Source organism: Cyprinus carpio, chromosome B20 (genome assembly GCF_018340385.1).
Source record: "Cyprinus carpio isolate SPL01 chromosome B20, ASM1834038v1, whole genome shotgun sequence".
NCBI lineage: Eukaryota > Metazoa > Chordata > Actinopteri > Cypriniformes > Cyprinidae > Cyprinus > Cyprinus carpio.
Genome location: NC_056616.1, coordinates 29,827,689 through 29,882,254, shown reverse-complemented (window position 1 = coordinate 29,882,254; position 54,566 = coordinate 29,827,689). Strand labels below are relative to the sequence as shown.

The following is a 54,566-nucleotide window of genomic DNA, read 5'->3' as shown; positions in this document are numbered from 1 at the left end:
CTGCCGCAATGCCAAGCCTCTCGAGCTTGTGTCCAATCTGTCGACTCTCGCACACAGTCCGTCCTCGCTGGATACCTTGAACCTGCGGCCGCTGCTACTGTTCGAAGCAGGGCTCGCATCCCAAACGGATCCTTCAACCCTGTCGGGCTGTAAGGCTCGAATATTGGGCAATGCGGCACTACTGGGAAGCGCATAAAGCTACGATCTCCCTGGCGCCCACTCCCCAGCTCAGCAGTTGTTCTTATGCAGTATAACAGAGATGGGAGAGCCTGTGGACATGGCGCGAGCGGCCCTTCCCTTTTTACCTGTCCAGCTGCCCCCTGTACCCTCATCCCCAGTCCCCCCACCGCGTCCTGGCCCCCGCACAGACTTCCTGTGCCCACCGGTTATGATCGTTGCGACCCGGTCCCTCGATGTACTAACAAGTCTGCCACCAGTGTGTAAGAACTATTAAGCTGTTCACCATATAGACACGCTAATATGTAGTCTAAACACACTAGGATTTTTCTTTGACATTTATGTTGTTAATTAATTATAAAAAGATCAATAATTTAATCTACTACAGATGGTCTGAGCTCCTAAGTCAGTTCATGGAGCATGTGGGTCGGGATGCCCTAGGACACATACGTGCAAGGTTGGGTCAGTTACACTCTGCAGCTGACCGACACTAGTGGAACCTATCGCCAGCAATCATAGATGGGCCATAGTCCCGCATAAGATCCGTAAGAATGCTTCTAATTCTTGATTGATCGTTGTTCGATTTTTTACAAAGAATGATTATCTCATTGAGTTAGTATTTTCTGTAACAATTTACCAACACCTGCGTAGTACTAGGTCTGACGGCACACGATGCTCTCTGTTGCCAAGATTTCTCCAATGATCGTTCATCCACACTGGCACTCAAGCGTGTGGGCTCAACAGTGCTCTTCCTCACCAGGAAGACTGTCTCAAGGTTTTGAGTTATGAAGGGAATCACTTTTGAAGGATGAACAGCATGCAATTCTTAATTGTTTTACCGAACATGGCTGCTTAAATTATTTGGTACGGATATAGTGTAATTAATTTAAATTTAAAAAGCTTGAGATCTGGAAAATCATTAGCATCAATATTTTCTGTTAAGTATCAGGAATTATTCTCAATACATGTAAATAAAGTAATATTCAAATGATATAGTATACACAGAGGATAAAATAGAGAAAACTAGCCCCCCCCCACCCACACAAAAAAAAAAAAACAACCCCCAAAAAAACAGTAACTGAGAGTATGTGAAGTGGTGGATTTGTATTTTGCAATGTTTTTAAAGTGTTGGTTTTATTTTTGTGTTTAGCATGTAAGTTGCTGGATTTTGTTTTTTGCTGTTTATATTCATTGTTGAAGTGCGTTTTCCTGCCCCTTAGGGTGTGGTTATGTTTCCCCCGTGTGTGCGCTCTCTCTCTCCCTCTATCTCTCCCTGTTTGCTTGGCAGTTGCAAATTGCCCACAGGTGGTCATTGTTGAAGTGCGTTTCCGGCAGAGGGAGTGCGGATGCAGAGAGTGCTGCTACAAAAGAGCACAGTAAACACCGCTTGGAGAGGTTCACTTCCTGTGTTTGGGTGTTTCTTTTTCAAGTCTTTGTCTGTTGATTGTGGTGCAGACTTTAATAGTTATCTGTTGAATGATAACGTCCAAGTGTAAGTTGTATTCCTGTTGACCAGCAGTGTGTGCTGACACTACAAGTTGTGTGTGTGTGTGTGTGTGTGTGTGTAACTTTACTTAAATTTACTTTCTTTGTTAAGGTATTAAAAGGTATAAGGTATTGTAACTGATCATGTTTGTTTTTATGATTTATGGTTAGGTTGGAAGCTGTAGGGAGAGGTTGCCAGTTTATTTTGTACTCAATGTTTATCCCTGTTTTTGGTAAGTGAGGGAGTCAAGGAAAGGTTTTGTTGTTGATTTTTTTTTTTTTTTTTTTTTTTTTTTTTTTTTTTTTTTTTTTTAACCTGGATAGGTTATTTAGTACTCCCCCTGTTAGTTAGCTGCTGTTTTGTTTGTTGTTTTGGCCAGGCCCTGTCCCGGTGATATTTATTGTTTCTTTGATTTTTGCTGTTTTAAATAAATTGTTTAAGTTTGCCAAACTAAGTGGTTGTTGCATTTCTGGGGCGGAGGAACTGAGTGAATCCTCCACATTTTATTGATTTAAAGGGATAGTGCACAAGGGATAGTGTCATTAATCATTTACCCCCATGTTGTTCCAAACCCGTAAAAGCTTTGTTCATCTTCGGAACACAATTTAATACTGTCTCATAGACTGCCAAGTAAATTACACTGTCAAGGTCCAGAAAAGTATGAAAATCATCGTCAGAATAGTCCATCTGCGATAAGTGGTTCAACCATAACATTACGAAGTGACAACAATACTTTTTGTATGCGTATAAAACAAAAATAATGACTTTATTCAACAATTTGTCTCCTCTGTGTCTCTCCGCATCAGTGTAGTGCCATTTTGGATAATATGAGCTATTTTGCAATTTGAGGAGACAAATTGTTGAATAAAGTCATTATTTTTGTTTTATTGGCGTAAAAAAATTTATTGTCACTTCATAACGTTACAATTGAATCACTGATGGCAAATTGACTATTCTGACGATGCTTTTCATACTTTTCTGGACCTTGACAGTGTATTTTACTTGGCAGTCTATGGCAGTGGTTCTCAACCACATTCTTGGAGGACCCCCATCCCTGCACATTTTGCATGTCTCCTTAATCAAACACACCTGATTCAGGTGACCTGCTCATTAGGTAGAGACTCACAGACTTGAAATGGGTGTGTCAGACAAAGGAGACATGCAAAATGTGCAGTGTTGAGGGTCCTCCAGGAATGTGGTTGAGAACCACTGGTCTATGGGACAGTCACAAGCCTCTCGGTTTTCATCCAAAATATCTTAAATTGTGTTCCGAAGACAAATGAAGCTTTTACAGGTTTGGAACAACATGGGGGATTAATGACAAAATTTTAATTTTGGGGTGGAGTATCCTTTTAACCTGTAACTCCCACTACCAACCCTAGACTGGGGAACAAGAACGTAACAATATGTAATTTTATAGGTGCATAAATAAATGTACTTGCACACTAAGGCTTTTTATTATGTGAAGATAGTCATTATACATTTAACCCTTATAGGACTTATATAATATCATGAAGACAAACTGTACTGTACTTGTAAATTAGTTAACAGTGATTCCTGAGTAGAATTGGAGATAAGCATAATAAAGATGTCCTGTAAACATCAGTAGCGGCTCATCAGAAAAATTTGGAGGTGAAAATAGAGAGGAGGACTATTAAACTTGATAAAATTCACAATTCATTTTAGTTAATGTCTCAGAATGTGTATTTTTATGTTTGTAATTTTTTTACAGCTGTAATACCATAACATGTTACTGAAGTTGGAAAGCATCTCGGTTCCGTATGTAACCAAGGTTCCCTGAATAGGGAACGAGATGCTGTGGTGACGTCACCGTATGGGAACACCTTTCGGTGTGACAAATATATAGTTGGTGTAATTGCTTTCAGGTGAGCAGGAGATTGGTGACAGCTGTGTGCAATCATTGCATTAAGCTATGTTTGTGTAATCAGTGCAATGGATGATGGGAACTGTAGTCCGGGGTGAAGTGCAACAGTTAGTGTGCTGCAAGAGTCCATATGAGGGGATGAGTGTCCTCTGGTGTGGCGATCGGACGGAAGTCCATGGACAGGATTCATAACAGTTCTAGGTTATTACATATGGAGGTTTTAGGTCCAATAATTAACATCTCTGTTTTCTCAGAATTTAGCAGTAAGAAATTACTCATCCAGTTTTTTATATTGACTATGCATTCCTTTAGTTTTTCAAATTGGTATGTTTCGCCGGGCCAGAAAGAAATATAGAGGGTTGTCCTGCTTTAGTCGCTGAGTATTGTTTGTGCATATCACTAGTCTGTGATAGCAACATTACGGAGCCTTCCTGAGTTTGCTTAGTTTTGGTCTGTTTAGCTTGTTTAGTCTAGTTGTGGTGTACTATTTAAATTGAACTTAGCTGGATGATGACATTACTGAATTCAATAATGAACGGCCTTTAACTATAAATTGAGTGTTTTCTATTGTCCTTTTGCATTATTGAAACACTATTTTCCTATTTAATACTGTAAAGCTGCTTTGACACAATCTGTATTGTTAAAAGTGCTATATAAATAAAGGTGACTTGACAAAATTGTTTACAAATGTCAAGCAAAATCAAGTTTTTTTTTATTAGTCAGAACATCACCACTGGTGTCTGAACAAACACTGAGGGTGTTTCTTTCGGGACCGTTGGAAGACCTCATAATGAAACAAGCACACACAAATGCAAAAGTGCAAATCTGCAGACTAACCTAGTGTGTTACACAAAACAACCCTCTTGCGTATTTGATAACCTTGTCAAATTATTCATCCATTATACACAATGACAACTAAAAGGGGTCACAGTTACATCACCCAAACAAGTACAAGATGAGTGGAAACCTTGATATGTCCACTTGACCTTAACTTAACAGCTTCATCTATAAATAAGGAATAAGGTATTCACACAATGCTATTCTACGTCATGTTTGTCTCGTAGCCTTGACACACCTGTAACCTGACACAGCAAAAACTGCCAAACAATGTAACCCAGTTAGGCACTAACGGCTTTACTTAAAGTCAATGTATGTATGGAAGTCCAACTATTATTTACAGATACATACTACACCCTAAAATTATTTATGAATTATCTTTATAAATCTACTTCAATCAAGAAATCATCTGTTTTGGATATTTTCAGCTAATATATTTCTGGAAGCACAGTTCATTGCACTAGAGCCCAAAAGATTTTTTTAGACAATCTACACCAGGTCTGCAACCCCTCAAGAACAGCAATAGCTAGAGAGGTTGATCTTGGCATACTGCATATCACGTGTACTCAGAATGCACTCTAAACAGTCGGTGTGGGGTGACAGTTAAAGGCCTCTCTTTGCAGAGAGCTAAACAGGTCCCACTGCAAGCAAGTGTCAAGTGTGCCACTAGACATTGGGATAAACAAAACAACCTTTCCTGTTTGGAAATCTGACACGTAGTTAAGGAAGGGAAAAAGAAAATTAAAACATTTTGAAGTGGTAAGTAGCTTGTGTTTGTTGGTGTTTGTTCTGGCTTGTCTTTGTGTGTGTTTTGGATGAAGTAGGTGCAGTATACATTGGTGCATTAATATTGTAAAAAAATGTTGAGAAGGATCATCATTTTTTAGCAATGGTAATGAGTCACACTCTTTTGGTTTAAATTAAAAATGATGTTTATTTTAAATGCACGTTTACCTACTATTTAAAACGTTATAATTGTACAGTTAATTCTTTATGCTAAAAATACTTCAAAAGGATCATTCACTCAAAAATTAAAATTCTGCCGTCATTTACTCACCCTCATGTCGTTCCAAAACAGTATGACTTTCTTCTATAAAAATGTATTTTGAGAAATGTCTTGTGTGTTTTTTTGTTTTGTTTTTTTGTTTGGGTTTTATTTTTCTGTCCATACAATGGAAGTCAATGGTTACCAACATTCTTTAAAATATCTTATTTTGAGGTGCAATTATTCTAGTCTAAAACAACATTAATTAATTTAAGTGAATGATGTTAATACATGATGAAAGAGTTTTAGTTTTGGTGAAACTATCCTTCAAGGGTAAATGTATGTTTAAAACTATAAATTATAAATTTCCTGTAAGTGACTCATTTTATTGCAACCTTTTCTCAATGAGGCTTGAAAACACACACACACACACACACACACACACACAGAGCATTTAAAACAAAAAATAAAAATGTATTTGTACAATATTGTTTATATTCTATATTTAAAATGCATTTATTTCATTCAAAGTACAGTTAAAGTCACTTTTTTCAATTTTATGTTGCAGCCTAATACTACAATTGTTTAAATTCATTTTTTTCCCTTATTAATCTACACTCCATACCTCTTAATGACAAAGTGAAAACAGAATTTTAGAAATGTCTGTAAATTTATTTAAAAAGAAAAAAAAACTTAAATGTCACATTTACATATTCAGACCCTTTGCAACAACACTTAAAATTTCGCTTGGGTGCCTCCCATTTCTCTTGATCATTTCTGAGCCGGTTCTACATCTTGATTGGAGTCCACCTGTGGTAAATTAAATTGATTGGACATGATTTGAAAGGCACACACCTCTTTATAAAAGGCCTCACAGCTGACAATGCATATCAGAGCGAAAACCAAGCCATGAGATTAAAGGAACTGCCTGCAGAACTCAGAGACAGGCTTGTATTGAGGCACAGATCTAGAGAAGGCTAGAAAAAAAGTTTCTGCGCGCGCTGAAGGTCCCAAGAGCATCGGTGGCTTCCATAATTCTCAAAATGGAAGAAGTTTGGCACAACCAGGACTCTTCCAAGAGTTGATCGCCCAGCCAGACTGAGTGGAAGAAGTTTGGCACAACCAGAACTCTTCCAAGAGCTGATCACCCAGCCAGACTGAGAATGAGCTCCATGATCATATATGCAGCATGGGAGAAACCTAAGGACAAGCATCACTGCAACACTCCACTGATCTAGGCCTTATGGCGTGTGTGGCCAAAACTCAATCCTCTCCTCAGTGAAGATGCATGAAAACACACTTGGAATTTGCAAAACAGCACCTAAGGACCCTCAGCCTCTGAGAAAAACAAGAATATCTGGTTGTGACGAATCTAAATTCTAAGCATCATGTTGGAAGGAAACCAGCTCTGCTCATCTACAGAGTACCAACCACCCAAAAATTAAGCCTCATGCTGTGGGGTGTTTTTTAGCAGCAGGGACTGGAAGACTGGTCAGGGTTGAGGGAAAGCTGAATGGAGCAAAATATAGAGAGATCCTCAATGAAAACCGGTTCTACAGCGCTCAGCACCTCAGACTAGGCCAAAGTTTCACGGAAACTAGGTCAAAGTTTCAGGACAATGACACCAAACACACAGCCAAGGCAACACAGGAGTGGCTTAGGACAACTATGTCAATGTCCTAGAGTAGCCCGCCAGAGCCCTGACTTGAACCTTATCAAACATCTCTGGAGAGATGCAGAGAAGAATGGCAGAAAATCCCCCAATCCAGGTGCGCAAAGCCTGTTACGTCATATCCAAAAAGACTCGAGGCTGTAATTGCTACCAAAGGTGCTTCAGCGAAGTACTGAATAAAGGGCCTGGATACTTATGTAAATGTGATTTTTCTTTTTAATAAATTTACATTTCTGAAATTCTGTTTTCACTGTCTGTATGGAGTATAGATTAATGAGAAATTAATTTTAAACAATTGTACTCAGGCTGAAACAACAAAATTGATAACAGTGAAGGGGGTCTGAATGCACTGTGTGTGTGTGTGTGTGTATGCATGAAGTATACTAGAGTGAGACTGAAGAATTTATTACATTTAAATAGAAAAAAGTTATTTTAAATTGTAAATCTATTTTACAAACCTACTTTTTTACCTGTATTATTAATCAAATAAATGCAGCCTCTGTGAGCATATGACACTTTTTTTTTTTTTTTTTTTTTTTTTTTTTTTTAAACATGAAATCAGAAATCTGTCAGATTTACCATTAAATAATTTAGTTGTCTGTCCTAATCAAGCAAGCTATTGAAATTTCCAGTAACAGTTTTCTGTGATAAGTATGCAAGCAAACCAATGTCAGTTCAGTAGTTTAATTAAGTAATGAATGTTTTGATCATCTCAGGATCCATCATGGCAGCCGGCCGTGTGTCCATGCGGGGTGCCACAGACTCCAACCTGGAATTTGCTGATTACAGTCTCTATAGCAGCCTGTCTGATGATGAGCTCATGCAGCTGGCAATCGAGCGAAGCATCGCTGATGCACAGAACTCTGGGCCAGGCACTGAAAACTCGAAGACCCCTGTTGTTCTAAACAGGCCAGCAGGCCCACGCGGAGCTCCACCATCACATCGTCCCCAGCAGCAGACAGAACCAGCTGCGTGTCCGGCCAATCCACCCAGGTACAGTTTGATGTGCTTCATTCAAACTGAAATGAGGTGCCGTCATAAATCAAACTCTCACTGTGAGTATAAAAATAAGCAGTGCTTAATGAGACTCCTTTACTGAGTGCATAAGCTGACTGTGAAATATTGTGTTAATAGATATTCAACATGTTTATTTTTAAACTTATACAGCAAGCTAAATTTTTCTTTTAAATAGATATTTATTTCATATTATTTATGCAATACAGGAAATTAAGACTGCATGTAAAACCCATCAAAACATGCACGTCAATGTATTGCCACATAAAATGTCCTTTTGATGATTCATCTCACAAGAAGGGTCACAATATCAATTACAGATGACTACTGCATCTTCTCTGATGACTGACACAACTGCTTCACACCTGTTCCTCTTCATTCAGAGGCCAACAATTAGAGCAAGCACAGTTCGAGTTCACATGCCACCGTGCATAAAAATAGAGACACTATCCTTTGCTGTGCCCCAATACACTGTGTTAAATTTCCCCTGTTAGTTGACATTAAAACTAATCTTCCAGTGGTAGATTTTTTGTTGTTGTTTTGTTTAATTGCAAACATAACACATAGGTAATTTAGTTTGAAAATAGTGTAGGTAAAAAAAAATAAAATAAATACAAATTCTGAAAATGATCCCATCACCTTTCAGTGGCAGCCCAGTGATTGTGCAATAGCTAGAGATCTAATGCCAACATTAATTTAACTCAATATCAACTCTTTTCTTTTTTTTTGTCCAAAGAGAAACAATAAATCCACAGGATGTGATTTCAGTAAGTCACTTTGTGACTGGTTATGGCAAGCGAATGGTGGCCTACCGAAAAAATACGATGGAAGTATGCAAGTCGCCCCTGAGCCTGAAGAGTGAGTGATTGCACAATTACATGACAATGTGTGCTCATTAGTAACCATATATGTAAGAAGAGTGTGGTTCTTTGTGTGTTTGAAAATACTAAAATAGATATAATATAATATAATAAAAAATATAAAGGATTAATAAAACATTTTAAGTTTCTAGAGCTATACATAAGTAAAAGTTTTAGATATAACCATACTGTGTTTCAGTGTCATTATGCAATGCAGTAATTCCAAATGCATAAATATATACACTACCATTTCCAAAGCTTGAGATCAGTAAGATTTTAAGTCTTTGAAAAAGAAATGTCATGCTCACTAAGGCTGCATTTATTTATAAAAAAAAAAAAAATACATTAAAATAGTAATATTGTGAAGTATATTACTATTTAAAAGGACTGTTTATATTTTAAAATATATTTATTCCTGTGATGGCAAAGCTGAATTTTCAGCATCATTGCTCCAGTCTTCAACGTTGTGTGATATTTCAGAAATCATTCTAATATGCTGATGTGCTTCTCAAGAAACATTTCTTATTATCATGTTGAAAAAAGTTGTGATGCATAAGACCTCAAACTTTTAAATGGTAATATATGTTATATGTTTTAACATTATGAATATAAGAGGGGTAATGAACATCTCATCTGCAACACTAATGCATAAAAATGAAAGCAGTTTCTTTTTTAGGGAGACTGAGCCGATGGTTAAGGCAATTTCAGAAGGAGATGTGGGATCAGTGAGACTGTTGGTTAAGCAACCTGGGTGCAACCTCCTTAAACCAAATAAAGATGGATGGATTCCTTTGCACGAGGCGACATATTATGGACAAGATCATGTATTAAAATTATCCTGAGAGGTAGAGTGCATGCATTTGACAATTACTCTATTGAACTTTATTTAGCCAAGTTCTATCAGACTGTTCTAGGCTTTGATAATGAACACTATTCTCATAGCTCAACCTGGGATAATCAACCATGCACTTTGAAAGGGCCAGACTGCTTTAATGATAGCTGTGACCAGGGAACATCTAGCATGTGTGGAGTCCCTTCTTGAGAAAGGAGCTGATCCTGATATTGCCAATAAGGAGAGGGAGACTCCCCTTTACAGAGGTAAAATCGTATTAGTAAATATGCAATTGTCTGTCTATCTATCTATCTATCTATCTGTATATCTGTATATCTGTATATCTGTCTATCTATCTTGTTTGAAGTTTAAAATCCTGGGGTACCAGCTTAGAGCCATGTCATTTTATTAAAAACATCAATCCTTAAAAAAGATTTTTTTTTTGGTTCTGCTCTTCATTTAATATGGTCTTTAGTGGTGTTATGGAATATTTTAGCATTTCTATACATATCTGTAGCATGTGAGAAGGAGAACCCAGCGATGGTTGCCATGTTACTGAATTACGGCGCCTCTGTGAATAAGAGCTGTATTCAAGGCTGGACCGCTCTCCATGAGAGTGTGTGCAGGAACAATGTGGAAATCTGTGAGATGCTGATGAAAGCTGGAGCCAAAGTCAGCATACCCAACATGTATGGAATCACTCCTATCTTTGTGGCTGCCCAAAGTGGAAAAGTGGATGCACTTCGCATGCTTTTAAAAAATGGTAACATAATATTTTTGTTTCATTTCCATTGTTGCGTTGTGATTGAAATGCATCTGACATGTAATGCATCTCTCCTCATTCAGGTGCAGATTCAACAGCCAGGCTGCAGATGGGAGCCACAGCGCTGTATGAGGCCTGTAAAAATGGTCATAGGAAATTGTAGAGTTTCTTCTATCTCAAAATACAGACGCCAACAAGCCAGGCAAAACAGGACTAGTGCCAATTCATATTGCTGCCCAGCGTGGCAATGACAGGTATGAATTCATAATCATCCACTAAATGAAGAATTTGTATAAAGGAATGAATTTGCTTTGGGAGGATTTTCTCAGGTCAGAGTTTATTTATATGCGAAGGCCATTGGTTGTTAAGAGTTAAGGTTAGTACATCTCATAATCTTGCATTAATTTTCAGCAAAGACCTCCTCACTTCGGGTGTACCCGCAAAAATGTCAGGGCAACTAAGTAAGTCTCAATGGGTGCTTTATAGCAGTGCTGTGACAAGAGGGTGCTAATCCGTAACCTGTAACCTTAAACTCAAGCTAACTCAAGTTGGAGCAAATGTTTTATTTGCCAAATACCATTTCAGATTCAAGTTCTCTTTCTTCTGACATACATGTCATAACTCTTCTAGTTTATTGTCTGTAGGGTCTTTCTCACTAACAGTAAACTAATCAGGCCCCAGTGTAATTATTGATTAGCATGACATGTTTAGGGATGGGAAATCGTAAAGAATTTGATGATCGTGTCTTCCAGTCCCTTTCAACTATTTCAATTCCTTAACAGCTCCATTAAAATTTATTTCAGTATTTTACGCAATAAATATTTATTCAAATATTGCATTAGGTGTGTTTAACTGTTTAAAAAAAACGGAGTAGGTCTGCGCCAATCCCCTCATAGGGAAGCGCCCGACATATAGCACTGTTGCGGATCTTGGGCGTCCCAAGATCGAGTCCTGGCTCACAGACCTCTCCCAATCCCGTCCCCCCTCTCTGTGTCCCACTTCGCTTCCTGTCTAAATACTGTCCTATCCTACAAAAAGACAAAAAATGCCAAAAATAAATCTTAAAAAAAAAAAACTGACAACGCTTAAGGTGTACTGTATCTTTAACTACACCTGTGACTGCAGTCATTTACAGTTAGCTGTAAGCTGTATAAGTTTGATTTATTTAATTTATTAGAGGGAATCAGAATACATATTTTGTTTTTTGATTCACGAAAAAGAAACATCTCATAAAACCCATTTGTTTAGGAATTGTACTACACTACGCTGTTTTTGATTCACTAGAACAAGTTAACTCATATGAATTATTTGTTTGGAAATCAAACTATTCTATTAAGGCTTTCTATTTCGCATTGTAGATTCAGTAGAGGGGTTTTTTTAGGTTTAACTTGAACACTGCATTTTTTTAGAATGCAGTGTCATGTGTGAGGCACTGAAAAAACATGAGCGCAATGGTCAAACACGTTTACATAGAAATACAAGGAATATTGCAGATGCAGTGAAATGCAAAAACTTGTTTTGCATCACTGGCCCCTAACGAACTCATTCTCTTGCGGTTTTTTTTTTACACAAAATTTCGGTTCCCACCCTAGAACTGTTCCTCTATAATCTATTATTGCTAATCACTACATACAAGCCTTTCAAAGCTTTATATATATATTATTAGTCGTTCTTATGGAATACTTTTTCCATCTCATAAAGGTCATCTCACCCTAAAAGAGTCAAAATTCTAACCTGACATTCAAGACTGTTTGTTTATGTTCACTAGCAAGATAACACTCAGAAAACACACAACTTCTCATTTTCAGTATTATATCCATGCTGATCCCAGCCACAAGCAAGGCCAGAGTGAGACGTACAGGTAGGCAGCCCCCCCATTTAGCAGCAGAGCGCAACAGAAACGATATTCTTGAGCCCATCGAGGCCGGCTTTGACGTCAATGCCATGCTGTCTGAAGATCGTTCTATGATGTATGAAGATCGGCGCAGCACAGCTCTATACTTTTCCGTCATGAACAACAATATCGATGCTACCCACATGCTCCTGAAGGCTGGTGCTAATCCAAACCTGGACTCGTTCAACCCACTCCTGGTGGCACTGAGGCAGGGTTGCATCCAGACAGTGACTTTGCTGGTGGAACATGGTGCTAATGTCAATGCTTACATCCCAACTCATCCAACTACCTTTCCAGCAAGTGTTATGTTCTGCATGAAGTATCTGACCTTACTGAAGTTCTCTATGGATAATGCCTGTGATGCCATGTCATGTTTCAATTGCATTTATGGCAGCAATCCCCTCATCCACCTATAAAGACTAGGCGTAATCCGAGATATGATTCAGATGAAGTTGTAGGAAAGACCCTGTGTTCAGGTGAGTGGCTGAAGCCCAATTCTACATACTGTGTAATACATTGTATATTGTGAATATTTCCACATTTTACACCACTTTTTACTAGTTTCTGTGAGGTGATCTCCACCGGAAAACTTACGCCGCTGGGCAGGACCGATTATAGACGTGCTGCTTGACTATTGTGGGCATTGTGAAAACTCTGTGCACGAAAAAAGGAACAGAAGACTCACTGAACATCTGGACAGTTATCACGAGTGGCAGTGCATCAAGAGAGAAGCGAGTATGTGCACCCATACCTTTTGCTTAAATGTATTCATATATGCAAATGATTTCAGTCACCTGTGTATGCATTTGCCGGTTCTGATTGGCAGCGCCTCCACGCCCACTCATGCAGCTCGCAGACTGAAAATCCGCCAAACTGCTTGGGATCAAAAGACTGAAGAAAATTCACAGGCTTCCAGTTCCTCCAAGGCTGATCAAATTCCTAAATCATCAAGAACGAGAGCAAGACTTTTAAGCCTGCTTTTGAATGTTGATTCTTAGTAAACACAGAGAGAACCATGCCATTAGAAAATCATATTCATCCGTTTGCAGAACTTGCACTGAGCTAAATTATGGAATAAATGGCTTTTGTTCTGAGTCAGTATTAAATGCAAATATGTACTGCTTAATAGTTAAATAAAATGCCAAAAATGTTTATATGTAATTATCAGGCAAAACTGAATTTATGGAACATGTATTGGATAGATTTAGTAGGTACATACACTACTTGATTTTTGGTCTGTAATGTTTTTTTTTTTAAATGTCATAAAAGCCAAAAATGGACAGAAAACAGTAACTGACTTTTGTTTTTTTTTTTGCAATGTAGTAGAAATGTATTAAAAAATATACTACATGCTTGTGTATAGTTTTTGTATTTTTACTATTTATTTTCTTAGTCATATGTAAATTTTCTTCTAGTATTTTTTGATGGTTTGTTTTTTTGTTTGTTCATTATATTATTTTTAATTGGAATGAATTTCCCTGATTTCAGTCAGTGCTTTATAAGTTACAGTGACAATTCTGATGTTTGAACAACATCCAACCAGTTACTTTATCAGTATCAATCTACCAATAAAGTGTTAACCTAAGAAACTGAGTTTCATTTTATTCTGCTCTTTTTGGGTAAAATGTGGGTTTGGATATCTAGTACTGATGATCTTGTGATTCATGTATGTTGTCCCATGGCAGAGAGACAACAAGAGGCAAAAAGATGAAGTAGGCCTATGCAACAATTAACTCATTAGTTAAAACATGATATTAAATTACAAGTTAAAGCAGTTTATGCTGCCTTTCATTAATGGATTTCACATCTTTGACCCAAACATTGATGGGTCTTATGTGCACAATAATAATGACAGATTTTCTTTTCTAGGTAACAAAAGTGCAGTAAATAGTAAAAATGTTTGCATTACAAAACAAGTGTTTCATAATTACGATAAAAGTAAAATAATGTGGTAAGAAGAAAACACCGTATGCAATATCAAGCAGCAACACTTGCTGTTTAATGTGCCAAAACTTAAATTTGCAAATGGAAGATTTTTTCCCGCTCTTACCAGAAAAAATAGTAAATAAAACATATCCCTTTTACCAAATAAATACATTTACATAATTTTGTCAGCGATAATGCTGTCAATAATATTAAGAGAGTAAGCTGTCTGTATGCCCTTGAAGGGGGTGTTGACCCCGACCTGCACTTTTCAGGTCAGTTCTGGTGGCAGCCCGAACAAGGCACCTTCCCAGATGGCCAGACTGCTTGTGGAGAGCAGAACTGATGGCATTGCCGCAGATCCCAGTATGTCCCCTCCTCCCAGCCAATACGCTCTGCTTGAAGTGCCTCCCCTCGACGTAGTTCTCGTGGACAATGGCTTGAAATGCCAATTCTGGCAAGGTGCAAAACCTCCACTCCTGTCCATATTCAAGCTCAGCTACCAAATCTGAATCAGAAGGACTACGCAGGGATCGTGGCCCGGACTGTTGAGAGCCGCCCTACTCTCCAAGAACTGTCCTTATCCAGAGTGAGCAAAGTGCTGTCAAAATCACTCTGGACCCCTCACATTCCAGCAACACTCCCTCAGTGAACGGTTGCCGTCGGTGGCGGTGCTTACAGAGCACTGTCGCACCAATAACATCCAGGCACAGGAACAGTTTCTTGCCTCAGCCAATTCATCTTATGAACACTTGACTCTAATTGTTGAGACATACAACACGTATTTATTACACTTATATTTGTATTTCTCTAACACACATCTCCTTTTACATTTTGAATTTGCACATAAACTGTGAATCAAACTTACTAATAAAAGCTTGTCTTGAAGTGCTCCAAAAATCTCCTGATTTGTGTAAGAACCCAGAACAGCTGACAGTTGCTGCGTGGACGAATCTGCATTTTGGCAGATAATACATTTACATGCATGTTGCATGACAAGAATGGATTATTTAGTGTTTTTTTTTTTTTGTTTTTTTTTGTTTTTTACATTTTTTTTTTGTTTTAGCGTGAATCGGTACCTAACAAAAATAAAGACAGATGACTCTAGAACGCCCGACTCCAAGACCCGAGACTGACCTCATAAAGGTGATCCATTTAGACGGCTGCCTTAGCAGCTCAGTGTTGAACATATTAATGTCAGGAAAAGGACCATTTACATCCAAATGTAATTTGATGCACACAAGAACACTGAACCTAGAAATATGTTTCCAGAATATAAACTGCTTAATAATCGACGACCATTTTTAATAAGATTTATTCACGTTACTAAAGTGTTTGTATGCCTGTGGCGTTTAACTTGAATAATGTCCAACAGATATCATTTTAAAGCAGTGGGTAATCCACTACTGATTTTCTTAAAATCCCTAAAAAAACTTTTTTTTTGCGATTCTGTTGCAAAACATGTTTATAGTGCATTCTGTTATAACCCCTGTTTATTGATAGTTCGGCAGAAATAGACAATAGCAGCCTTTACAAGTAATTTGCTTTCATAATGTATCTGGTTGCCATGACAAACATCACGCGCGCTTGCTGCGCCTGCTTGCGGCGCTAATCATAAAGTAAAACCGCTTTTAAAATGGTCACATTTAATGGATTGTGACTTTAATGGGTTGCTACAGAAATGCTAAAATGTATTTAAAAGTTTGACTAACCCAAATCGTTTTAAAAGCCTCAGGAATCTTTTGCAGGTGTTTTTAGAGAGTTAATTAGTTGATTCAGATGATTAGGTTAATAAAGTTTAAATTTTTATCATTACATTATTTAAAATAATGAACTTTTTCACAATATGCTAATTTGAGAAGGACCTGTAACTGTACATACAAAACTCAATACCCTGAAGGCCCTGCAGACAATTGTCAAGCTGTATATTGTTAGTTCCTATAACTTGTTCTATTTTTATTCTTTTAAATTGTCTGTGTTTTTGTCCTGTCATTCTGTTTGCACTGTGGAAGCTTCAGTTCATGAAAACAAATCCCTCGTATGTGTAAAAAAAATACCTGGCAATAAAGCTCATTCTGGATTCTGATTATATATAGATCATTGAGTGTGACACTTTTTGTACCATGTTAAGGGACTTCCCAATACTGTACCAGTCAACATTCTGCCCGTTTTATAAAGAACTTGCAATTTATGTATTTTTTCACTTATTGGATGTACCTGTCTGCAGTGTTTGGGGCCTGGCTACTGTATCATGCTGAACCAGCGAGTATTTATCGTAAAATAAATTCAGATTACGCGAAAGTGCAAAAAGGCAAAATTCGAAGACTATTCCAATAACACAGAAAGCGACAATGGTGTAAAATAAGGATAAACACTAGAGCAAATTTTTCTTTTACAGATGGAGGCATTTGATGGAAATGTTACGGTTTTCAATCTATACGAACGAATTTGCGGGTTTCTTCTCGAGACGGTAAGCTAAGTTAAAGTTAACATATTAATAGTTTATTTAAAGTAGCCTACTGGGACATACCTTCATTTCTATATGACCCGGTCTCGTAAGAGCTGTTTGTTGAAAAAAGGGTGAAGTTTGTTGGTTGGATTGGGAGAGACAATTATGCGCGAATGAAGCGGGTTTGCAAAAGTGTAATGGTCTGGGTGTTTGTCCCTTTAAGTGATTTGGGGTTTCCTCTGCCCCCTGGACTCGTTGTGTGTATGCTGGAGAAACACATTGTACTTTCTATCGGTTTGTTGCATACTTCCTTTAACAGTAATACATTCGTTGGAGGGGTGACCTGCATCGCGTGTTTTCTTCCATAACGCACAATATAGTTACAAAAGGTGTTTGAAAACATGCTTTATTGTAGTTTTTCGCTAGGTGTCACTAGTAAAGCACAGAAACCCTATGCCTACATAATTCTCCAATAGAGTTATGATGAGGCGATTTGTTGTTACAGCACAAAATAAGATTACTAAGGCAACTCTGTCTGTCAGAAAAGGCCACTCTAAATTGTTCTCGATTTCATCTTTCAAGATCTTCCAGATTAGACTCAAGCTCACGTGACACTGGCTTTAATTCTGCAGAGCTGGCGGATGTGGTGGGCTTTGACAGATTTATAGAATTTCTCGGGGTTAGCAATAAATACACATCACTGGGGAGAGAAAAGGACCTGTGGGTGTGGCTGAGTTCTCACCAGCAGGGGGCAGAACAGAAAAACAAACTCTGTGGGACTTTTCCTGTTTGTTGCTTTGGCTCACGTTTTCTTCCTCGGGCAATGCCTGAAAAAAAGTGGTTAATTTCTATCTGTTTGCTCCTTTTGAATCTGATCTTGTATTACAGTAAGGTCACCATAATGAATAAACTCCTAGATAAAATTAAATCATTCAGTTTAAATCACACATGATCAGGCTTAATAACTGTCTATCTTTCAATAATAATATACTGAGGCCTGTTTAGGTTTCCGAGTCATATTTTTTTGCAGAATCAGAAATAGATTACAGAGCTCAATTCCCTCTGTTTTAACTTATTTGTTTTGTCCTACTGTTGCCCCACTTTTTGGCTCAGGTAATTATTTGATTGTCTTTATAAAATAACCACAGGGTGGCAATGCAACTCCATAGCTAATAAAGTGAGGAAAGGAGGAAACTAGAGGTTCCAGATAAAACACACTTGGTGTTGATTATTCATATAAGCGTGGAAATACATCTTTTTGTTTTGCTCAATATCAAAACGAAAAACATAAAAATAAAAGACAAAACCATAACCATAATGGACACTTGATTTATGAGAAAAAATCTTCAGAATATTTTAGTGTTGTATTATACACTTATACATACACTCATACTTGAGTATTAATATTAAAATATACATTAGATGTATTAATGTTATATAGTGTTACAGTAATAATTATTTGTATATTACTAAATGCAAATGTCAGTTCAGTCTAGAGGAAAATTAGTAACACAAAGCACAGATGATTTCGCCACTGATTTGGAAGTTTTTCTTTGTTTTTGCTTACCTTGTCTCCCCTTCTCAAAGGAGAGAACCTGCCATCACTCAACTCCACAACTGTCCACAATCATTAAAATATGTGAGATGGGCCAAACCACAACACTAGGTCTTGCGCTTAAAAAAAAAAAAAAAAAAAAAAAAAAAAAAAAAAATCTCCATCAGTTTTCCATTGTGGCATTTATGTGGATGAATGGCCTTAGAAAGGTCAACACTGAACATTGATTACACACCTCGCTGTCAGAAGGGCCTGGGAGAGGGGTAAGTGGCCATTTGTTTTGTGCAAACTCTTGAGTGTCTAGAAATCTTCAAAAAGTGCTGGCAGAAAAGGCTGGCACTTTGTAGGGCTCTCCATCATACTCTGGCACCAGTTGACACTATAGAGCCGTTTAAGGGCTGGCTGCTCCCCAGACATCCAAAACTGCAGAGTGTGACTCTGCGGTTTTATTAAATGCATTGCTATTAAAATTAAAGCTAAACCTCTTTAAAAAATACATTTTCACAGGGCTGCACTGCAGAACATTTCAGCTGTCCAACTTTTATACAACAGTTAAATAAACAAGAAGGTAATATTAAGTATTTTACATTTTAGTCAATATTGCCATTTTTTTGGTCCACCAATGAAAAGAACTCTAAACTAAGCCAATGAAGATGTGTTCCTGAGCAACACAAATAATGATGTTTTCATTCCTGAATGAATTCTTTGAATCAGTGATTCAGTGACTTACTTGTTTAGTTCATTTAAATAATTCAGAGTTTATGAACCAATCAGTTAAGTAAACGATTGCATGACTTACTCTTTTGTTTCATTCCTAAATGAAACCATGTTTTTGAACAAATCGTTTGAATTAATGATTCAGTGACTGTTATAAAAAAACAAATCAGTTAAGTAAATAGGCCTAGCTGCTTGACTTGAGGCCTATTCACACCAAGGATGATAAAGATAAAGATATAGTTCTAAAAATCGTTCTCAGTATTAAAGAATAGCAGAGTCCACACCACAGCTATAACATTGACACCCAATCAGTATCCATCCTGCTATAATGAGCTTGAGAACTTAAAGCGTCAGATGAGTGTGCACTTAGAATAAACAGACGATATCATTTGCTGGTGTGGGCGCTAATATCTTTATCTTTATAGTTATCTTTATAGTTATAGTTCTTGGTGTGAACGGGACTTTACTCAGCTTTTCATTCCTGAAAGGAAACCATGTTTTTGAACAAATCGTTTGAATGAATGATTCAATGACTCACTTGTTTAGTTTTGAAATGAAATCTCTTATTAAACAAATCACTGAAGTAAATGGTTGCTTGACTTACTCAGCTTTTCATTTTTGAACAAATTGTGGATTTTTACATAGAAAAGCAATGCAAAAACAGAATGGTGGAATGCAAAAACACATTCTGCATTAATGTCCCCTTATGTGCTCTTGGAATGCTGTTTGTTCAATAAAATTCAAAGAATAGAACTAACTGTAATATATAATATATCTGGCTGGATTAAGCCTGAACTGAAGCCCTGCTAGTACTGCACTGCTAGTAACCATGTCGGGCTTTCTCACGTTCAAACCAAGTCTGAAAACATCTCTACGAAGAACAGCCTGTACAACAAAGTGCATTTTTTCGCAGATGTTGTTGTTGTTGTTGACTCTGAGGCTTGGACCAATGAGATGCAAATGGGTGCAGCCACATTAGCGGGTGGTGCGTTGGTTTTGTTTATAGGGACAGCAGAAGGGATTATTTCCTCCAGTCCATTTCATTTGATCCATATGGCCCAAAAGGCCTTAGCTTCAGCTGTGCCACAGCTTGGGAGCCATGGTTGAGTTTGTTATTGTCCCAACTCAGGCTGAATGCAGGGCTACAAATCCTGACAATATAATACGCACAGTCAGAGCTTTGGCTTTTTCTCTCTCCACAATGACACAGACAGAAAAGCAAAGCTTCTTTAGTGTTCTGGTTACTTATTTAACCTTCATACGCAAATATAAGTTTAAGTTTAAATTGATCTATCATTTACATGTTTGTCTCTCGGCGGAATCATCGATTACAGGGCTGTCATGATGAAGTCATGTATCTATAGAATTTTTGTCATCATCTAAAAGTGGACCTCTCTCTCTCTCTCTCTCTCCTCCCATGAGCAGGAGCTGAGCAGAGCGATTTACAGGCTGTCGGGTTGGCTTTGTTCCCGTGTAAGTCAAGTCTCGATGGAGAAGTGACGCATCAGTGCTCCAAATGGCCCCAGCCGTCTCATTGCATTATCTTCAAATGGCACGTCTGATGGAGAAGTTAGAGAAACAGCTCTCCTTGCTTCTTTCATTTAGATTTGCCTCCCTTATTAACATGTAACGCACCTAGATTGTCCTGTGTATCTTTGTGTTAACCAAAATTTAACATGTTTACTTAAGTACAAGACCCTGGTCTTGGGGATTTGTGTTGGTTTGTGCCATGTGATGTCCTCTCTAAAACAATCTTCATATGGATTTATATTGTTCTGGGTGCTTTCTCATTGATAAAAACATCAACAATGCATTAATACTGGGTCACCTATTATAGAGGGAGATTATGAGGAAGCTTTGAAACCTTTCGAGCAGAAGAGGTGAGAGAACCAACTCCTTATTCTGCCAGCGGCCGGTGTGTGGCTGTCTGGAGGGAAAGGAGCTCTGCACATGAAAGCTTGTTGATAATTTCATGAATGCCTGCACTGAAACACACACACACACACACTTGTATATGGTCACATTTATGACATATATAAGTGTTTCAGTGTGTGCGCTATGGGTCAGCTAAAAAAAATGCTCTTTATCTTATCCTGTCTGCAAAAGCAGCCTTCATATATACACACACACATACATACATTTGATTAAAAAAAAAATACAGTAAAACACTACAAATCATTACATTTAAAATTATTCCTGAGATGCCAAAGCCTACTTACTCCAGTCCTCAGTGTCACATGACCCTTCAGAAAATCACCTGAACAAGATCTAAAAATATTTGAATGATTGAATTACCTATATAAAACTTTGACTGTTTTTTAATACAAAACAATGTCAACTTAATTTGCTTGTGATTTTCAGTGCTTCAAATGTATTTCAGAGAATTGTAATGTATAATGAGAGCATTGGGTCTGAATAATATGAAGCCACAGACAGATAACTTTGACTGACATGAAGCCTCACTGGTGCCTGACTAATTGACAGCGTAAATATTGTCAAGCATTAACTTTTTCATGTGAAAGTGACTGAATGACAGCCTGCTCGGCCTTCAGGTTCTCCAAGCAATTTATCATCCTTATCTACACTGGGGGTAATTTATCTAGCTGAAAAGAGAAAATATGTTTACACTGTGATTCTAATAGGAAAGACATTTTGATATTTCACTTTTCTAAATTACTTGTCAAGCAAGGTGTGTCAGCAGACAGAGGTGAAATGACAACATTTTCTCCCCACAATTTCTCCAAGCAATTTAACTCTTTCACAATGCTCCTACTTGACTGACATTTGAGGTTTTACTGTCTCTGCTTTGTTTGGGGAAAGAAAAAAAAAAAGAAATGTTATACATCTATTAAAAGAAAAGTTTTATATGCAACAGAATGAGAGTAATCTAATATGAGTCCTTGTTGTTGCTAGGTACGATATTTTTAGTACAACAATTACATAGAGACAATTATATCTCAGATAGCAATTAATGGAATATAATTATCCACCACATACAACCGCAAAACTTTCCAAGGCTGACAGATAGCAAGTGTCAAGAGTGTAATGAAATCATGTTTAAAACAGATTTATAAACATATTCTGTGTTTAAATATTATAGTTCTATCATAGACCATATTTTCTGACTAGAAAGCTGCACACGTACAGCTAACCATGAAGTTATTCTGCAAATTTAAATGATGACCAATGATTTTTGCACTTAAAGACACCAGATATGATTCAGTAGTACAATTTTATTTAAAACTAAAAAAAAGTCAGCAAGTTGCAATTAAATTCGTTCAGTGCACAATATTATAATAGTTTTACATTTTGGGTATGTGCATACATTGTGCAACAACCTCTGATTACTCAAATATACATTAATGGCTTGTTCCAGACAAACAATAACACTTACTCTGTTCTGACGACACATCGACTTATACTTATCCCTATAAACATTTTCTCTTACTCTGTACACACAATAGACTGTCAAGAAGGCAAATATTGATATGTACATTCATGCAATACAATTCTGAGTACCTTATACAGTATATTATGTACAGTATAATCACATATATCTTCAGTTCATATATCTTGTTGAACAGGTGAATGACTGTACAGTAGATTGTGAGAATGTTTTACAGAATATGAAGAGGGATATTTGTTCACACAAGCTTGTATGTTATGTAAACATCATTGCTCAGTATGATTCATAGTTCAGTGTTACTATGCATGAACAGTGCATCACTGTTTCTACCACCAAGCTCCTGTCTATAAAAAAAGAGGGGGGAGGGGGGGGGATCTAGACATTTCGATATATACAGTTCCAATGAAAAAATAATGAAACAATATAGAGGGATCTAGATACAAGCTAAATTTAGGGTTAAGCTTGTTTGATGAATCACCTTGATACATCTTTAAAGTATCCACTAACCCACATAAAATCACAGTATTAATGACTTAAAAAATAGCTTTAAACCTTCGACGTAAAAGCTTGTAACATCCTAGTTTTTATGAGTTGCCAAGACTTGATGTGAATCTAGAATGAACTGCAAACATTCCAAAGAGATGGACAACAAATGTTGACGTGACACACTAACCAAATCACTGTTTTCTGTGATATTAGCCATACTGATTTGAGGAAATGACTGACTAGAGTAAAATCTATATATTTCCCATTGTATTAAGTTTTTTTAAAAAACGAACACATTTTTAAATTATTTTAACTTCAAAATGTAATTTTATGTAACCATTTTATTTCAAATTATGGTGCAAAATTATGGACCACTTTCATGAACAAATCCTGACTAATTGTGAAAGGGTAAACTGATATTGCACATCCATCATATTGTGTACATTCCATATTAATGTAACACAGAAAGCCAAACTAGTAAAAGAAGGATGCACCATATATCAGGACCATATCTGTTATAAGATAACATTAGTCAGTTTAGTATGTGTGTACATATTGGATATTTATTGGCAGATAATGGATATTTAATTGTAAACACTTGTTTTGAAATGCCTTTTGTCTACAGCCAACTTAAAAACATCATGGCAACGATTTACCCTTTACATTTCCTAAAGAGTGCTTTCCTATAATGGAACGCTCACCTATTATGATTTTTAAAATCTCAACTACTCAATCAATTATTCATCTCAAAATAAAGAGTTATCCATATTTCATACTGTACATAATGTTGTCTATGCATCCAAACATTGCTTTGACATTCACAAAAACCTAACAATTTTAGTTTGTGGTGTATTTTATTTTTTGACAAAATTTTAATTTTACAGATTTTAATATCAGCTATCAGACTACAATCTGTTAACTATCAGCAATGCTAACTCTAGCCTTGTGTTTTTTGTATTCTAAGCATGCACCTCAATAACTCAATCCATTTCCAATTGCATAGTAACACAAACCGCAATAAAGTTTTGGGCGATTAGGGAAAATGTCTTTTTCTCCATTGTATATTTTGGAACACAAAATACAGGATCATCCCTTCCTTTTGTTGATTCTATCAAAACAGTGGGGCCAATGCAGTCATTTAACCCATTAAAACACTCACACAATCTACATGAGGTAAGAGAACCCTTAATGTGTAATGAGGAACACTGCAAAGACAGAGTTAAAGACAAGAGAAGACAGGAATTTTAAAACATCATTGCATTCAACAGAAAGTGCATGCGTTTATTTAGTTGTTGGTGTTGTATATTGTCCTCAAAGGGGCCCCGGGGGGCCACCAGGTTGAGTCTTATGATACTCGTGCAGCTGCCAGCAACGCTAAGAATTTCCATGTCCTCCTCAAAACCTGCTTATACTTGCCTATACATGTCAGTCATTATGTATTCACTTTTGTCTTTTCTTTAAACATCATTTTATGTCCCAAGCAGGGCAGCCGTGAGGTTTACCATTCCTAAATTCATAATATACCTTGTGTCCATCTCATAAACCCAAACAGAGATGGTGGTGCTGTAGGGTACAGAATGTTCAGCTGTAGCATGGCCACTATACTCCAGTGTTATTGGTTTCCACTACCTGCTGTTTACAGCGTGAGCTCATGGCATACTCCCCTCGGCTTGTGCCGTTCTCTTCTTTTCGAAGGGGTTTCCTGGAAAAGAGCAGAAAAAGATTTAGCTTCAAATGACTGAGGATGCTATTGATCAGGTTGTAGAGGCTTGAGCTTAGTTCAAAGAAAACACAATGTCTCAAAGGCAAACAGAAAAACTAGGAAAGGAAAACACAAAGTATACTTATAGCAGGTTAAATTTGAATTGGTTTTTTTTTTCTGCACACCATATTTGTTCCATTTTACAATCAGTGTTTCAGGAAGCCCCTGTGCACACTTTTAGATGCTCCTTGAGACACTAACAAAGTCTGGATTGATAAACAGCAGCACAGGTCATCAAAGTGAGTTATTCTGCAGTTCAAATGACTTCCCGCAAGCCGTAATGGCTGCTGGACTTAAAAAGCTGTGGTATGCGCTCTGGCCTGTCCGTTCTTTATTACGATTTGAAATATGCAACCTGACTGCAGCCAATTGCCTTCATAACTGCATTAAATCCAGAGCTGCCCAAACAGCGGAGCACGCAGATCCAATCTGTTGATATTTTGTTAAATCATGTCAGTCACATATTGACTTAATGGTAGAGAGGGCCTGATGTAAGAGCTGAGAGATGGATGCTGGGCTTACACATTTTGTAAGATGCCAAAATGAATATCAGTAAAGGTTTGAATTAGTTAGGGCATATTTAATCCTTCAGCTTTTGCAAAGTAAGTCTGTACAGAAAGGGGCCACATGAAAGCAGCTATCGACAATGTTCAATAAGGTAATGGAGTAGCCTGATGCCAAACTACCACGTCATTGCTAAAACAGTAGGGCTTCAATAGCGACTGGTTTAAGGATATAAAGAATCTCCATAGTGAAATTGATTTTTAACAATACCTGATAAATATTTAAAGACAGCCTTAATATAACTCGAAGGTTTAAGTGCTGAAGTATGCCTCCGTAGAAACTATTAGCCTGCTTCCTTTTTTAGTAAATCCGAATTAAGTGAAATCCCCTAAGACTACAGTTACCATGGAAATGACATTAAAGTTCACTAAATTCACAAACTAGTGAAATTTCTATCAAACTGATAACTAGAGAATTGCTCAACAGCACAGCAATAAAACTACCATATATACATTACCATTCAAATGTTTGGGTGACCCTATGGTGACCCCAAATTTTTTTAACAGATTTCACATAGATTTTACAAAATACCTGCAGTACAAAATAATATGATAATCAAATTTACACAATTTATTTTGTAATGTTCTATGGGATTAGAACATAAAAGACATTGACTGCAGCTGAAATCAAATACTTTCAGAGTATATACAGTATTCAAAGACCCTTTCATTTATTTGAGTTTTGTTAAACAAATACAATTTAACCACAAGTAACAACTTTAGTACACAGAGCACTTACATTTGAAAATGTGACTCGCAATTTTTATTTCCCACCATTACTATTTATTTATTTATTTGTTTTTGGATCTTTTTGCTTTGTACGGAGCCCCGCACATGCCATGCAGGAAAAAATAGTAGGCTAAATTGTGTGCATGATTTACTATTTCGTTCCCTCGATTTGCTAAATCGTGCACAAGATTTATAAATCGAGTGAACGAATTAGTAAATTGTGCGCACGATTTAGCAAATCGAGGGAACTAAATAGTAATCATGTACAGTAAACCCTTTTAGTACATCGAGGGAACGAATTAGTAAATTGTGCGCACAATTTTTTTTTTTTCTGGCATGTCATGTGCAGGGCTCCGTAGCTTTGTATCAAATGCTGCAATTATTCAACTCAAAGTTGTCTGGGGTTCAAGGGTTAGAAGGCTTAGAATTGTGTGGAAAAAAATGTGAATCTGACTTAGAATGAAAAGTGTGAGGTCACTGAGTTCTACACTAAACACACCAGAAGCCTGAACAATAACAGTAAATACCAGAACGAGAGATTCCACATCACATTAATGATTAGGTCAGGAAAAATAGAAATGGTCATGAGAAAAGAAAACAACCTGACCTTTACAGAGCCAATCTCTACTGTCTGCAGCACTCTGTGGGTCTGTCTGGAGGACAAGTCTAATTTCATAAACAGGGCTTTGAGCTCATTAAAATTGACCCGTTTCTTCCAGAGAAATACACAAGAGATAGCAACTTGTTGAATGAAGGCTGCTTTTGCAGACAGGATAAGATAAAGAGCATTTGTTTTTGCTGACCCATATGAAATGTCATTGGTATGTGGAGCCGAGCTACAGCTTCAACATCCATCATTTAAACATGGTAAAATGCTTCGTGTTTTTGAACCTCGTTAATATTCATCAAAGAATTTAAAAAAAAAAAAATTAAAAATCACAACTGTTTTTTTTTTACATTTATAATAATGTTACTTGAGCACCAAATCAGCATATTAGAATGATTTCTGAAGTATCATGTGACACTAAAGACAGGAATAATGACTGCTGAAAATATTACATTAAAAATACTACTGAAAAAAGTTTTCGAATTGGAATAATTGTTCACAATATTACTGTATGCACTGTATTTTTTATCAAATAAATGCAGTCTTGCTAACAAACAAAAATCTTGCCAAGCTCTAACTACTTCTTTAAAGGCAGTATATGTTTCAACAGATGGCTCATAGTAAAAAACATGGTCCAAATTTGTTGACTTTCATAGTATGGGGGAAAAACAGTTGAAACATTCTTCAAAATATCTGCTTTTGTGTTCTGCAGAATTAAAAGTCATATTGTCTGGAATGACAGGAGGGTGAGTAAATAACAGGATATTTAATTTTTGTGTGCATTATTACTCTAAGTTATAGTTACTTTTTCTGCTGTTTGATTAGACAGCATATGATTATGAACATAGACATTGTTCCTGCTTTTCAGCTTCTAAAGAAGACCTAGTGTTTCAAACCTTGAGCAACGAATACAGCTATACCTTCAACTGAATTCCTTGTCAAGATTGATTAAATGTTCAGAGGTAGCTAGCGCTCATCTGTTGTGATAAACACAGTCTCTGTCTCTTGGGCAGGACTGATGAGACAATCCCATAGCTCTGCAGGGGCCATCTGTCACAAGATGCCCCAGGCTGCAGGGCTTTCCTATAAAGACCTCCTCTTGCTTTGCATGATTTACACATGGGAAAAAAACTCTGCTTCATCTGATTTTTGAGGGGAGGAGTGGGGAAGGAGAAGGATAGCAAGAAAAAAAAAAAAGCAAAGGAAACAAGATCTTGCTATCCTCCTTCCTTTCAGAAGTCAACACACAGAGAGAAATAACATAGTTACATTATCCTTGACAAAACATTAAACAGAACATAATTAGCTTAACTAAACACAAGTTTATAGAAGCATATTATAAATAAAAGAAGAGCTGTAGAGCTGCACTGTAGGGCAGGGTCACTTAAGGACTGGTCTTTGTCTATCTGAGATGCTTGACGGTGGGACAAATAAAGAACAATTCGATGCAAATGGATAACTCAGACTGCATAATGAATAGTCAGATTCTTTAAGCAAAGAAGGCCCTTTGGATTGATCACATCAGCCATGTCTTCTCAATTCACGTACATCCTGTCTGGTAGTCCAATGCATTAAAGTACTGTTTATGCTTTTTCAGCTAAACAGTAGTTTTCCCACTGAGAGCTTGTTTCTGTCCCCCCTCCAACCTGCTAAAGGCTCATGGACTCCAGCAGTCGTGCAGATGTCCCTCGAGTCGTGTAGCTCTACTGCACCGTGTGCAGATGCCCTAACAGTCGCCCAGTTTCTCTGTGGACCGCTCAGCTTATGTAACGTGCCAGGACGGGAAGCTAAAATCTCCTTTATCTTTCCCCTGAAATCAGCACTGAGCCCGCTTGCTCGCACACTCTCTCTCACTCCGTATCTGCTCTCTTTACCCACCTTTTCTCACTGATGGGAGAGCAGCACCTGAGAGGTCCTCGTGGCCATTCCCCAGCATTTCAGCACACTGTTCGGTTGCCTGGGTCGTACGTGACCTCTCCTCTGAGATCAACACATAAATCCTGAGGGGAAAATGTGAGCCAAAAATGTCTCTCGGATTAAAATAAATGCTGATCAGGAAGGATAAGTTCTGAAGCATAGCTGAAGTTAGAAAAACAAGCGATAACTTGTAAGAGCCGTTCTCTTCCTGTGTAGATGCCTAAAAAACTATTTATACTGTAGTGACAAAGATTATTATTGTTCTTTTTTTAATTATTATGATTTTGGATATGTTAAAGTTTGGCTTTAGAGACACGCTATAACAGCGTGAAACTATTCATTTCTTTATTGAGTGTACCTTTAAAATTCAAAGCTGAATAGAATGTACATAAACAGTCCACATATTTACATACACTCATATAACACTCAAGGTTTCTTGTTTGGTAAACACAGGGTTGGATCCTCAGTTAGTCTTTTCTAATTGAAAAGAAGCCTGGAATATCATTGCAAAACATTAAAAAAAAAACATCCTCACCTCCAAATGTGGGCCTGGGCCCTTAATAATACAAGATGTGTAGTACACACATGGCTATACACAACATTACAGGTAAAGGTAAATATTTTATAACCTGGCTCTTTGGAATAGGCACCAGAATGTATTCATTTCCTCTGAACATAAACAGAGTGGGCTGAGATTGTTTCCATATAACTGTAGGATAAGGATAAGTTAAATGATGCTGTACAACTGTCATGCAGCAAGCTGTCATGTCCCCATCAAATCTTAATAACTGGATAGAATATTTTAATTACCCCCCCCCCCCCAGATGTCATTAATCATAATACTCAACTGTTTTATCACAGTATCACAATTAAACAAACTTAGAAGTGATAAAAAAATTATCTTCTAAAATGAAAGCAGGCAAATTTATTAAACAACATAGTCCCATTTGTCCCCCCAATATCTCATCAACATCTTTTTAATGTAGCAAATTTTCTTGGGAATATTTATCAATTTATTTTGTAATATTCCTTTAAAATTTGTAAAATTTTGGTTTGTGGTATTAGTTGGTTTGTGTCTTCAAAATTCAAAAGATACTTAAAAAAAAAAAACAATTAACCTCAAGCTGACTGTCAATCCCTCAATTATCCTTCAATTATTTTATGTTTTTTATTTCTATCGCGTTAGGCATCTTGTAAAGATCTTTGTCATTTCTTGTAAAGTTTAAGTGCCCTGAGCTTAACCAGAGCATATTTATGAAAACCTGGTGTACTCTTTTAGAAATCACAACAAAGGAAATATATATATTTTTTTTAAATTAGAGAGTTCAAAAAGGTACATAAAGTTGTCCAATAGTGGTACTGTCTAGAATGTTTATTACCCTCAAGCACGAGTGTAACACATACACTCAAATATTAATCAATAAGAGATGTTTTCCAAGGTGTACAGAATGTGCACATTTTTTTTTACCCTGTGGGGGGGGGGGGAGGGGGGCAGAAAAAGGCTGACAGACAATTCAAGCCTTTTTGGCCTCAGTGTCTCATAGAGCACCTTAAACACAAGCCTAAATCTAATTAACATTTTTAAATGTGAATGAAGTTCACCCAAAAAGTTATTTTAGGATGTGCTGACTGTAACTATGCATGACAGCATTTAACAGTGCTGCAAGTTCAGCAGAGCTAAGAGAGTGGGGGCGAAAAAAAGACAAACTGAAGTTATGTTTGCCCATCTTATCCTGAGGGCTTTTGAATGTGTTTGTTTAGAGTCTTCATTATCATAATTACACTAACGTCCAATGACCGGAATGCTTTATCATTCGTTTACAGTGGTCAAAAATCACGAAGCACCACATTTCTCTCCTCTAAGATCTATTCTTCACTATATGCACTGAGCAACTTTTCAACAAAACTGCTTTAGCTTTCCCCTCCAGTGACTCTAATTCCATTAAACTCATTACAATAAGTGAGCCACACCAGGCTTCAGCATACAGAAGCCATAAAGCAATGATTGAGGTAATAATCCGAGCCTTCACTGGGACATTTTAGCAACTGTTTGAAGAAGCACCATTTGCGGTGCATCGGTCATTGGGCATAGCTAAATGATGTGTTTCGCATGCCATATAAAGGAAGGCATTAAACATTTCTCTATCTTCATTTTGGCAGACTGGGCAAGCTCATTAGTGGGGAAATAGCTGCCAGCTGGGTTTTTCCTTTGGGAGTTGGCTTCCTTATACCAAGTTCTCAGGCAAAAAAAGAGGCAATGTGTAACAAACAGATTCACCAAGTGAAATGATTCCAAAACAGAGCTCATAACAAGTCCCCATTTAATAGCCAGGAGGGGATGTTCCACAGCTTTCATAAATAAAAGATTAATTTCCAGAAGACTGGAATGTTTTAACTTTAACAGATTGGATCCACCTCCGCTAGTTTCACTGGAAAATCTGAATAGTTTCAATTTAATGAGAGTAGCTTCGGGATGCAAAACAAACCAGGCCAAATATAGTCAACTTATGTTTATCACATGGAATCTGTTTTTTGGGGGGTTGAGGCAATCAGTTCTGGTCCTGCAAGGCAATTTGTCAATAAAGCATTCCAGTTATGCTAAAATATACAGCTATGATGCAGATATAACAACTGTGATGTAAATCACATTCACAAAACTATGATTAATGAAACTGCGTCCTTAATGTTTTAATTATGTTGTTACCATTTATCACAAGCAATAAGACACAAAAGGTTGTGCAACTATGGTCACAGTGCACACAGATTGCAGGTAATTGCAGTGTGCTGACTCTTCATTTGTATATTTAACAAAATTTCTTCCCCTTCCTTTTTGTCATGGGGAATACCCTGGTTATTACTTGCATGAGACTCCTATGCAACCAGCCATTAGATGTTTTATAGATGAAACCTGATGATACCTCCTATGTTGACCCACCAATTTAGGAGTGTTGTGGTTAAAGATCGAAATGTTTGAGGATGGTTGGACCCCCAGCTGATGATACCAGCCAGGATAAGGCTTCTAATGATATATCATCATCCTAAGCTAAGTGTGAATTCACATTTTTTTTTTTTTTTTTTTGTTTTGTATATTCACAATCAGCACCCAAAAAACTAGAAAGGTTTAAACAAATATGAAGAGGAGGAGAACACCTGCAGCAATAAATCATCATGATAAATAGACAAAAGTTTCAGTGACATGCTGCACTATCACAGATAAAAATGGTATCTCAGTGGCTCTCTTTTGACTAAAAGTTACTTCTCTTTTTAGCCAGTATTGGCTTTATATGGGATTTTATTACATGGTCAGGTTTTCACAAAATGGTATGCAGCCAAAAATGTTTGAGTTAACACTATAGCTCATAAATAATAAAAAAGTGTTGAAGCTACTGCAGAAAGTGATATAGTGATAGCATATATTAAAGGTCAATGTTCATTCCTTAAATAAAAAATGCTTACTAACTCCAGCCTGGCAGATGAAAGCTTTTATGATTACTTAGAAGAGAAATAAAAAGAAATATGATACAGCAAAATGCAAAATAGCAATACATCTGCTAAATCTATGAATTGTCATAGTTTAGCCCTGGATGTATCAAAGACAGTCTGGAGCCGCTTTCCTTGTTTCGCTGTGTGAGTGATTTGGACTGTCTGAGGCCATTTCCCTGTCTGCAGCTGATTTGACAGGCCTCTCAATTGTTCCCTTGACAGCATGTCACTGGTACCAAACCCAAAAGAGCAGCTTAAGGCTGACACACCACGCAATGCTAATGCCTTCTACTGCACCATCAGTGCAAAACACATTCCATTTTTCCATAACCATATCAAACTAAAATAACAACATTCACAATTCATGTTTCAGACAAAAAAGCAGAGATATCATCTTTTTTGCCTTGTTATCTTTGTTATTAAGGAAGCATGAAACAGATAAACACAGATAAAACGCTAATGGAATTTTCTCTGTTTACCTCTAGGCTTGTATGGTGCTTTAAAAAACAAAGTCAACATCAACCTAAAGGTATAGTTCACTCAGATATTAAAATTTTGTCATCATTTACTCACCCTCATGTCGTTCCAAAAACTGTATGATTGTTTTTCTTCTCTTGAACATAAAAGATAATTTAAAAAAAACGTTTTTTTTTCTCTAGTTGAAACTTTCTTCAAAGTTATTTCTCTTGTTCCACACAAGAAAGAACTGAATTACAAACAAAGGCAATGACCAAAACTTACCTCTTATACCCAAAATACTTTGCAATTTAATATACATGGCCAAAATTATATAAAATGTGTAAAAAGTTACAAATTACACAATGCTCACATTTGACTAACTTCTGTTCTTGCTCTTTTTTTAAATGCTGGCTCTGAAAATGAAGACAAGTAAAATCAACCAATACAAGAGATGCATAAATAAATACAATACTGTAGCATAATATATCTAAAACTACAGAGATTACCTCTTAAGGCCTTGTAGCAAATGATGGCAGTCAGGAGGAGGAAGATCACAGATGCCCACAGCTTACTGTCCCCAGTACTAAGATCTCCATCTCTCTCCTCCATGGCCGTTATGGGGGATACAGTGGAGGGAGCCACTGTAAGAGAGACAAAGTTATTTAAAAAGCATGCAGAGCACAGAACAATAAATAAAGACAGAGGATATGCAGGATAAGGATGTGCAAAACTGCATCAAACTAGTGGGGGCTTAAGGAAGCCCTGAAACAGCTAAACGCAGAGCAACAGAATGCAGGGTTCTCATTTTATTTTACACTAAAAAAAAAATCACAGTGCTCATGGCAAAAATATAAAAATAAATAAAAACTCTCAACACAAAACAGTGAGATGGCCAAAGGACCCCTGTGTACATGTGCTACATAGACCCAAATTTAGGAAGTATTCTGAGCTCAGTTTATACAGCAAGATCACAATCATTATAAAAATTTGTTATAAAAGTGGTGCTTTGATGCTCTGTAGCTAAGTAAATTTAAAGAAAACAAATTCACAGAGCACCTCTGACAGTTAGAAAGACAGCTTCACTAGTACATTAGTCAGTTGTTGGACCTGTCCCTTAATGTAGAGAAGAGTACTTCTACCAATCACAAGGCTGCAGCATTCTGCTCTAACACCATTTTATCATTCCATATCCGAGAGGCGCTTTATGTGGTGGACCATTACACAGCCGTCTCATCCAGAAACATATTAGTGCTTCAGGCTGCTCCTACCTTTCCCACCACTTTAAAGTTTGGGATGAGTTTTCTCTGGATGGTGAACTAATAGTGGCACCCTGCTTTAGTGAGCAGTTTTAATGGTACTTATAAAAATGCCACAGAGAAGGCCCCTAATTAACAAGTTCATTGCCCTCATGAGCACACAAGGCTACTGCTTCTTCTCTCTCACCCTCCCTTCCTCTAGATCTTCGTTTCCTCGGCTTTCCACTATCGCAAAACCTCACTGTCTCTCTTTCATTCTGTTTGCTTTTCTTTACTAAATACCCCACTTTTAGAATTGAGCTCAGATTCAGATATATCTGCTTCTGAAAACTCTGTTGACAGGCCCACAATTTTTTTATTTGGCGCATGGCAAGCCACATATATTACTACCTGTGAGTTAGTCGGCAAAATTCTGTGTTCATGCTTACTATCTATTTGATAGTGACATGAAAAGGGGAAGCTCGGCAAACAGAGACAATTGTGGAATCATTCCACACATTTTCGCCTCTGAAACGTCACTTAAAGCTTTGTTCTGCGGTATTTGAAACAGTCCTAGAAACCAATTTATATTACTACAGACCTCAGTCGAGCAAGAATCACACACACTTTAAAATCATCTCTGCAGGTTAAGGCATTTAACCAAGGGTCCCAGAACGGAAAGAGACATGCGTCGAAACGATACAGGATCCCCATACAGTGCGACCAACCACTCTGAATCACATGTGACAATTCAGTCCAATGGAAGGGCGAGCACTTGTGACAGGGTGGGGTGACATAACGACAGGAAGCTTAAAAAGCACATGCGCGTGCGAACCGGCCATCAGCTTCTAGGAATGGAGCAAGTGCTGGCAGGGATGCCGGAAGTTATGGCCCCTGAGACGCAGCATCTCGTTCCTTCAGGGGAACCATGACCTGGAGGACGTCCCCTTCAGGAAAATTGAGCTGTGTCAAAACACTATGGTAACGAGAATACCTACGCGCGAGACTCTCAAAGGCCCCACCCACAGCTTTACAGCGCCGGGCAGGGGGGCACTTCACTGTGAGAGAAGATCTCTAATGACCGAATCTCCATGTGCGCCATCGAGGAGAAAATAGGACACAGGATCTGGTGTGCCCGTTTGTACAAAGGGTGCGAGCACAGGACTCCATGGTGGTTGAGTAAGAGGACCAACGATGTGTTGTCGGTGCGCACCAAACGTGGTGACTCTTAGGTCTGGGAGAAAGTGTTTAGTGATCGAACACGGCCAGCATTCCAGAACAATGATTATTCCACTCAGATGCGACCAACCACAGACCACAGGCAGGTGGCCACTTCTGACCACACCCCAAACCGGTGGGTATGAGTCTGTCGCTGCGTTACATGTGACAAGGGGTGTCCAGCACGGCCTGAGACAATGAACAAGTTTCTCTCCACTGTTAAGGCACGTAGGCACCTCCCGTGACCTTGACATGCAAAGTTGGTTCATCGCGAGAAAAACCTTGGTCTTGAGCCACCCACTGTAGGGGTCTCATGTACAAGCAGGCCAAGAGTTATCATTGTTGCGACGCAGCTAATCCATCAGACAGTGAGTGACCAGCCTTCTCCTTACTCTCGCGACTGGGGTGAAATGGATCCGAGCAGGAGACATATGTGCCTGCATCGGGTCGAATCCCACAACCATGCCCAGATAATGGTTCTGTGTACTGGAGACAGTGAGTGCCAGCCTTCTCTTACTCTCGCGACCTGTGGTGAGGATCCGAGCAGGAGACATATGTGCCCTGCATCGTGGTCGAAGTGTCGGCCCCCACCATGCCAGCATAAGTGGTTCTGTCTACTGTAGAAAGCACACTTTGTTGGCGCTTAAGTCTCAGCCCCAGCTCTTTCATGTGGGTTCAAGCTACTGGAGAAACCAACATCTTGATGTCCAGACACCATCTGCTCTGATTTGAGCCAATATCAACAAAATCGTCGATGTGGTTGAGTCGTGAAAGTGTGAAGAGTGCAAGGCCAAAGAAAGAACCGGTAATTGTTAGGCTTTTTTCCCCCACAAAAGCAAACCTCGGAAACTTCCTATGAGAGGAAGGATTGGAGATATTGCCATCGTTTTAGATCGATCGTGACACACCAGCCATCCTCAGACTTGGTCTGAGACACAACCTGACCGCCTCAACCTCCCTCAGAGGAAGAGATGTTAAACACGTGCTTCTCACTCGAGAAATTTTTTTAATCTTCATCTTTAATTTGTATATTTAACTTCTCATAGTCAGATAACTATTTTATTTTATTCCTCAGAATTCAATTCAGTCAAACAACCAGACGAGTAAACACGGTCTGGTGCAGAAAATTCACATTAAAACAACTAAATGATGTAATATACGCGTTTCCCTCGGCAGCACGCGAGCCGCTCAGTCACACAAACAACCTTCCAATCCCCTCAGAGAAAGAATGGCCACATCAGCGAACTCCTCACTCAGAGGGGGAAAAAAACTGCAGCCATGGGCTTCCAAGCCTCGAGATGATCTCTAGAATTTGAGGGATAGCGGGTGGAGATATGAAGAGCCGTCTCCAACCAGTCTGCCAGCTCATGGTTGCTGATCCCCGCAACTGTTCAGTACCCCCGCTGCCTGCCTCAGCAGCAGGCAGGACCAGCGATCGCAAGATCACAAGCATGGGACACACTCCTCGGAGCGGCCCAGCTCGAGAGCGGAATGCTTAACAGAATCAGAATCAGAACTGAGCTTTAATTGCCAGGTATGTTTACACATACAAGGAATTTGTTTTTCTTGCACAGAAAGCTTCCAGCAGTGCAACAGAAATGACAGTGACGGAACAAAAAACACAAGATACATATAAATAATAAACAATAGAAACAGAAGTAAGGAATAACAATATACAAATTGACAATTGTATGTGCAGGGTATATTACAATAGACAGTTTTGTATGTACAGGTATATTACATCCAAATTTGAAATGTAGACTAAGGTATGTGTGTTCGACAAATAAGTGTATGAGTGTATAAATAGTGTTGTGTGTTCCACAGTTATTGTCAAGTGTTCATGGAGATGGACTGCCTGAGGGAAGAAACTTGTTTCCTGTTTCTGGCCATTCTGGTGCTCAGAGCTCTGTAGCGGTCGACCAGATTATGCTGTTTCATCATAATATTAGGCATAATATGCTTGTGTAACTGATGCTTGGTTGCAACTGGCGAGCTACATCGATGCCTCCATATCAATATCCTTGGCAGGGGAGCATCGCGCCCTCTACCCGGGGGGGAAGACTGCAGTGTGGGCTTCTGAAATCCATGAGCACCGGGTGCCGAAAGCAAAAACCCACAAGAACAGCCCACTGCTCTCCGCCCTCGGCGAAAAGTGGGGCCGGCCTTCGAGAAAAGCTAGTGAAGGTTCCCACCTCAAAGCGACCCCTTCTGAGAGTGAAGCAATGGCAGTAACCAAATCCCTCGCCAGTGCAGCAGAGTCAGCTCCCTCGAGAGCTGACTCTGCGTGGCTTCGGCTCTCAAGGAGACAACAACACACAACTGTGTGTCCCCACCACAAATATCTTGTTTTTTTCGTCTTGCGGGCATGGAAAAACACACAGCCTGAATAGGCCTGCTCTCACCCAAAACTTTTTGCTCTGACAGCTTTGACATAATAGAGCTTATCGCAGTGGACAAACACAACACGTAATAAGACTCCACAAACAGATATAACGACTAAGCTTAAGAATTGAGGTTTTTGAAATAACTCTTCTATGCTTAACCTGCCTGCATTTGTTGATAAAAAAATACAGAAATTACTCTGTCTGCATTGGTCTAAGTGATTTCCTTCAGTAACCAGTCTAATATCTGATTTGGTACGCAAGAAACTTGTCCTAATATTATCAAGGTTGAAAAGCGTTTGTGCTACTGAGGATATTTGTGGAAACCATGATCAGTGTTTTTCAGTAATCTTTTGAAAAATTGGAAAAATTCATAACATCTATTTGAAATAGAAGTTTTCTGATAAATGCAAGTCTTTCCGCGTCAATGCTTTGAGTAAAATTTAATAGGTCACTGATGAAAAGTATAGATTTATTTAAAAATGGGAAGAAAAAAAAAATCTTACTTGGACCTCAAACTTTTAAACGGTTTTTATTATTATATTATTATAATACGTATATGTTGTGAACTCATTTACACTCATATTTTCTTACCCATTGCATCACAATCAGTCTGGTAATCATAGATACGCATGAAGAAACATTAAAACTTGATGTGGTAAATCATAGATAAGGAAGTTAACTATGAAACGGGGTCAGTTCGAGAAAGGTTCACCAGTCTTACCAGCTGAGCACGGCTCCAGCACAAGAATCAGCATATCTTTCAATGGAAGAGGAGCAGTGGTACACACTGTGACAACTTTACACAGAATAAATACTACAGACACACACCCTCTGTTATTTCTCATTAATTCTCACAAAAAACTCCCATTAATTAAAAGGTGGAGTAAGGTATTAGCCAGGAGCTTCCAGAGTATTAATTTTTTTTCAGACTGTGGGGGAAACTGAATAATTGTCCCTTGGGGTCGAGACCAATGCATCAGCAACTTCTATGGCTTCTCTCTTGCTGTTTATCATTCTGATTGATGCACCAAGCCTCACTATTTAGACCCGATGGAAGAAAAGCAAACGCATAAACTGCAGAAATTATTCAAAAGCAGAACAGTCACTCTTGTAATTGATTACCCAATTCAGATTCTTTATTCTGAACTACGCCCCACACCGGAAATCTAAAATACATTATAGAGAAGGCAGAAAAGCTTCAGGGCAAGTGAACAAGGTCTAGACGAAGATGACTCCGTGACCTTATTTAAATGTCAAAAGTAGACTTGTTAAATTTGTAAAAACATCTACACGAGGACGTATACTGGTTAAATACACATCTAGTAATACCATACATAAGACATACCATACAGCAAAGTATATTTCCGGTGCTTTTATTTCCTCTACTTTCACACACAGAATTTGTTTGATTGTCTAGGCTTCTCCTGTGTATTCTTTTTTTATGCTCATGCTCTCTGTATGAATAAATTAGCGCATGAGCGAAATTACCTATATTTGAATAATTGAGTGTACTGTCTGACTGGAAGAAAGGGTCGGTCATCAGAAGGATCTTAGTCTCGATGGCCCCACAAGCTGTGTGTGTGTTTACCGAGAAATGATGGCTGCCCCAAAGGATGACCTCCGTGGCAAAGAGTGTCTAGCTGAGTGAACTAGTAATTGACCTTGTGCATCTGTAGGGACTGTCGGAGCACACAAGGGAAAGGGGACACTGTCAGCCACTTTTCATGTTGGGCCAGTGTTGACAGTGATTAAACGGGCCGGCGGGGTATAGTCTCGGACCTGGTACGCACGAGCCAAAGTATGATGCGTTTCCCACCGTCGGGCAGAAGCTCTGCTGCGCTTCACTAAAAACACGCCCTTTACATGCCCCTAGGAACAACGTTACGCAACCCATCCAACAACAGAGAAGAATTAATCAGAAAAATAATCAGAAAGTCCCTGGAACTAGTGCGATCACAAAACAAACATGATGAAAGCGGCCCTTTGTTTGCATGCTTTGTTAATTATTTTAAACCTTAAGCAACAATGTTTTACAATAAGTGATACATTGATCATATAATGAATTAATTTATCAGGATTAAAAATTAGTCACACAGAAATGAAGCGGTAACCTATAAACAGTTATTTAATTAAACAAAAAGGACACAGCCTACTTATTCAGTTGGGTCTGATTCTGTTCATTTGTTGTAATAGTGTAAGTGGTATTTTATTATTCAGTCTGCTTCTGTTTTTTTTTATTAAAAGTAGAGTATGTACTTTGTATTTTATGGAGCTCATAATGAATTAACATTATATATAATATGACATACAAGACATATCAAGACGAGACATATGACAGATTAAATATGTTACTAAATAAATACACGATTGTTATTGAGAATGAGAGGCTGACGTTTGATTCCTTCAAGCGGTATTTACCATGTTTACTATGGTAACGTTAAGGCTAGCGTGCAAAGTCCTTTGCATCGCTTAATATTTCTGCCTTGTATGGTGATTATAATCCACATCAGATCTCAAACATTAGTTATTTTAAACACTCGTTGCAACCTGAAAGTGAGTTTTGAGCTAAAATTATTTGAAAAGTCTTTAATGCTGATGTTATAGCTGTTAGCTTTATGAAATGATCCGTGGTGTGTCGATGCTCTCCAGACGCAGAAAAACTCCATCTCCGTCAGGTAAGCAAACTGATGAATTATAATGTATATGTTGTGCTTGTCACTTCATCATGTTGGTTGGGGGAGTGGTTAGTGTGCACGATTGGCATGTTGTCAGAACCTGACACCTTAGGTTTAAATCCCAGGTGAAGCATGTATATAATTATAATAAATATTTTAAAGTTGTGTTTTTATTGTTCTGTTCTTGTAATGTGTTGTAACATCTTCCTGACAACTGAATGAACTCTTAGTGAATATGTTATTTTGGTCATTAAAAATTGACCTTAATTAAAAGACATCAAGCCACAACGCCTGGCATTTTACATATAAAAGACTTTTATTTAATCTATTAATTGTTCTGCTGCTTAATTCCACTTTTTTACTTTGCAGGAGTTAGGTTAAGACAGATGTGACGATTGTGTGGTTTGTTCCTGACCCTGTTGATCAAAAGCAGATTTCAGGTCTCGAAACACTTGTGAAACGCTCAATGCTTGATTCGCCTTAGTCACGTGACAGGGTGTTCAAATCAACACTTCGGAGACGCAGGTTTCGAAAACATCTGCGCTTCAGGATCTCGACACAGTGTCGAAACGGTCAGTTCGCCATCAGCCATTCCTAGATTCATACAAGAATGATATTTTGAATATAATTATGATGGATATTTTCTTAATTAAATTTTCTGTCAACTGATAATTTTTCAATTTCATATTTTGTAATTGTTTTGGGGTTTTTTGCATACTTTTACAGTTTCACAGTTTAATCATAAACTTCAGAAACGACTTGATGTCTCCGGCGAGGTTTTTTGAGTCACTGTTTAACTTGCTGGATAGTTAGATGCCAGAGAAGTCTAATAAGGCCAGTATAGAAATCACTGGACAAAATGTGCATCGGCAAAAGTGTGCACCAGAAAAGGCTTATAATATCCAACATTAAAAGCATGGATGTAAAAGTTTAATGCGAGTACCTGTAACTTGTACACTGTGAACAGCATTGTCTCCTGTCTATGATAAAGGAGCAGCAGACAGATATCAGCGGTTCGGACTTATGAAGGCAGAGCGAACCAGGCCTATTAGATTAGGCTATTTTTTTGTACCTGCTCTCCTGTTTAATGGAGTTACATGGCTCTCTGGATTGATTGCTGGGCAAAAACTGATTTTAAAATAAGATGATTGACAGGCTTCCAGATATAAAAAACAAACAATAAAACTCCATTGCGTTGAGCTCTGCACATTTTTTGGTAGACTGCCACAGAAGGAGCAAAGTCAGGGACGTTTTAAAGTAATTGATGAGAAATTTTTCAACTCCAGACTAATTTTTATTGCTCAGAGTATGGGCTCATCATTCTTTTATTCACTCTCACTCTCTCCTCAGTTGCAGTCCCATCTGCTGATGTCCTCATACTTGAATGTTATCCGATATTACAAAGGCAAGAAGTGGCTGCCACTGGCTTTGATCTCACAGAAATTTAGATGCCGTTAGGCATGTGAGACCTTCATTCTGCCAGACTGGATCACTAGGATTTAACTGAAAGCCCCCAATCACATCCATTTGACGCCTGAGCCACAGACCCTCTTGCGTTTGATCGCAAAGCGCAGGTAGAGAGGGCCTCCGCTCTCCTTCTACAACGGGAAAGTCTGCAGGCAGAGAGGGAGGGATCCCACGAAGGAAAGTCTGCAGGCAGAGGGAGGGAGCAATCGGGGCCTCCCCATCCCTGTGGGTGGCTCATCCACACTCATGACAAAGTGCAGTCCTAGCAAAGGCAGTGTCAGAGCCTGCAGGCAAACTGCTGCTTCCCCCAGCCTACCTAGTTAGTATACGCAAACAGGAAAAACATCACTACATCAGCCAATGACGATGAGTGAGTGAAATAAAAAAAAAATAAAAAAGTGAGTACAAAGCTGATTCAAAAGCTGTGGGGGTGTGGAAAGCTAGAGGAGTCGGGGACTGTTTGATCGGATGAAGGCGACCTCTCCAAAGTCTCTGGCACATATCCTAAAGCCCTCTTTTAATTAAAGCTAGGAGCCTGGTGCAGGGCCAGACTGCAGCAAGCCACGTCCTGTCCATTCACGGTTGAGGGGATGTGATTGAGCCAGACCGTGACTCCTGACATTTGCCAGCGGCATTGGGCTGGATGCTCAAGAGGGAGAGCACGAGCTAGAATAAAATAGTTGTGACTTCAGCAGTGTCTTCTGTTTATGTATCTACATGTAGATACATAATCACTATGCTTTTATCAACAATTTATTTGATTTTTATTTGTATTTTCAAAACATCAAAGATAAACATTTTCAAGATACAAGATACTTTTCTTACTTAGGAGAGTCACTGATTTGTCCATTTTTGAGTTACAGTAAATACTGTTACATAATTTGCCTGCCTAAAGTTCCAGGCAGCTCATACCGTATCCACTGAAATCTAGTCCAGCCCCGCCCAGATAGGAATGTCTGTGGAAATTTTTGATAACACTTCTCCTCAATTTAATTTGACCTTTGGGTGAATACAGTTTAAGCTAAGTTTTCTCATTGTGCAGCCTGGTGCACTTTCATCATGAATTTAGACCTTTTGCCAAGTTTCTGAGTGAAATAACAGTTGGTCGTTCGACTGCCTGCTGACATCCCATTCAAAACACAAAAAGCTAATTAAATCAATAAGGAGAGCACGATTCCGGAAACTGCTTAGAAAGGCCACTGTAGTAGTAGGTCCACGATTCTCGCCTAAATTCCTTCCCTTAATTATACACAAACATTATCAATAAATGTACCGCCTACATTCAAACAACAGGCCACACCTGCTTTATAGGTCACAGAGATCACAATCCCACCTAAATCAGACATTTTATGTAAATCATTTCAATTCAGAAAAACTCTATCCATTCTATCTGAAACAAACTAGCTAGTAACAAACTGTTTCCCAAACACAGTCGCATCTAGTTCAACTACATAGGGCCATTGTTAATGAAGTCACACTCGTTGTGTAGTAGTGGAATAACTTCTGCTATTTAATCGATTAGACATCTCTAAGATGCTGCTGTACTGAACATGGCACCTGATAACTAATGTATTATTTTTTGTTTCCCGTCACTTTGCTTTATTTGATGTTTGATTCATCGCGGATTACCTCTTACGTCATTACTCTGGGGTTTTCCTTTTAGGTATTTATGCAACATGCGCACTCTTCAAAATGGCACTTTTAGAAGAACTAATACGTTAGATTAAAATCCATTATATTTAGATAGAATGGAATATATAGATTGTACTGCATGTTAGCTTGCTTATTGTGCCCAAGACCATATTTATTTAAGCCCATATTCCTTGCTAACATGAAACTATGCTTCTAACCACAGCTCAAGAGCTGTAGTTCTACCACCTAAGTTTGCGACAGTTTGCAAATTTTCGTTTGAACTATAGTTTTTAGGTGAAAACACTGAATCGTTGAACTACTGAACACTGAACAAAATTATAAACGCAACAATTTTCTTTTGCCCCCATTTTTTCATGAGCTGAACTCAAAGATCTAAGGACTCTTTATATATGTACAACAAAAGGCCTATTTCTCTCAAATATTGTTCACAAATATGTCTAAATATGTGTTTAGTGAGCACTTTACCTTTGCCGCGATTAATTCCATCCACCTCACAGGTGTGGCATTTCAAGATGCTGATTAGACAGCATGATTATTGCACAGGTGTGCCTTAGGCTGGCCACAATAAAAGGCCACTCCTAAAATGAGCAGTTTTATCACACAGCACAATGCCACAGATGTCGCAAGTTATGAGGAAGTGTGCAATTGGCAGCATGACTGCAGGAATGTCCACCAGATCTGTTGCACGTGAAACTGAATGTTAATTTCTCTACCATAAGCCATCTACAAAGGGCGTTTCAGGAGAATTTTGGCAGTACATCCCCAACTGGGCCTCACAACCGCAGACCACGTGTAACCACACCAGCCCAGAACCTCCACATCCAGCATCTTCACCTCCAAGATCGTCTTGAGACCAGCCACAGCTGCTGCAACAATCGGTTTGCATAGCCAAATAATTTCTGCACAAACTGTACAGAAACCGGTCTCAGGGAGCTCATCTGCATGCCCCCTCAACGGGGGTCTCGACCTGACTGCAGTTCGTCGTCGTAACCGATTGAGGGGGCAATGCTCACATTCAATGGTGTCCTGGCACTTTGGTGAGATGTTCTCTTCACGGATGAAATCCCGGTTTTTCACTGTACAGGGCAGATGGCAGACAGCGTGCTATGGCGGTCGTGTGGGTGAGTGGTTTGACTGATGTCAACGTTGTGGATCGATCGAGTGGCGGTGGGGGGGGTTATGGTATGGGCAGGCGGATGTTATGGACAACGAACACCGGTGCATTTCATTGATGGCATCATTTTGAATGCACAGAGATGCCGTGACGAGATCCTGAGGCCCATTGTTGTGGGCATTCATCCACTACCGATTACTGATGTTGCAGCATGATAAATACACATCCCCATGTTGGAAGGATCTGTAAACAATTCCTAGAAGCTGAAAAACATCCCAGTTCTTGCATGGCCAGCATACTCACCGGACATGTCACCCCATTGAGCATGTTTGGGATGCTCTGGATCGGCGTATATGACAAGTTGTTCCAGTTCCTTCTGATATCAAGCAACTTTGCCACAGCCATTGAAGAGGAGTGGACCAACATTCCCCAGGCCACACTCAACAACCTGATTAATTCTATGCGAAGGAGATGTATTGCACTGTGTGAGGTAAATGGTGGTTCACACCAGATACTGACTGGTTTTTCGGACCCCCCTGGACCCCCCAGATACTGACTGGTTGCACATTTTAGAGTGGCCTTTTATTGTGGCCAACCTAAGGCACACCTGTGCAATAATCATGCTGTCTAATCAGCATCTTGATATGCCACACCTATGAGGTGGGATGGATTATCTTGGCAAAGGAGAAGTGCTCACTGGTAACACAGATTTGGGACAGATTTCTAAACAACATTGAAAGAAATAGGCCTTTTGGTGTACATTGAAAAAGTCTTAGATCTTTGAGTTCAGCTTATGAAAAATGGGGGGCAAAAACAAAAAGTGTTGCGTTTATAACTTTGTTCAGTGTATGTTGGGTAATGACGGAACTTGCGACCATAGTTAGCTAAAGATGCTTTTGGGAAATTCCCCCAGGGCAGCAATTTGTTTTTAATCTCCAGAGATATGTGGCCATCCCAGATTGCATTGTTTATAGCAACAGTTTTAAAAGCCCAGTATGTTACTCCTACCTGCCACTTAAACTTACTATCTTATACTGTAGATGTTACTTCGTCTTTTCATTATATTAACAGAAATGCAGAGTCCACACTGCATCATAAAGTGTACTGTATCATGAGTTAGTTGGCAACAAAATAAAAAATAAAAAACTAAAAGGTGAATAATACCTAATGATTTATTTTACATTTTCAAATACAGAAAAAGGAGCACTACAAATAAAACATTTCAAACTAAATGCAAAGTGCTGCATCATGAGAATCGTGATCAGCCTCTCTAGTATGTAATTAACCTAAACTGGAAAGTATTAATCAGCAGTGCATAAAAAAGCTTTATGGCCTCCCTTTCAATCTGAGATTATTTGAGGGTCTTGAACTTATTTCCATCTTACAGTACTCTCATGTGCACAGAGCAACTGCATGGCTTTCCGCCAGTGATTGTCAATCTCCTAATGCTCCTCGATTACCAATGTCCTCTCAAATAAGACAAACTGGATCATGGGGAATCAATCCATGCAACATTAGCAGATAGGCTCGACAACACATTGGACAGAGTGGAAGGGGAATGCCACAAGTGTGTGAGTAGAGGTGAATGGCTCCCAATTCATCAGATTCTCTTACTTATGCCAGGTAATTTCCCAATTTCACAGTCAGTGGGGGTTAAACCCCTCATCCTTCTGCGCTATGGTCCAGTCATGAGACAGCGGACAAGATCTTGTGAGTATGAGGGAAGGTAGCTTTAAATTTCCTCCAGTGTTTGGAAATATATTTGAACATCAATAGAAACATCTGATACCTTAAATGAAAACAAAAAAGTTTAAAATGAGCCAGGTCCACCAGCTTCTTTTAATCCACACTTAGAAACATAAAAATGTATAAAGTAAGTGCCTTGCTTGATGTGAAGTATATTTGTCAAAATAGAAGGTTATTCTGTGAACACAGAGCCAATTCAGTAACAGTTGTATATTATACACACACCACACCCTATTCACTGAGAAATAAAACAAAACAAGACACTATAATAGTTCATTGTGAGTGACCATGTTAGCATTGCATGGTCACTATCATATAGTGCACCGATCTTTAACTGTGGGATCCCTCGACTCATCCACCTATTTTCATACATTGTTATATAATGTAGCAAACTTTATAGAAACAGAGCCACTGACTGCCTTCTCACTGTGCAGGACAATTTTACACTTCTGGGGACACAGCAATTTTCCCTATAGCAAGCTAGGCCTACTTGCACACATTTGATAATTCAGAAGTGTGATAAGAGGGAAAATTTTCTGCAATTGGTCACAGTGTTCAAGCAAAAACATTGCCTAGTATATCAGACTACCTGCTGTGGTTTCACCTGATGGGGAAGATACGGACAAGACAAATTTGTTTCGCTTTATTTGTGTTTTGTCACAATGTGTTTTGATTTGGCTACATTAATTACCTTCCTAAGACACTGTAACGCTTAATGTTGACAAGCTTTGAATTAGCATAAACAGGCAGATACACTTGCAAGACCAAAACAGCCCTCTGGACAGGGGAGACATTAGCTTTGCTTTTTTCTCATCCTTTACTTTGATTGTCAGGAGGGGGAGTCAAGCCAACAGGCCCGGAGGGAGAACGCCTGACAAGAGGAGAAAAGTACTTGCCATTTCAAAGCTCTCCGTGTTATCCTGTTGTTTTTAGGCAGCAACTTTCTGCCTAGATTAAGGAATATCCTCACGTTCCACAAAAACAACTAGTTTCAGTGAAGTAGGCCTATATGTAATTGTTTATGAGTAGAGTAGCTTTATTAGTGATACAAAAAAAAAAAAAAACAGTCAACAAAACCATTAATCTGAAGATATGTACTAGATGATTGAAGGGTCTAAAGATACAAAACCTAGAAAAGCAAAATGAAGATTATTGTACATGTTATGTCAAATAACCACTAAATGGCAAATTTGTCTTTCCGTATCTTCCCATCAGATGAAACCACGGCAGGTAACGGCACATTTCTGGTATACTAGGCAATTTTTTTTTTGCTTGTACAATGTGACCAATTGCAGAAAATTTTCCATCTTATCACACTTCTGAATTATTCCAACTAGATACATTTGAAGTCCTGTTATTATGCTACTCTGTGAGGTCGTCACCGGTCTATTAAAAGCACAACATATTAAAGCGTCTTTTGGGGTTTCCATGTTTTCTACATAACAAAACCAGAAAAATCGAGCGGGTTATGATGTCATTGGCAGGCAACACAATGACACTGTGGACACAGTCTGTGTCACTAGTTAAAAATTGCTTTATTTCTCTCGATTTAAACATTGTCTTCTAAACATTTGGGATAATGTAAGTACACAAGTCAGCAAAACATATGACACTGTTCTAGTGGTTTTTGGATATTTTAATAAAAACATCTTACATATTGTGCCTTTAAGTATGTGTGTTATATCATGACAAGGGTAATGTAAAAATAGAGGAAATTCCACTTTCCTTCTTTGCGACCACTACTGCCACTGCAAACAACATTTTGATTGGCACATAGGTTAGCACCATAAAAATAATATCAAATTCTTCGCACCTTAAGCCTGCAAAGATGGGCTCTCAGTGCTTTTAGGTTACTAGAATTTGTCACAATGGCAATCCTAGTGTCTCTGAACACCTCCGTGAGGTTATCAGAGTTAGCCATGTGTTTCTGACTGCCACGCATGCCCCTTTTTTGGGCTTTAAAAGAGTGTGTTTTTTTTCAAGAGCCCAGGAGCAATTCCATCTAATCTAGTTTTTCCCTCATCTACATCCTCAGCAGTTCTGCTAAAAAATAGATTCAGACTAATCTCAAAATAAAATGTGTACACTTTGGTAATATTCTGGGTTCAATCAGTACTGTGTGTCTGCTCCAATTTGGTAATTTTATGGGTTCAATCAGTACTATGTGTCTGCTCCAATACAGTTTATTATGAAGACAATACAACTAAGAGCAAGCTGGAGAAGAGGATGTGTAATAAAATAAGCTGCTTAAAATATCTTATTGCTTTATTGGTATGAATCTGGTCTGCTTTTTTAATTTGTTGGAATGTCAATTACTACTTTATGAATCTGTTTTATCCAGCAGGATGCTCCTGATATTCAGCCAAAGTCAAAACTTGCGTTTTAATCCTACTATTAGGTTTAGGGTAGTAGCGCTTCTTTTTGCAGTCAGGCCCTCCGCAACTAATACATTCCTCAGTTTAAACCTTTTATCGCTGCTTCAATAGCAACAGGTGTGGGAGTCCTCATTAAACGCAACTTCCTCATGAATAATTTTAATAAGCTAATGTTAAAGCTATTTCACCCCTAAAGGCAAAGCCTGTCACAAGTCTTCAATTGGTACTTATCAAAAACCGCCTTTTACAGTTAAATCCTCAGCGCACATGCAGTTGTTAATAGCTATGTTGCATTTCGCCCTCAAACCATTTCATGTCACAGTATGAAAAAATAATATTAAAAGCCTCTCAGGCTGTTCATGCAAAGTATGGATTTTGTTTGCTTCATATCTGAAGATGTAGCAAGCATGTATGCACGAGGCAGGTATTGATGCAAGGCACATACTGTACCATATATTTGTCATAAATCTCACAAATGTTTTTCCCAAGAGCTTGCCATTGTTGTGAGAGTACATTACTCGGCTTAAAGCAGAAGTCTAACACTCCAGAGGCAGATTGATTTCACAACCCTTTCAATGCTGAGGCCTCATTGATCTGGCTTTCCTCAGTGCCTGACAGGGACCCCTGATGACAAATCTAAAATTTCCACCTCCTGTAATGAAGGGGATTGAACTTTGTGTCAATTGCGAACAGCAACATAGTTTCCGGCCATGTTGATTTCTCAAAACAGGAGGTGTCAGGAAATGAAAATTGTTTCAGCAAGAAGGGCAATCTATTAAACTGCTTATAAGCTACCTTCAAAACGACAGCGACAAAAATCTGATTAAATGAACTTGCCTGTCTTTATGGAAAGGCATGCAGCCACAGCCAATTCATTCATTTTGGGGGGATTGAACTCACTGCAGATTCTGAGAAATGTTCATGACACTGAGATAAAATCACACTTGTTAAAGGAAATCCTAGATTGCAAGATTTATGTTTGATGCACAGAAAGGTACAGGAACAGCTCTCTGAGGTGATGCAGAGAAATGGTTTAGAGCTTACAAACTGTGTTTGATTTAAAACATTTGCAGAGGTCAACATTTGCCAATGTTATGAACCAACTGCTATTCATAGTTTTTCACATGACGTCACAGCCTTATGGGAATGCCCACCTGGAGGGCAAAACAAGGCTTTTTCTTCCGCTGCCAGCCAGTTTGTAATAAGTGCTAATGTACTAAGACAGTGATTTTAAATAGCATACATGTTATTGATGATGCCCACTATTCACAGGCAAGCAGATGCAACCAGAATATAAATGCAACATGCCAAATTCAAAATATAAAACCATTTAAAGAAAATATTTAATGTGGCTTTAAGACAGTGATATTGGAGGACCAAACTTAATATGCTCCCTTATTAATAAAACATACTATGTACAGGCAAGCAGATGGACCCAGAATATGAACCAACACACCAAGTTTCATATTCAGCGTTTTCCCATAGAAAACCATTATAGAAAGAAAATGCATAACATGCACATTGCATTCACATTCTGGACTCATCTGCTTGACTGTATATAGTAGGCCTTATAAATAAATTTTATACTGAATATCACTTTATACTTTTAATATCACTGTCTCAAGGTGTGGTCACATTAGCAAATCTAGGCAAAATAATTAAAATAAAAGCTACAAATAAGGTGAGCAAAAAAGGTCCATTGTCAATAACGTAGTGATGTACAGACCACTACTCACACACTGTCAAACCAAGCAGCTTTGTTTATACAATGGCCAAATCAATCATAACCGAAAACATTCTTTCAACAGAAGAAAGACAGTCATACAGGTTTGAATGACATGAGGGTAAGTAAATGAGAACAGAATTTTGATTCTCCTTTAAGCCATGTTAATAACCGTATTAGAATTTCCTGCTGTTTTGGTGATTGAAATACCATGGTAGGTAATGTACATGGATATCAAGTGCCTAAAACTTGCAGTTTTGTTCATATACCTTTGTTTTTCTTCTTTTGAGAAATATTTGTAGATTAAAAAACAGATGGAAAATTGACAGGCCTGGGCTGCAGTTCTATGGATGTTCAGCCCTTCGAGTTGCTGTACCAGTCATGTGACTGAAAACAATGAAGTAAGACTGCTGAAGAGACATTAGAGGGTAGCACTACTCACCAGTTGGGAGCCAGAAGCCTTGGGGGGGTGGGGAGGAGGGGGTGGAGGGGGTAACGGTGGGTAGGGCCTACACTGGCATGGCAACTGGCAGCTCCCTTCCAGCGGGTGCCACTGTGGTTCGGGAGCATGATTTCTGGAGCTCCCCTCTTGCAAACTAGGGGGATAAGAACAGAGGACAACTTAGATTTAGTTTTTGTCACTTTCATCATCATGCCATGTGTAGCACAGCAAAAACTGCAATAGTAAAATGAGATTTTTCGCAATAGCCCTTAGAATTTACAATGAAGAGAACATCATAACAACACAAGCACTCTCTCATATTTTCTCTCTGCATGCTGGCGAATGGGAGCTCCCTCCCACTAAAGTGGAGACTGAAGGGTGTGTGGAGGCTGAGGTCTCTCAAAGAGAACACCCACCCACACCGCAGAGCCTCGGACCCCCAGAAGAGTGGGAGTAACGAGGGGTGAACCCTGACACTGCCACCCCCTAACAGGCCATCCAGGAAACACTTCTCCTAGTCTTGAGAGCGCTGTTGCCACGGGGGACAGTAGTAAAGGACCAAAAGCCATGTCTCCAGAACTAAACATTGTTCAGTACCTATGAATTTAGCTGGTGCTGGAACCAAGAGGAGGGGATGCTATTTAAATAAAAATTTAGTATCAAATACCATTGTAGAAATACTAGATGTGTAATGTCAAATATTACACACAAATGGTCAAGGATATTTTACTTTGTGTGTATTAAAGTTAAATCTTCCGAAACGGAAAGCAAAGATCTAAATCTAAAACATACTGATTAAATTAAAAATTATATAAATGTAATTTATGATTTTATAGTTGCCAACTGTATCTGACATTAAATAGGTATACAAATACATAAGTAAATATCTAAATAACTAGATATATTCATAAATTTCAGAGCAGTAGAGAATCACACAGCGAACGTTATGCACGTGCGCATCCGCGACGCTCGGTTATTGAACCTGACAACGAATTATTATAAACGACTGAACTGCTCAGTCCAACTCACCTGAAATAACGGAAGAAGAAACAGTGAGAGAAAACACTGACTTAACAAAAACGGCAAAAAACCCAAACTAAGCGGCAATAAATTTCGGATAAACATTCCTCTTGTGTCTCTTCACACAGTCCACCTGGCGAGGACGCGAGTCTGAGGCGCATAAAAGTCATTTATTATCCGCTTCTTAAGGCTAACCAAACGATGTTTTTTCCCGAGTTTGAGGCAGACACGGTTTCTGAAACATTCTCGTCCAGTTAAAGCAACAATAATTGGTGACATGGAAGGGTTTGAGGCGACATAGGAAGGACGCTAGCGTTGCTTCTGAGGAAAGTTGTTGATCCTTCGCGCGCTGCCGTGGCGCGTGCCGTTTCCACCGCACAAGAGTTCCAAAGCAAAGTTCTCTCCGCGCGCGATTCTGTGTGAGCCGAGCGCTGAATCAGGATTCATTTCTTGCCAGGCATGATAAGAAGATGTCAGTTTAGTTACTGACACTCAAAACGCCACGGAGAACCCACGCTGACTCGGTTTAAGCGCTCGAACGCCGCCGTGCTCAAGTAGGTCCCCAAAACTGTGATTAGACTGGGGATTCACCTCTTCATTACTTGGACAGCACCACCTGACGTAAGAGCGTCCAGTGAGAGATGCGCGCGGAGATAACGCACTATTATTAATGTGCTAGCCATTTACATTAGCGACGTAGTCACACGTTTTCTATCGCTTCCGGATGAGATAAAGCCATGTATTTAACAAAGACCCTTAGGGTTACGTTTGGTTAGGTCACGGCGCCAGAGAGTGAGCATGTATTTGGGGCGAGTTGGATGTACTCTGCAGAATAGACAGACACAGAGCACATGAGGCAGTGAGGGAAAGAGCCGAGGGGGAGGGGGTAGTTTGCCATCCACAGCTTTTGTTTAGGTGGCAGAATTTTAATTTTAGCTTGCGTGGTAAATTAAAGGACGTTTTTCTGTGGATGTATTACCATCCACATGGGATTTGATTAACAGCAGGAAAATAATTTTTAATTAAGAGACTTCAATAAATGATCCAAATGCGTAGTTAGTCTAATTCTGAAATAGGACATGGAATGCCAAAATAAAGCAATTGTAACTGGCAGTGAAAATGCTAAAGTACTTGAGCAAAGCACAGTAAAAACTCGAATAGGAAGTGCAGGTGCCAGTCTATAAACAGTTCTACTCCATTTAGGGACTAGACAATATTATATTATATTACTACGGGTATGTAGGCTATATATTATTATTAACCTATTATACCATATATAAGTTAATGGACAGTACTGTACATTATGGACAGTAAAGTACGGTATTTCATATAGGACAGTATTGAACAGACAATGTGTCTATCCCTTGTAGGCTTTTTCATTCATGAAAAATTAAAATATGGCATCAACCATGCTTAAGACCCATATACCTAGAAAGGATTTAAATAGAAACAGAAAGGCATGACGAATGTTGGTTAAATATAGACACGTTATCAGCAAGATCTTTTTTGTAATCTGAAATATGATTTAAGTTTAATTCTTTCTTCCACCTCTTCCTCTACCAAACTACAGTGCATGGTGACAGCTTACACTTTTGCACTAATACCCCCCTCTTTCTTCAGATTTAATTAGACTGAGAAGCCCTCTGATGTGATCATCCTAAATGAGGTTGCTCCACTAAATCACCAAAGCAATAAATTCCACCCAGAATAAATTGAATCTTAATTTATAGGTCTTGTTTTATGGACTGAGTCAGAGTCTGTCAGCACCTCAGACACCATGTCTCCAATGTGTTGCTTCTGTTTAATTACACCGATCATTCATTGGCTCTTAAATATGAACCGGCAGATATTTTGATTTATTCCCTTGGTAAACACCACCAGGATTATTTAGTGCAGTTTAAACACACCTTTATCTAACAATCTGAAAGTAATTACAGTCATTTAAAATAGTATTTAGTCAATACTTCATATTTAAACCCACCTCCCTGGTTTACTTTTCATAAAAAATCTGAAAACCAGTGCAAAGCTATTAGAAATGCAGGCACCATATATGCGTTCTCCTGAGTGCTGGACAAATTTAGTCAATATGGAATCAATGTGAGTGCTTGGTTTTAGTGATAGGCTGTAGTCCAAGTTAATGCCATTTTCATTAGTTGAGACATGGCGTACTGCAAAGTAGATTAGAAATAGGAAGAGGGGTCGCAGAGCAGGGAGGGCTGTATTCAGACAATAGCTGATGCTACAGCTTGATGCCAGGAAGTCCTGCTTGGTCTGCAGCAGTCCTCTCCCCTGCATGCTGACCAACCCTAAAGGGTGCTGTAATCTAGTTAAAAAAAAGAGATTGATGGCTCTGTGTACATTAAGGTAGATCTCTCCGATTTGTTCATCCAATTGAGTTCCAGGCCATTAGGCCCGTGTTCAATCAAGATGAGCTCACGCTGCTTCTTTTCCTTCCTCTCCATCTTTTCGATTTGTGTTCCTTATCTCCTGGACTTGAATTCTTGATTTATTCTTCCTCACCTAAAGAAACCCCTAGTCTATTCTGGGCTTTTTTTTTTTGCTGCAGATGGAATTGAATTGTGAATCAAACTGGATGCAGTGGTATTCTCTTTGGCAGATTCAATAAGGATTGAGGGAACTTTGCACCTTAACAACCCTATAGTTCTGTCTCGAGTTGGCACCAGCTTCGTGGCAATAAAGTAGTTTTGCAGACCACCTGAATGCTCTCGGTAGACAGTATCACAATGGTCTTGCTATAAAAGAGATCAAAAAGACATATGGGATTTATACTTTGGAAATATTATAGGTGTACTCAGACAAGATGTTAGCATAACACAATCTAAAATGATCATAACTAAAACTTTAAAAACACTCAGTCTTTAGCCTATTTTTTGGGGTCATTACAGCATGAAGACAAAAGGCACCACAAGAGATAGTATTTTAATATTTTAATCTCATAAATTCCTATTTTATTGATCCTGAGGTAGCAATCCTAAAGTAGGCTAGTTTTCTTTTGATCTCTCAGAGGCCATTGCCTTCTTAATTCATATCTC

General features: G+C 38.5%; 2 pseudogenes; one reads left to right on the top strand and one right to left on the bottom strand.

Moving 5' to 3' along the window:
* Window positions 1–4,967: 4,967 nt before the first annotated feature.
* On the top strand, window positions 4,968–13,413 carry LOC109073566 (annotated as a pseudogene).
* Window positions 13,414–24,423: 11,010 nt separating this feature from the next.
* Window positions 24,424–51,627, bottom strand: LOC122141082 (annotated as a pseudogene).
* Between the last annotated feature and the right edge of the window lie 2,939 nt (window positions 51,628–54,566).